This window comes from Mobula birostris, chromosome 15 (genome assembly GCF_030028105.1).
Source record: "Mobula birostris isolate sMobBir1 chromosome 15, sMobBir1.hap1, whole genome shotgun sequence".
Lineage (NCBI taxonomy): Eukaryota > Metazoa > Chordata > Chondrichthyes > Myliobatiformes > Myliobatidae > Mobula > Mobula birostris.
The window spans coordinates 22,048,144-22,109,904 of NC_092384.1; the positions used below are offsets into that span (position 1 = coordinate 22,048,144).

Below are 61,761 nucleotides of genomic sequence, written 5' to 3' on the forward strand. Positions count from 1 at the left end.
GGAAAACACAGGAGCCAGAATGCATGTGTACTTATTTTCTCTTCTTGACTGAGGCACTCACAGATGACGTAATACTGAATGAAGTACACCATTCATGTACTTCTTACATATAACCCACAATAAATTATGTAAACAAAGAATTGCTTAATCAAACAATATATTTATAATATTACTCAACTCTTACTGAAATAATAAATACACAAAAGCTGCGCATGACATATTTCAAAAACTTTGTTTCCTACACTAAATCTGTCTCAAGGCACACAAGATTGAAATATATAGAGAATGAACACAAATTCAGGAAACACACACAAAATGCTGGTGGAACACAGCGGGCCAGAGAGCATCCACAGGAAGAAGCACAGTCGAAGTTTCAGGTCCAGACCCTTCGTCAGGACTAACTGAAGGAAGAGCTAGTAAGAGATTTGAAAGTGGGAGAGGGAGGGGGAGATCTGAAATGATAGGAGAAGACAGGAGGGGGAGGGACGGAGGCAAGAGCTAGAGAGTTGATTGGTGAAAGGGATACAAGGCTGGAGAAGGGAGAGGATCATGGGAGGGGAGGCCTAGGGAGAAAGAAAGGGAAATCCCTTCCAACCGATCTCCCTCCCGGCACCTACCCTTGTAAGCGGAACAAGTGCTACACATGCCCTTACACTTCCTCCCTCACCACCATTCAAGGCCTCAGACAGTCCTTCCAGGTGAGGCGACACTTCACCTGTGAGTCGACTGGGGTGATACTGCATCCGGTGCTCCCGGTGCGGCCTTCTATATATTGGTGAGACCCGACGCAGGCTGGGAGACTGTTTCGCCGAACACCTACGCTCTGTCTGCCAAAGAAAGCAGGATCTCCCAGCGGCCACATATTTTAATTCCACGTCCCATTCCCATTCTGATTTGTCTATCCACAGCCTCCTCTACTGTAAAGATGAAGCCACACTCAGGTTGGAGGAACACCTTATATTCCGTCTGGGTAGCCTCCAACCTGATGGCATGAACATTGACTTCTCTAACTTCCGTTAATGCCCCTCCTCCCATTATTACCCCATCCATTATTTATTTATTCATTCATTCATTCCCTTTTTTCCCCCTTTTCTCTCTCTCTCTCTCTCTTTCCCTCTCACAATAACTCCTTGCCTGCTCTCCATCTTCCTTTGGGCTCCCCTCCCCCTTTCTTTCTCCCTAGGCCTCCCGTCCCATGATCCTCTCCCTTCTCCAGCCTTGTATCCCTTCAGCCAATCAACTTCCCAGCTCTTAGCTCTATCCCTCCCCCTCCTGTCTTCTCCTATCATTTCGGATCTCCCCCTTCTCTCCCACTTTCAAATCTCTTACTATCTCTTCTTTCAGTTAGTCCTGACGAAGGGTCTCAGCCCGAAACGTCGACTGTGCTTCTTCCTGTGGATGCTGTCTGGTCTGCTGCATTCCACCAGTATCTTGTGTGTGTTGCTTGAATTTCCAGCATCTGCAGATTTCCTTGTATTTACGAAGTCAAGAAGGCTGCATTGGATGAAAATTTTCCCATCATCAGCGGTCACACTCCCCAAAGTTAGAAACCAAGGAATCATCCAAATTTACAATCTTACAACAGAAGAAAGATCACGAGTGAGGCATTTGAAGAATACTGGATCCAGAACACTGCCCAGAGGAACCACCACAGTGATTTCCTGGAATGATTAATTTCACACAATCATTTACCTTTGTGCAAAGCTGAAGTCCAATCTTGGTCTTACATTTCAACACACACACAAAATGCTGGAGGAACTCAGCAGGTCAGGTAGCATCTATGAAAATGAATAAATGTCAACGGTTTGGGCAGAACTGAAATGGAAGGGGTAAGCACCATTATAAAAAGGTAAAGATATGTTTAGTGGTAGAATCCCTTTATAGTTATAGTCATAGTCATAGTCATACTTTATTGATCCCGGGGGAAATTGGTTTTCATTACAGTTGCTCCATAAATAATAAATAGTAATAGAACCATAAATAGTTAAATAGTAATATGTAAATTATGCCAGTAAATTATGAATAAGTCCAGGACCAGCCTATTGGCTCAGGGTGTCTGACCCTCCAAGGGAGGAGTTATAAAGTTGATGGCCACAGGCAGGAATGACTTCCTATGACGCTCTGTGCTGCATCTCGGTGGAATGAGTCTCTGGCTGAATGTACTCCTGTGCCCACCCAGTACATTATGTAGTGGATGGGAGACATTGACCAAGATGGCATGCAACTTAGACAGCATCCTTTTTTCAAACACCACCGTGAGAGAGTCCAGTTCCATCCCTACAAAGTCACTGGCCTTATGAATGAGTTTGTTGATTCTGTTGGTGTCTGCCACCCTCAGCCTGCTGCCCCAGCACTCAACAGCAAACATGATAGCACTGGCCACCACAGACTCATAGAACATCCTCAGCATCGTCCGGCAGATGTTAAAGGACCTCAGTCTCCTCAGGAAATAGAGACGGCTCTGACCATTCTTGTAGACAGCCTCAGTGTTCTTAGACCAGTCCAGTTTATTGTCAATTCATATCCCCAGGTATTTGTAATCCTCCACCATGTCCACACTGACCCCCTGGATGGAAACATGGGTCACTGGTACCTTAGCTCTCCTCGGGTCTACCACCAGCTCCTTAGTCTTTTTTCACATTTGGAGATGGGGGAAGCTGTGGAGAATGATGTGTTGGATGTGGAGGCTCATGAGGCAGGTAAGAATAAGAGAAACACTATCACTGTTAAGGTGGCAGGAAGATGGGCTGAGTGCAGATGTTCCGCAGATGGAGGAGATGCAGGTGCGGGCAGCACCAATAATGGAGGAAGAGAAACACCATTCTTTGAAGTAGTAAGACATCTTTGATGTTCTGGAAAGAAAGGCCACACCCTGGGAACAGACGTGGCAGAGGTGAAGGAACGGCTTTTTTTCTCCCCAGGAGATTAGATGGGAATTGGTCGGTTTATGAAAGTTGTCGGTTGATAGTTTGTCTCAAGAGATCGGGAAAGGGGAGGGAGGTGTCAGAGATGGATCAAGTGAATTTAAGGGCAGGGTGGAGATTAGAGGCAAAGTTGATCAAATTGACAAGGTCGGCATGAGTGCATGAAGCAATGAAGCAGCACCAATGCAGTCGTCAAAGTAGTGGAGGAAGGGTTGGGGAGTAGGGCCAGGAGAGGCTCCGAAGGCAGGAAGGCCTTGAGACTGGAGAAAGTGGGAGGAGCTGAAGGCAAAAAATTGTCCAGACTGATGACCAGTTCTACCAGACAGAGAAGGGTGGTGGGAGGGAAATTGGTTGGTTCTTTTGTTATGAAAGAAGTGGAGGGCCTTGAGGCCTTCTTTTGGGGGATAGAAGTGCATAGGGACTGAACATCCATTGTGAAAATGAATTGAAAGTTACTGAGGAGATGGAGAGCATGAGAAGTGTTGCGGATGTAGAAGGGAAGGGATTTAACCAAGGGGGCTGGAATGGAATCGAGGAACATGGTCATGAGTTCGGTGGGGCATGAGCAGGCAGAGACAAAAGTTGTATGGATCTTGGATAGGAGGTAGAAGCTAGTAATGTGGTGTAAGGGAACTTTGAGCTTGGTGACAGTGGATGGGAGTTTTCCAGAGTTGATGAGGTCAGTGATGGTGTTGGAGACAGTTTTCTGATGGCCTAGAATGGGGTCGTCTTCAAGGGGTAGGTATGAGGAGGTGTCTGAGAGTTGCTGCCTAGTCTCAGTAAGGTAGAGGTCAGTACGCCACACTACAACAGCACCCCCTTTGTCTGCAGGTTGCGATTAGAGCGGAGGGGGTTGAGGGCAGTGCGTTCAGAGGGGGTAAGTCTTGCATTTGATACTCAATGACTCAAGGGTTACCAGATTTCCTTCTTGGCACGCTAGCTCACATTAAAGGCAGTCCACCCTACCTCACTAGTATTCAGCTCTGTGGCACATGTACTTGATCTCAAAACTGGATACTGCAGCTGTACATCTTTAATTTTCCAGCATGTTCTTCAAAACAGCCCCAAATTTTGCTGATAAGGATTCCACTCTCAACCCCACCCAAAATCACTGTCTGCAGTCCTTTCATAGAAACCATAATTCTGTGCGGGATATTTAAAACCTATTAAAATCTCTGATGCTTCTAAAATAGAGGCAACAATTAAAACAATAAAACCAGTTGAAAAGGATAAACTGCCTCATCTAAAAACTCCGTTTTGGAAAGTGCATCAGGCTATTAAAATAAAAAACTGTCAGCCATCTTAAAAGTTTCTGCCTCCAAGAAGTTAATCTGATCAACTATTCTAATTACCCCCACTCCTGCCACATCTATTACCTCTGCCACTGCACACACATTAAAGAACTTTTTATAATGCTGTTTACATTGTAAATACAAACACAAAATACTCTGCAGATGCTGGGGTCAAAGTAACACTCACAACACGCTGGAGGGACTCAGCAGGTTGGGCAGCATCCGTGGAAACGATCAGTCGACGTTTTGGGCCGGAACCCTTCGTCAGGACATTGCAAATACATGCTGGGATTTCTGTATTCATGTGCATTTTATTCCACATCTGTACTTTAACCTCCAATTTATTTTGACATAGTTCTCTGTAATTGTTGAATATTAATTGTTTTTGTTGCATGTCATATTAATGTATATGGTGAATAAAGTCAATCCTTGATCCTTAATTAAAAATTGCATAGTTTAAAATATTCACATAATGTAAAATAATTTAAAAGAAGTGAGTTACTTCTTTCCTTTGTTCTCAAATATGCTGAAATCAATGGGATCTTTGACCAAGAGAAACCTGGCCCAGAATCCAAGAGACATTTTCCCAATAGTAATGCTGGGGAATCTCAACTGGAGGCTGCACTCTGTCATTGGACTAATGTGGATTTCTGAACCTCAGCACTGTACATTTGCACTTGTACATTTGATAAGAGTTTAGGTCAGATTTATTGATGTTTAAACTGCCAAACACCAACAGTTCCATATGGAGCTATAAGATAGCCAATCTGATTCCCAATTTCACTTCTTATAATTTGCAAGGTTTAACTGGAAAGCAACAATTGGTCAAACTGCCTCAATGCAAAGATGTGAAAATTCAGCCACTGACCAACAAGCTGGTTGAAGGCAATAGAGTGCTTGAACCCATCACTACTGTTACCGAAGGGAGAATTCACTCAGCTGTAATCACAGAAGAAAGTTGTTATGAATATTGTCTCAACCTGTCCTCGAGTCCTGAGCCCCTCACTAAGCCTGGCGAGGCAAACCCGAGGAGACAATCTCTCCCACCTTACTGAGATTGGGTCATAGTTAGTATCTCAAGTTCCAAATATAGAAGGAGGTACAGAGGAAATGATTAGAAGAAGATAATGATGAGGTCCAGAGGAGGAATAATATAAACTTTAATAGTGTATATCACTTTCAAACTTTATTTGCCCAACATGTGGATACATACAAAAGGAGTTAAGATTTTTCAGCTCTGAAGCAAAATATTTTGTATTACATTTGTATGTAGTTACAATTGAGAACTGACCAAAATTCAGGAGCCCAATTATAATTAAACCCAATGCTTCAGCTAAACACTACTGCATGGCTCTCTGACCACCAAAGCAATAACCAAACTGTGGAAAGTTAAACATCGCTGCCTGGTAGAATCAAAGGTGGACATCTTTCCTACCGATTCACCAGTAGCTTTAGGGATTTGCTGCTTTAAGATCAAGCTAGATAGATACTTTATTGATCCCAAAGGAAATTACAGGGTCACAGTAGCATTACAAGTGCACAGGTATACAAATACTAGAAGAGAAGTAAGAAAAGATAAAAAATAAGTTACCTCAAACAGTCCAACGGTGGGGGGTGGGTGGGCGGGGTGGTCATCACTTCCCTGACTATAGGTTGACTCATTATAGAGTCTAATGGCCGAGGGTAAGAAAGACCTCATATAGCGCTCTTTGGAGAAGCGCAGTTGTCTTAGTCTGTTACTGAAAGTGCTCCTCTGTTTAGCCAAGCTGCACGCAAAGGGTGAGAAACATTGTCCAGAATTGCCAGGGTTTTCTGTAGGGTCCTTTGTTCTGCCACAGCCTCCAGTGTGTCCAGTTTGACTCCTATAACAGAGCCAGCCTTTCTAATCAGTTTACTGAGCCTGTTGGCATCACCCGTGTTGATGCCACTACTCCAGCACACCAGTGCATAGAAGATTGTTCTGGCGACAATAGACTAGTAGAACATGTGGAGAGGCCTGCATACTCCAAAGGACCTCAGTCTTCTCAGGATGTAGAAGAGACTGGCCCTTCTTGTACACAGCCTCTGTGTTGGTGTTCCACTCAAGACTCTCATCCAGGTGCACCCCCAGGTACTTGCAGGTCCTCACCATCAATAGTAACAGGGAGCAGTGCAGGCTTAGCCTTCCTAAAGTCCATTGCCATTTCTTTTGTCTTACTGATACTGCGTTACAGATGATTCAACTTGTATCATTTGACAAAGTCCTCCACCAGGGCCCTCTGTTCATCCTCCCATCCTCCCTTTATACACCCAACTATTGCTGAGTCACCCGAGAATTTCTACAGATGACATGACTCAGTGTTATATCTAAAGTCTGCGGTATACAGAGTAAACAAGAAGGGGGCCAATACAGTCCCCTGTGGGATCCCAGTGCTGCTTATAGTCATGTCTGACACACAGCTCTGAAGCCGCACTAACTGTGGTCACCAGTCAGGTAGTCCATTATCCAGGATACAATGGAAGTGCTAATCTGCATTGAATGGAGCTTTTCCCCCAGCAATGAGGGCTGTATGGTATTGAAGACACTTGAGAAATTAAAACCCATGATCCTCACAGTGCTGCCCTGCTTATCTAAATGGGTTTTGGTTGGCTCTCTTTGGGTGCGGGGACCACATATGGTGTTTTCCACACAATCCGGACCCTTTCCAGGCTGAGACTCAGGTTGAAAATGTGCCGGTGAATTCCACACAGCTGCTCAGCACTCTCCTTCAGGACCTTGGGGTTCACACCATCCGGTCCCAGTGCTTTGGGGTGTCTGAGTTTCCCCAGAGCCCTTCTCCCCTGCTCAGTAGTGACAGTGAGTCCATGATGACTGGGGGGTTGGTGTAAGCTGAGGCTGGGGGGGAGGAGGTGAAGATCGGGACGATAGCGGTATGTACAGTGTGTGGAGGTGTAGATGGTAGGTGTAGGGCAAGGAGGGGATATAGACAGTGGTAGCCTGTGTTGTTCAGCCACGTGTTGAACTAGGTGGGGGAGGAGGGAAGTAGGGAGGCGTTGGTACTGAGGGAGCATTGGGTGCCTCAGCACCTGGACAGGTGTGCTAAATCATCATTAAGAACATCTATAAAGAGCATATGTGCTAAATCATCATTGAATACATCTATAAAGAGCCCTGCCACAAGAAAGACGCATCCATTATCAAGGACCCCAGTATTCAGCCCATGGTCTCTTTTCATTGTACAGGAGCTTTGGTCCCTTCACCACCCGGTTCAGGAACAATTATTACCCTCATCCATCAGGCCCCTGAACCAGCGTGGATAACTTCACACACCTCAACTCTGAAGTGATTTCACAACCTAAGGACTCACTTTCAAGGGCTTGACAACTCGTGTTCTCAGTATTATTAACCATTTTAAAATACTTGTTTGTTGTTTTGGGTTTGCAGTTTGTCTTTTGCACATTGATTGTTGATCAGTCTGTGCGTAGTTTTACATTGATTCCATTGTGTTTCTTTGTTCTACCGTGAATACCTGTAAGAAAATTAATCTCAGGGTAGTATATGGTGACAGATATGTACTTTGATAATAAATTGTCCTTGAACTTTGAAGCTATTAAAGGAATCAATAATCTAATTCCCTTCTCTGTTCGTCTATACTCTGCTCATGTAATCATTAACCCAAACCCTTCTTCTGCTTGGCTGATATTGTGCTTCGATGATATACAAGCACCTGTTGTTGAATCACTTTAGCTGAGTCTGGGGGAATCATTTGCCAAACCATTAAACACTGTCAACTGATTACTGATTAGAGTCAGATATACAGTATACTAGGTGAAGCAGAAAGGAAAAATAACAAAGATGGAAAAGACAGAGTAGGTGGCAGGGTGCGGTGAGGTAAAAATAATAATAATGATTGAACGACTACCAATCTCGTGTACCTATGACGTTATGAGGATATTCTGTTAAGGGCTGCGGGATGTGTCAATATTGGTGATGCAACCGTGTTTGTTTGGTACTAGTCTGTTGCTTGTCACCACCGTGGGTGGTTTTATTTGTCAACATACTTTGGATTGTCACTTGCATTTTTCTCACCGCTATCAGTGTTATTGTGAGGGATTTGTCACCATGCTGGAGGAGCGATTATTACTAATCTCAATGTCAAATCTTTAAGCATCTATTTGCCTCATTGAATCTAATAAGTTCATGCAAATCTGTTGGGGCTGACAATACTTTTTTCCGGTATGACCTCCAAGATTTCAAAATACCACAGTCCAATTGACTGCTTATGGCGAATGCTTTTCCCTTTTCTAACAGCACAGTGAAACCGCATCTTGCTGTGCAGAATTGTGTGACCAACCTCTGCAGAAATTGCTACCAACGTTCAAATAACTGAACCATAATATCAGATGATACAAACTTTAACTGACACCCAAAATCCACTGTGGGTGCACCTTTGAAAGACACCCAAGATTCCTTTAACATACAATGATCAGGTTAACATAGAGCATAAAACAGTAGAGCACTGGACAGGACATCTGCCTTTATTGTTACGGTGATCGTGATGCCATTTACTACAAAATATTCTTCTCTTACGTAGCATCCATATCCCTCCATATTCATGTGCACATCTATAAACTTCAAAATCCACTAAACTGTCCAATTCCACTACTACTCCCGGCACCTACCATTCTCTGCAGAAAACGTAGAATCAGAATCAGGTTTGTTATCACCACATGTGTCGTAAAATTTGCTAACTTAACAGCAGCAATTCAATGCAATGCACAATATAGGAGGAGGAGGAGGAGAAGGAGAAGGAGAAGAAAAATAAATAAATAAATAACAGTATACATTTAATGAATAAATTAAAAATTGTGCAAAAAAACAGAAATAATATATATTTAAAAAGTGAGGTAGTGTTCATAGGTTTAATGTCCATTTAGGAATCGGATGGCAGAGGGGAAGAAGCTGTCCCTGAATCGCTGAGTGTGTGCCTTCAGGTTTCTGTATCTTCTACCTGATGGTAACAGTGAGAAAAGGGCATGCCCTGGGTGCTGGAGGTCCTTAATAATGGACGCGCCTTTCTGAGACATCGCTACTTGAAGATGTCCTGGATACTTTGCAGACTAGTACCCAAGATGGAGCCGACTAAATTTACAACCCTCTGCAACTTCTTTCGGTCCTGTGCAGTAGCCCCCCTCCCCACCCCCCATACCAGACAGTGATGCAGCCTGTCAGAAGGCTCTCCATTATAGAAGTTTTTGAGTGTTTTTGTTGACATACTAAATCTTTTCAAACTCCTAATAAAATATAGTCGCTGTCTTGCTTTCTTTATAACTGCATTGATATGTTGGGACCAGGTTTGGTCCTCAGAGATCTTGACACCCAGGAACTTGAAACTGCTCACTCTCTCCACTTCTGATCCCTCTATGAGGATTGGTATGTGTTCCTCCGTCTTACCCTTCCTGAAGTCCACAATCAGCTCTTTCATCTTACTGACGTTGAGTGCAAGGTTGTTGCTGTGACCCCACTCCACTAGTTGGCATATCTCGCTCCTGTTCACTCATCTGAGATTTTACCATCAATAGTTGTATCATCAGAAAATTTATAGATAGTATTTGAGCTACGTCTAGCCATACAGTCATGGGTATAGAGAGAGTGGAGCAGTGGGCTAAGCACACACCCCTGAGGTGCATCATTATTGATTGTCAGCGAGGAGGAGATGTTATCACCAATCTGCAAAGGTTGTGGTCTTCCAGTTAGGAAGTCGAGGATCCAATTGCAGAGGGAGGTACAAAGGCCCAGGTTCTGTAACTTCTCAATCAGGATTGTAGGAAAGTTGGTATTAAATGCTGAGCTATAGTCGATGAACAGCATCCTGACATAGGTGTTTATATTGTCTAGGTTGTCTAGGCGATAGGCGATAGGCAAGTTGCAGTGGGTCCAGGTCCTTGCTAAGGCAGGAGTTCAGTCTAGTTATGACCAACCTCTCAAAGCATTTCATCACTGTAGATGTGAGTGCTACTGGGCGATAGTCATTAAGGTAGATCACATTATTCTTCTTAGGCACTGGTATAATTGTTGCCTTTTTGAAGCAAGTGGGAACTTCGGCCCATAGCCGATGAGAGGTTGAAAATGTTCTTGAATACTCCTGCCAGTTGGTTGACACAGGTTTTCAGAGTCTTACCAGGTACTCCACCAGGACCTTCCGCCTTGAGAGTTCACTCTCTTTAAAGACAGCCTAACATCTGCCTCGAAGACGGAGATCACAGGGTCATCAGGTGCCGCAGGGATCTTCACAGCTGTAGTTATACTCTCTCCTTCAAAGCGTGCATAGAAGGCATTGAGTTCATCTGGTAGTGAAGCATCACTGCCATTCATGCTATTGGGTTTCACTTTGTAGGGAGTAATGTCTTGCAAATCTCTCCAGCGTTGTCGTACCTCTGATGTCACCACCAACCTTGTTCAAAATTGTTTCTTCGCCCTAGAAATAGCCCTCCGCAAGTCATACCTGGTTTTCTGGTACAGGCCTGGGTCACCAGACTTGAATGCCACAGATCTAGCCTTCAGCAGACGATGTACCTCTTGGTTCACCCATGGCTTTTGATTTGGGAATGTACAGCAAGTCTTTGTAGGCACACACTCATCCACACAGGTTTTAATAAAGTCAGTAAAAATTGCAGCATACTCATCCAGGTTTGAAGATGAATCCCTGAATACAGTCGAATCCACCAATTCAAAGTTGTCCTGTAAGCGCTCCTGAGCTTCCCCTGTCCATACCTTCTTGGTCCTCACTACTGGTGCTGCAGTCTACAGTCTCTGATATACTCAGGGAGTAGAAGTACAGCCAGGTGATCAGACTTCCCGAAATGGGTGCATGGGATAGCACGGTAGGCATTTTTGATGCTGGTGTAACAGTGGTCCAGTATGTTGTTTCCTCCGGTATTGCAAGTGATCTGTTGATGGTAATTGCTTAGTGATTTTTTCAGGCTGGCCTGGTTAAAGTCCCCAAAACTATGGTGAAGACATTAGGGTGCGCTGTTCCGTGCATGTTGATCCCATTGCTCAGATCATCTAAAGCCTGATTTACATTGGCCTGAAGTGCAATATATACCGCTACTAAAATGATAGCGGAAATCTCTCAGGGTAGGTAAAATACTTGTCCCTTATGCCACCTTTAAACTTCCACCCCCCACCCCAACCCCCTCAACCCTTAAAAGCATGTACTTTGGTGTTTGATATTTCTACCTTGGGCAAAAGATTCTGACTGTCTACCCTGCAATAATTAAAAAACCTCTATCAGGTCTCCCGTCAGCCTTCAACACTCTAGGGGGAACAACCCACGTTTGTCTAACTTTTCCTTACAGTTCATACCCTCTAATACAGGCAGCATCCTGGAAAACCTCTTATGCCCCTCTCCACAGTTCCCCTTATCCTTCCTGTAATGAAGCAACCAGAGTTCCACACAATACTCCAAACACAGTCTGACTGAAGTCTTATCTAGCTGCAGCACGAATTCTTCACTCTTGTACTCAACACCTCTACAAATAAATGCAAGCATGTCATATGTCTTCTTTATCACCCAATTTACTTGCTTAGCCACTTTCAGAAAACTTTGAACCTGGACTTAAAGATCCCTCTGTACATCAATACTACTAAAGGGCCTACCTTCAACTGTAAACTTTCTCCTGCCAAAGTGAAACATCTCATACTTGTCTGTAGTAAACTCCATCTGCCATTACTCTGCACATATCTGTAAATTATCTACATTCTACGGTATTATTTGATGATCCTTTCACTGTCAACCACTCCACCAACCTTGGTGCAATTTGCAAACATGTTAAACCACACATCTACAGTACTGAGCAAGCTTTAGGGATATTTGCCTATCATCTCCCTGGTGCCCCTTCCTCCCCTAGTCCACCCTCCTCGCCTATCAGATTCCTTCATCTCCAGCCCTTCACCTTTCCCATCCACCTGACTTCACCTATCACCTATCTATCCTTTCCCCACTACTCCCACATTTTTATTGACATCTTCCCCTTTCCTTTCCAGTCTTGAAGAAGAGTCTCGAGCCAAAATGTCAAACGTTTATTCATTTCCATAGATGCTGCTTGACCTGCTGAGTTCCTCCAGCATCTTGTATAAATTACTGCAGTACTGTGCAAAAGTCTTAGGCACCCTAGCTATATGTGTAATTTTTATCCAGGTCATTGATATATATCACAGAAGCCCCAGCACCAACCCTTGCAGAATACCACTGGTCATGGAATTCCAGACAGATCAACACTGTGTGCAAGTCAGCCCAAAATCCAAACCAGCAATTCATCCTGCAAACTTTGTATCTATGACTTCTGAATCAATTTAGAACAAGATACCTTATCAAACACTTTACTAAAGACCATGTAGATAATGTCCTCATTAAGCTTTCTGAAAAAAAAACTTTGTAAGGCGTGATCTGCCCTGCAAAAAGCTATGCTGTCTCTAATGAGGCCTTGCCTTTACAAATGCACATAAATCCTATAACTCAGTATCTTCTCGAATCGCTTCCCCAATGCTGATGTGAGGCTTATTTGCCTAATGATTACCTGGATTATCCCTATTTCTTTTCTTGAACAAAGGCACATTTGCTATTAGCAAGTACTCTAGGAGCTCGACTGTTGCTAGTGAGGACACAAAGATCTTTGTCCAAACCCAAGCAACATCTTCAATTGCTTCTTTCAATATTCTTGGATAAATGCCATCAGGCCCTCGGAACTTATTCACCTTAAGGCTTTTCAGAAGACCCAGTACTACCTTCTCATTCTCAAAATGTCCCAGTACATTAGCATACTCCACTATCCTCCAAGTCCTTCTCCTTGGTTTTTATGGAAAAAAAGTACTCATTCAATACGTCAAGTACTTACTCTGACTCCAAGCACAAATTCCCACCTTGATTCTTGAGTGGACCCACTCCCTCCTTAGTTATCATTTTTCACTTACTACTGTTATAAAGTATCATGGGATTCTTCTAGCCAAGGACACTTCATGGCCTCTTTGGGCCTTCTTAATCGCCTGTTTGAGCACTTTCCTGTTATCTTAATATTCCACAAGGGTCCTGTCTGATTTCAACTTCCCAAACCTTATGAATGCTCCCTCTTTCTTCCTGACTAAATTTAGGATCCCTCAGGTCATCCAAGGACCCCTTCCCTTACCACTTACTGGAACATTCTGATCCTGAACTCATCAGCTGGTCTTTAAACAACTCCCACACTGTGCCCAATCAACACCCTTTAGCTCCTGTATTATCCTGTTGTAAATTACCCTCCCATTTAGTACCTTCCTGCAAGATCTGATTTTATCTTTACCAATAACCATCACAAAAGAGTTGTGGTTGCCATTCCCAAAATGTTCACCCACTATCAGGTCTGTAAACTGGTTCATCTCCCAAACCCAGGTCTAGCATGTTCACTCTTCTAGTTGGACTCTCCACATATTGTTTCAAGAATCCCTCATGAATGCACTGAAGAAATCCCACCCCATCTATGCCGCCTGCATTAAGAAAGTTCTCCACTATGACAATTCTGTTGTGCCTTTACCTCTCCATGATATATCTGTACATTTGTTTATTTACCTCTCAGTAGCTATTGGAGGGACCTACAGTATAATCCCACAGATGGCATTGCACCTTTCATATGTCAGAGCACCAAGTTTCAGAGGGGATGCCGTGGCTTTGGGGAACCAATTTCACCCTAAAATCATTTATGTTCTCTGTTTCAATCTCTCCCTGTGATAGCTAATCTCACTATATTACTAGACTCTGAGTAAGGGAACTTTAGAAACTTCTCAGTGAAGTTTTAGTGATCATCTTATATTGTGGTTTTAGACTACACAAAGTTCACAACATTAGGCCACTTCAGTCCCTATTAGGTCTTGTGTTTGGAACCCCTTTCTGAATTTTAATTCACTTTCTACTTCCATTACTGTTGCTCCAGGTGACAATAGATCTGGTGCAAAGTTTCAAACTCAGTGGCAAGGGTGTGACTCGAAAGTCAGTTCAAACTGTCTACTTACAGTGCTGCTAGAAAGTTTGCGAACCCTTTAGAATTTTCACTTTTTCTGCATAAATAGGACTTAAAATATGATCAGATCTTCACACAAGTCCTAAAACTAGATAAATTGAATTGACTTTATTTCTTACATCCTTCACATATATGCAGGTAAAAATCTTTACAAAACGTCTCTGTCTAAATGTACAATTTATAGTAATTTGTAATAAATAGTATGTACGACAGGACAGTCAGTATACCATAGAAGTACAATTGTATCAGTGTGAATTAATTAGTCTGATGGCCTGGTGGAAGCAGCTGTCCTAGAGCCTTTCCCAGATGGTAGCAGCTGGAACAGTTTGTGGTTGGGGTGACTCGGGTCCCCAATAATCCTTCGGGCCCTTTTTACACACCTGTCCTTGTAAGTGTCCTGAATAATGGGAAGTTCACATCTGCAGAGTCCTGCGATCGAGGGAGGTACAGCTCCCATACCAGACAGTGATGCAGCCAGTCAGTATGCTCTCAATTGTGCCCCTATAGAAAGCTCTTAGAATCTGGGGACTCATGTCAAACTTCTTCAACCATCTGAGGTGAAAGCGGAGCTGTTGTGCTTTTTTCACCACAGAGCCGATATATACAGACCACATGAGATCCTTGGTGATGTGTACACCAAGGAACATAAAGCTGTTCACCCTCTCAGCCCCAGATCCATTGATGTCAATAGGGGTCAGCCTGTCTCCATTCCTCCTGTAGTCCACAACCAGCTCCTTTGTTTTTGTGACATTGAGGGAGAGGTTGCTTTCTTGACACCACTGTGTCAGGGTGATGACTTCCTCTCTGTAGGTTGCCTCATTATTATTTGAAATAAGGCCAATCAATGTAGTATTGTCAGTAAATTTAATTAGGAGATTGCAGCTGTGGGTGGCAACACAGTCATGGGTATACAGAGAGTAAAGGAGGGGGCTTAGGACACCGCCCTGAGGGGCACCTGTGTTGAGGGTCAGAGGTGAGGGAGCCCACTCTTACCACCTGCTGCTGATCTGACAGGAAGTCCAGGATCCAGCTGCATAAGGCAGGGTGAAGGCCGAGGTCTCTGAACTTCTTGTCAAGCCTGAAGGGAATTATGGTGTTGAATGCCAAACTGTAGTTCAAGAACAGCATTCTCACATAAGCATCCTTCTTCTCTAGATGTGTAAGGACAGTGTGTAGACCTGTGGCTATTGTGTTATCTGTTGATCGGTTGTGTCAGTACACAAATTGTAGGGGGTCCAGTGTGGGTGGTAGCAAGCTGCAGATGTAGGCGTTTGCTTATTATTGAGGTGAGTATGACAGGATGTCAGTTGTTCATATGTTACCTTGGTCTTTTTAGGTACAGGGACAATGGTGGATGCTTTGAAGCAGGAGGGCGCTCTACACTGGGAGAGGGAGAGATGAAAAATGTCTGTAAACGCACCTGCCTTTTGTGCCGGGCACATCCTGAGAACCTGCCCTAGGACGCTGTCCAGTCCAGTGGCCTTGCGACTGTCCACTCATTAGAAACCGCGTACTTCAGCCTCAGAGATGACCAAGGTGCAGGTCGCTTTGGCGTATCTCCTCGGGGGCTCAGTGTTGGTGACATCGAACCAAGTGTAAAAAAGATTTAGCTCACCTGGGAGAGGCAGTGATGTTGGCAACACCACTGTACTAGCTTTGAAGTCTGTGATGGTGTGCAGACCTTGCCATAAGCTGCGTGTGTTGATGGAGAGTTGTCCCTGTTGCACTGCCTTGATGACTTGGCGTAGATCGTAGCTGTATTTCTTTAGCTCCTGTTGGTTCCCGGCAATGTAAGCTCTGTCTCACGTGGTTAATGCTGCTCTCACGGAACTGTTGATCCAGGGTTTCTGTCTCCGATTGACCCCGACTTGACCGTGACTCATTTGGTGAACTCGAAAGAGGAGCCAATAAAAAAACACAAAAAAAAATTATACTTGTACATTTATTTATTGAGAAAAATAATCCAATCTTACACGTACTTGTCGAAAATGTACGTGAACCTCAAGGATTATCAGCTCATTTAAAGGGGAAATTACAGTCAGGTGTTTCAATCAATGGGATGACAATCAGGTGTGAGTGTGGGAAATCAATGTCTGATCTTCACCACAGGTTCTTGGAAGTGTGCCATGCCTCGGAAAAAGAGATTTCTGAAGCCCTCAAAAAAAAAAATTGTTGATGCTGACCAGGCTGGAAAAGGATACAAACCATTTCTAAAGAGTTTGGGCTCCACTAATCCACAGTCAAGCAGATGGTGTACAAATGGAGGAAATTCAACACCAGGAGTGGTCGACCAACAAAAATCACTCCAAGAGCAAGACTTGTAATATTCCAGGTCACAAAGAATCCAAAGGTAACCTCTAAGTAGCTACAGGCCTCTTTTGCATTGGCTGATGTCAGTGTTCATGGGTCTACCTTCAGGCAAACACTGAACAACAATGGTGTGCACCACAGGATTGCAAAGAGTAAGGCACTACTCTGCAAGAACATTGCTGCCCATCTAAAGCAGGGGTCGGCAACCTTTTTGCCTCTGTGGGCTGGATCGCGTATTAATGAGTGGATGGTGGGCCAGATAAATGCCATAAAAAACTTGAAATATGTGAATTATCCATTTAAATACATCTAGTTATGTTTTGTCTCAAATTAATGAATAACGCATGCTAGAAAATCATTTGTGCTTAAGGTTGCCTTCCCCGATCTAAAGTTTGCTAAAGACCACGTTGATAAGCCAGAAGGCTATTGGAAGTATGTTTGGATGAGAACTTGTTGGTTTAAATGAGAAGTGTTATGTTTGGCAAAAAGCAGAACTGCATTGCAACACAAGAACCTCATCCCATCTGTGAAACATGGGGGTGGCAGTGTCATGATTGGGCCCGCTTTACTGCCTCGGGACCAGGACAGCTTGCCGTACTTGATGGAACTATGAATTCTGAATTGTACCAGCAAATCCTACAGGAAAATGCCAGGGTATCCATCTGTGAACTGAAGCTCAAGAGAATATGGGTCATGTAGCAAGACAACGACCCTAAACACACAAGTCAGTTTACCAAAGAATGGTTAAAGCAAAAGAAACTTCACGTTTTGGAATGGCCGAGTCAAAGTCCTGACCTTAATCCTATAGAAATGTGGTAGAAGGACCTGAAGCAAACAGTTCATGCAAGGAAGCCCACCAACATCCCAGAGCTGAAGCAATTTTACGAGGAAGAATGTCCTAAAATTCCTCCAAGCCGATGTGCAGGACTGATCAACAGTTACCAGAAACATTTGGTTGAAGTTATTGCTGTATACCAGTTTGTATACCAAAACAAAGTTTCACATACTTTGTCCAACAAATACATATAACATTGGATCATTTTTCTCAATAAATAAAAAAAATAATGTTTTGTGTTATTTATTTGAGAAACCCCTGGTTTCCTTGGCTGTGTAAGTAGAGGGAAAACACTCTCCAGTCCCACTAAAATCATGAGATTGAGACAGCTCTCCCACCCCAAAGCCCGGTTTGTGCGGTTCCTGTGCAATTTGCCACCCTGTTACAGATTAGAGCCATGAATTATCAGACAGTACACTGCATACGATTAAAGGAATTATATTTATGAATCTTAACTTAACTAAAGAGTTAGTAAAGTAAAACAAAAAGGGCCCATTTTTATTAAACAATGAAATGTGCACAAGTTGGAGCTCATCTTGAACTTCTCTCTCACACTTGCTGGGCCCTCGGTCAGTGTGAAAGCACACACCACCTTCTGAACGTCGCTCGCAATCCATCTCAAACAAACGGGTCTCCCACCGGGGCATATCCTATGGCCGGTTCTCCCCAGTGTCTTCCCCCCCTCTTCATCTCCCGCCGAAACACAAAAACACCCCCCAAGACCAACCTTTAGTGTTCCTCACCAAGAAAACCTCCCCCTAATTGGATGGCACACATTCCACATCATCCCTCATCTTCAACAATAACCCAAACAGGCTGAAAGCAGAACAGACTGCTCTTACAGATCTGCTGAATGAAATACTGTACCTACAGCATAACAGTAAAGATGTGAACCAGGGCATTACATTTAATTGGATTCTCCTTATCTAGATAAGTGCTTACGTGAAGATCTGATCGTATTTTAAGTTATATTTATGCAGAAAGGGAAAATTCTATGTGGTTTACAAGCTTTCTAGCATCACTGTATAAGACTATAAGGCATTGGAGCAGAATTAGACCATTCAGCGCATCTGTCTCCTCTGATATTCCATCACGACTTATTTATTTTTCTTCTCAATCCCATAATCTTTCTTTCTCCCTATAACCTTTGACTCCCTTGCAAATCAACAACATATCAGCCTTTGCTTTAAATATACCCAGTTACTTGGCCTCCACAGCAATGAATTTGACAAATTTGTTACTCTATGGCTAAAGAAATGTCCTATTCTAAGGCTGTGTCCTCTGGTCCTAGACTCCCCCAGTACAGGAAACATCCTCTCCACGTCCTTTCTATCTGTGCCTTTCAATATTCAATAGGTTTCAATGTGATCCCCACCCCATTCTTCTAAACTCCAGTGAGTACAGGCCCACAGCCATCAAACACTTCTCATACATTAACCCTTTCATTCCCCTACTTTTGCAGAGTAAGGGAATTAAGGGTTATGGGGAAAAGGCAGGTAGGTGGAGATGAGTCCATGGCTTGCTTAGCCATGATCTTATTGAATGATGGAGCAGGCTCGACAGGCCAGATGGCCTACTCCTGCACCTATTTTTTATATTCTTTTACTTCAAACAGAGAGGATGGTGAACCTTTTGAATACTCTATCCTAAAGGAGGCTCTTTTGATGATTATTAAAGAGATTTTTGGCTGTTAAGACTGGAGTTAGTCAGAGCAATACAAAATAGAAATAGTAAGATTCTTCACTTGCTTTCACTTTTATATGCTAAACTCGGAAGCAGTGTGACTTCTGCACTGATGTTTCCCATCAGCTTACAGGGCCGGAAGCACAAAACTAATGCTGCAACTGCAAAAATGAAAAAAATAAGTTGCACTAGAAGCAGGAAAGCCCCATCTACTAAATCTATGAGTTGCTCAACTTTATGTGGTAGACTGAAACAAGAATTATAGTCTCTGTATCTTCATTTAATTGTCTAACCACATAGCATGGCAATTAGATTCAGTTTGGTTTACCAGCTCTAACATATAGTTAGGATTATAAGGGATTGGTTTTCAAGAAATACCACCGAAAACAGATGTACATTACCCCACTTTTATAGCTTTGCAATTTGGCTGAAGAAGGGCACAGACTTGGATATACACAGGCTTCTTGATGCCTTCCACTATTAACCTCAATATCCTGGGTTAGGTCTGCATCAACACACACTGCACAAATGTGGTCACAGGCACAGAATAAGCACTCAAGCACAATTTTTCCATTGAGAGATGATTTCTCAACAGAAACTTCTAATTGCAGAATGGATTTGCAACCTGCAAAGAGGAATTTTAGATACAACTTTACCCATGACCTCAAGATCTATAAGTATTTCTTCATCTATCTTCATAATACCTGGAGTATTGTGCGCAGTTTTGGTCCCCTAATCTGAGGAAAGACATCCTTGCCATAGAGGGAGTACAGAGAAGGTTCACCAGATTGATTCCTGGGATGGCAGGACTTTCATATGAAGAAAGAATGGATGAACTGGGTTTGTACTCGTTGGAATTTAGAAGATTGAGGGGGGATCTGATTGAAACGTATAAGATCCTAAAGGGATTGGACAGGCTAGATGCAGGAAGATTGTTCCCGATGTTGGGGAAGTCCAGAACGAGGGGTCACAGTTTGAGGATAGAGGGGAAGCCTTTTAGGACCGAGATTAGGAAAAACTTCTTCACACAGAGAGTGGTGAATCTGTGGAATTCTCTGCCACAGGAAACAGTTGAGGCCAGTTCATTGGCTATATTTAAGAGGGAGTTAGATATGGCCCTTGTGGCTACGGGGGTCAGGGGGTATGGAGGGAAGGCTGGGGCGGTGTTCTGAGTTGGATGATCAGCCATGATCATAATAAATGGTGGTGCAGGCTCGAATGGCCTACTCCTGCACCTATTTTCTATGTTTCTATGTTTCTATAACTCCATCTCAAATTTTTGTGTTAGAGAGCTTTGAAGAAGGATCTTGGCCCTAAACATTAACTATTTACTCATTTCCATCGATGCTGCCTGGCCTGCTGAGCTCCTCCAGCATTGTGTGCGTGTTACTTTCAATAATTTTGACCCAGTAAGTTTGGGTTGAAACAAAAATTGACTTCAGCACTCCAAATCAAAATGGTTGACTAATTTCTTGAACCTTGAAGGTTACTGTATACTGTTGCATTTGGTATGTACACTGGAAGTCAGATATCTGTATCTCTTTCATATGTATACGATTTCAAATTGCTCTGGAAACCATCTTGTGCATGCATCGCTTTATTTAGATCACCTTGCACAATGATTTGTTTCATAAAGCTCCTTGACCCGCAAGCTGGCTCAAAGCAACTCAAAGACCTCAGTATAGTGTTTGAGAGATCAGACAGCAATCGCTAATATTGCTACTGGCATTGAAAGGGAATTTACATATAATTGCTGGAGTAGAGGAGGACAAGCTTAAGATACTAGAGGTCTTTGGGAGTTATAGTGCACACTAACGATCAGAATCAGGTGGAATACCACCAGCATATGTCACGAAATTTGTTGTCTTTGCAGCAACAGTACAATGCAATACAAAATAATAAAGAAAAACCCAAATTAAAGTAAATATACATTAAATCATTAAATTAAATAAGTAGTACAAAAATAAAAATTTTAAAAAGTAGTGAGATAGTGCTCATGGGTTCAATGTTCATTCGGAAATTGAATGGCAGAGGGGAAGAAGCTGTTCTTCAGTCATTGAGTGTGTGCCTTCAGGCTCCTGTACCTCCTTCTTGATGGTAGCAATGAGAACAGGGCATGATCTGGGTGATGGGGGTCCTTAATGATGGACGCCACCTTTTTGAGGCATCGCTCCTTGAAGATGTGCTGGTTACTACGGAGGCCAGTCCTGATGATGGAACTGGTTGTTTAAAAGTCTCTGCAGCTTATTTCAATACTGTGCAGTAGCCCCCACGCACCCCCCCCCATACCAGATGGTGAAGCATCCAGTTAGAATGCTCTCCACTGTACATCTGTAGAAATTTGCAAGCATCTTTGGTGACATACCAAACCTCCTCAAAATCCTAATGAAATATAGCTGCTGTCTTGCCTTTGTTGTCGCTGCATCGATATGTTGGGCTCAGGATAGATCCTCAGAGATCTTGGCACCCAGGAACCTGAAATTGTTCACTCTCTCCACTTCTGTTCCCTCTATGAGAACTGATGCGTGTTCCCTTACCTCACTCTTTCCAAAGTCCACCATCAGCTCTTTGGTCTTACTGACACTGAGTGCAATGTTGTTGCTGCGACACCACTGAATTAGCTGATATATCTCCCTCCTACACACCCTCTCGTCACCATCTGAAATTCTGCCAACAAATAGTTGTGTTGTCAGAAAGTTTATAAATGGCATTTGAGCTGCGCCTAGCCACACAGTCATGGGTGTGGAGAGAGTAGAGCTGTGAACCAAGCAGACATCCCTGAGGTGTGCCAGCGTTGATTGTCAATGAGGTGGAGATGTTATTTCCAATCCACACAGATTGTGGTCTTCCGATTAGGAAGTTGAGGATCCAGTTGCAGAGGGAGGTGCAGAGGACCAGTTTTTGGTGTGTTTTAATGAGAACTGTAGGAATAATTGTGATAAACGCTGAACTGTAGTTAATAAACCGCATCCTAACCTAATTATTTGTATTGTTGAGCACCCATTTACACTAATTCACCATTAAACCCATTCTTTTATTCTCCCCATATTCTATCAACTGCCCTCATATTCTACCATTCACCACATTAGGAGCATTTTACAAATACCAATTAACCTATCAACCTTTATAGCTGTGGTACAGGAAACAGGAACACCCAGAGGGAGAAACTGCACACACACGAGGTCAAGATTGAACATGGTTCTCTGGAACTGTGAAACAGTGGCTCGACTAATTCCACCACTGTGTAGTGATTTTTAAGAACATAAAATTCTCCACGAGGAGTGAGCTCGATGTGGAATAAAGCCACAGGAGAATGCAGTGGAATGCCTTAGGCACCGGAATGTGTGCCCACACATGCGGGCTGCTCCCAGCACATACTGGTTGTAAAAATTCAAACAAAGCATTTGACTGATTGTTTCAATGTACATGTGATAAATAAATGAATCTGGAAGCAAATCACTGAAGGTGGGTAGGGAAGACCAAGGTGGACAAATCAGAAAGAACAGAATTTGCTCATTATTCTGTAACCAATCTTAATTTCCTGCAAGCAAGACTTTTAAAGCCTCTAAGCCATTTGCCTGTGGGGGACAGGTGATTAGCCTATTGGTTTGGTCTAATATTTTTGCCACTTGAACCGTGAAACAGTGGAAAAACTTGTGTTTTTATGCCATCCATGCAGATCACGCCATACACAAGTACACGGAGTTAGTAAAAGCAAACAGAATGAAGAATATTAGAACAGCTGCTACAGAAAAAACTGCAATGCAGGCACAAAGTGCAAGGCAGTAATTGATACTCATCTTTCTCTGCATTATGATAAAAAGAGTAACAAATAAAGATCATGGAAGCATGCCAAGCTATCGGAACCTAAACTCCACTCTTAAATTGCTCAGGTATTTGGATTTCTTCCAGGTGGAAACTATGATCTCAGCCTGCAGACAAAGAGCATGTGAAAGAAGGTTTCAGCAGAATCGTGACTCGATCATCTGGGATCAACACCCGGAGGCGGAGGGTGATTTGCAAGGATGCCAATAGGATTCAAAGGTAACACAAACAAAAAAATGGTGCTTCTTCATTAAGGGAATCAGGGAACACGAGGTTAGTGGTGTCCAGCTAAACGACCAACTATAAATATTGAATAGTGATGGAGGGTGAATGGGTCATTCCCAATCAATTTCTTATTGAGACAATTCCTGAGCAACTTGACAAATGTCTTTTACACCTGTTTTTCATCTTTAATGTGTTTCTGCAACTGTTGGAGCCTGTGACTTGTGGTTTTGAGATTGTTTGGGTTATCTAGCACTTTGCAGTCTCTGAGAGGATTCCGGGTGGCAGAGGTAGTGAGCACGAGAAGGTTGCGGGGAGTGCGAGCCGATGTTCAACTCCATTTTACTGATTAAAGCTTCCATTGTTTGTCCACTAAAGTGATAAGAGAGATTGAAACAGAGGTGAATGCAGAAGATGAGCGCTGGCTGCCTGCCTTTTGAGTGCCGCTGGGATCACTCTACTGCCAGAGAAGGGAGACTGTGTGGCCTACCGTTGTGCCCGGAAGATGCTATCAAAGTTTTCTGCGTTTTAGAGATGGATATGGCTTTGGACTGTGGACTCTTTCTTTTCCCCAGTCTTATAGGTTTTTATATTCTGTTTGTTCATCCAATTTCTCTTGCTTTTTGTGCATGAAAGGGAGGATTTAGAGGTTGATGATTGTGTTGCTGTTCTTTTCTTTCTTGGTTTTGTGGCTATCTGGAGAAGAAGAATTTCAGAGTTGTATAGTTTGATAATAAACGAACCTTTGAAATAGTATTTTTTATATACTTGTAAGAGCCTTGACAGCTGAAACACAAGCTACATAAAAGCTCTTAATAACAAAGGATCCATTATAACTTAAAATCTTGATCATGGATCTTACTGGTGGCAATCAGGTGCACAAGTCATTTAAAGGTATGGAAAGTGGGGTGGGGGTGGAGGGGCAATAGCTGAATAACTGGAAGTCTCACTAACTCATGGATGTGCACTACTACTGTCAACTCACTTCTGCCTAATTTCCATGTCAATTATGGAAGCAACCAAGCACATTCTTTTTACAACACTTACAGGATTTGAGTCTGAATTAAAAGTGACCTGCGATCAACAGTTCGCTGTGAATATATCCTCCATCACTAATTACACGGAGCTAAAACTGACTTCAATGGAAAATTCCATCGCCTCCTGAGATGTTAATGCTCATCTCGCACACGGACTTTATATTGCCACCCAATTCGATTTGGACAGAAACTGAGATAGCTGGCACATTGACTGCATTATCAGGTTGCCTAACACAATATAGGTGCAGTAAACATAATGCACCAGCTCTATTCACTTGGACTTTGATGTCAATATGCAGCAAAATAAAAACGGCTTTTCTCCCAAGTTAATTATAAAAAGGAAAAGAAAGTACAAAAGTTAACCAGCATATAAGAAAACAAAAAATAAAACCAACAGGCATACAAAGAGAATAGAATAAAACTTTCAGAGTAGCCTAAAACTCTCTTTCCACAGATGCTGCCCGACTTGGTAAGGGTTTCCAGCAACTGCAATTTTCCCCCAACTCCCTGATCTCCATGGAATAAGGGGCTGTCCATTTCAGATGGAGATGAGGAGGAGTTACTTCAGAGAGGGCCATGAATCTTGGGAACTTTCTAACAGGAGTTTGCGGAGGTGGAGTTATTGAATATACTGAAGGTGCAGACTGACAGACAAATGGACTGCAAAGAGCATGGAAAAAGAGTGAGAAAGTGATACTGAGGCCGAGACTGAACAGCCATGGTCTTAGTGAATGGCGGCGAAGCTTAAGGAGCTACTGACTAACTTACGTCATGAGCCCCTTTAGCCCAGTGCCTTTTTCACAACCATGGATAGGTTGGCAATCCTGACCCCAGTCTGCTCCATATAGAATGGAGCATTTAGGCATGCATTAAAATAGTTTTCAATAGCTGGGTGAAAACAATATGAAGATGTGCTTTGTGATCTGAGGAGATTGGATGTTCAGCTAGAACAAGAGAATGACCATGGGCATCATGCTTGTGATCTACCTAACTAAAACAATCAAAGTAGTATTGGATCAAAAGTAGTGTCACCTCTTCTGATATCCTAGCACATCTTCCGAACACAGTCTACCATCAAACCTGCACTGAACCCAGTCACTACTGTGAGTAGCTGAAAGTGGCTGAAAAGAATCATTCAAAACATGCCAGAAATAGTGATGATTTCAGGGTAAAAAACCCTGCCTCAGAAGTATAGAATGGGATGGAATACAACTAGTGATCATGGGTCAAGGGTGATAGGTGAAACATGAATGGAAATTTCTTCACTCAGAGGGTCGTGAGTGTGTGGAACGAGCTGCCAGTGCAAGTGGTCCATGTAAGCTCAATTTCAACGTCTTAGAGAAGTTTAGATAAGTACATACATGGTAGGGGTATGGAGGGCTACAGTCCCGGAGCAGGTTGGTGGGAGTAGGCAGTTTAAATGGCTTGGCACAGACTAGATGGGCTGAAGGGCCTGTTTCCATGCTGTACTCTTCTATGACTCTACTAATGGTAGGTCACTTAGGACTTAGAGGAGGAGCTATTTCTTTACGAGTGATACAGTAATGAATATTTCGAATTCACTACCCCAGCAGGTTGTGGAAGCTCAGTCAGTGAGTTCATTCAAAACTGTGTGCACTGGGGGAGTCAAGTGGCATGGGAACAGTGCAGGCAAATGGCTACGAGCTCCAGTCGCAATCTTGTTGAATTGCACAGCAGGTCACAGGGGACAAATGGCCAACCCCTGCACCTGTTCCTAACAGTTATGAAGATCAGAAGAGGTCTTCTCAATGGTTTGAACAACTGACACGAATAAAAGGGAGAGTATCTGACCTGCTGGCAGTCTGCTGCTGAAAATTAGCTGCGACATTTTCCACATTATAACACTGACTACACATCAAAAGTGGTTCACTGGATAGAGAGGGATGTTCTATAGTCAGGGAAAGTCCAGAGTTTTGGCATGTGTGGAACTATATGCCAGTGACAGCATGGAAAGAGGGAGATTATTTAGATACTATAAGAAACCTGTTGTCTAAACTAAATTTTATTTCATGCACATGATAAAATTCTTCATAACATAGGGTTTTTAAAGTTATGTTAGTTGTGAAAAGCTCTGTTGTCTCTTCTTTCCTGACTCCATGAGCTACAATTTTGACGTACATTTTCATCACAAAACACAAGCATTGAAAGGCTGCTTTGTTTCATTACTTTATCTGTCGTATGTCAGCACAGGGTGAAAATGGAAGCCTGGAATGCCTAAAAATAACCAAATCATGTATTAAAAAAAAATCAGAATCCAATAATGACAAGTTACTTTTCTCATTCATTTTTTGAATAAATATTTTTACTTTAGATCACCAATGTCTCGTGATTTCCTATTTCTCCAGACAAAAATAGGCAGAAGTCTATGACTATTGCTCAAAAGGATAACTGGAGAGTTCTGTGAAGCACAAAGTGGCTGTTTTCAATATCTTCAGCTCAAATATCAACACTATACTATCTGGAGCTATTGCACTGATGCTGCGGAGAACTAAAATCATCAAACATGCCCACCAACAGGGGCACCAAACCTTTTTTTTTAAATGCCATTCACCCCCTACCATTAACGAAGGGGTCTGTGAAGCCCAGGATGGGAACCCCTGCCCACCAAAGTTTCAGTGCAATGATGCTGATCGATTAGTCCTCCCCTAACCAGCACTGACAGGATAGGCAGTTACATAGGAGTGCTGGAGAACGAGATCAATCCTCATTACAAACCCTTGGGAAATGACAGAATGTAGCTCTTGATGTCACCGGTTCAGTCTCTAGGGCTTGTGTTCCATTTACTAACTATAACAAATGTCCCACAGGGACTGAGGAAGGTGTTGATTGTAAGATGTTTGCAAGAGCAAAGTTCCACCGCCCGTGTAACTCTGACGTATGTACACCCCGCCTTGCTTCAGATTTAGAACACTAATTGCTGTAATTGCACTAACTCCTCCATCTGTCCTCAGCCCTAACCGAATAGACATGGGCTTCATCCCCTAGATTACACCATTCTTCTCCAGCATATCTAACTAACAACTCTCCTGCCCTGCCTTCTTGCAACCTGAAATACTGCTCCCAATCCTCTTCCTCTTTGGGCCATGTACCCATTACTCAAAGAAAGAAATCTCTTGAGATATACATACGTACTGTACACATATAGATACACCATTGCCTTCTTGGTTCAAAATCCTTAGTAGCTCCTGCACTACACAGAAGTACCTGTCAATTGATGCTGTAGACCAAGCCATATGGTTTAGTGTTTAATCCCACATGGCGACTGCTATCTGTTAGCAGGTTTATTTAAATATCCTCATTACCAGAAAGCTGGCTACATCACATGCAAATTCAATAGCTCAACCCCTGCTGGAAAACATCGGGCTGTGTGCTGCATTCCAACTGTTTTCAAACTAATTCTCTATTGAATCCTGCACTCTGGTTATCTGAAAGTGTGAACTGCTGTTATTCCGGTATTTCTACCTGTTATTTGCAGACACTTCAATCCAAACAGTGTTTCTTCAATGAAGCAGCTTTCTGGACTCGAAGAAATGTCAGGTAGGCAATCCATTTCACCAGAGGAGTTGGAATACGAGACAGTGAACGCTTAGCACAGAAAATTCCATTGGGCCCATTGGCTGTGAAATTGTTTCTTGTCCATCTGCAAGTTAATGCGAGTTTGTACATTTTGGCTGGAAGAATTGAGAGCTCGTTTACTGCTTGGGTGGGAAGCAAGGTGGGGCTGGAGGAACAACACGATCACAAAAATAACTCATAGAAAAGCCAAGCCAATCACAATGTTTTACTTCTAAATGCACAGGACAGAAAGGTAGGGAATTTATGCTAAACTGTTTTGACTTTATTCGGATCACACTTAAAACAGTGATGCGTTCAGTTGTGTGCCATGTCATTTCAAGCGGAGGTTGATAGGTTCTTGATTAGCACGTGTATCAAAGGTTACAGGGAGAAGAAAGGAGAATGGGAAGGAGAGGGATAACAAATCAGCAGAGCAGACTTGATGGGTCAAATGGCCTTATTCTACTCCTTTATGTATGTTCTTATTACAGAAGGAACTGGAAAGGGTGTAAAGAAAATTCACAAGTATTAAAAGACAACATACATACAGAGAGCAGTGAATCTCTGGAATTCTCTGTCCTGGAAGTTTGTGGAGGTTAGACCATTGGAATACTTAAAGTAAAAGTTAACTTTTTAGAGTCCCAAAAATTGAGGGCTACAGAAAGCTGGCATAGAGGAGGACCTGGGAAAGATCAGCCAATGTCCATATTGAGCATATGGAAAAACTGGGGTGCATATATCAAGGAAGGTCACATACAGGGTCACTTTCATCTGAGAAAAGGCAGCTGATGGATGACCTAGTCAAGATCTTTAATATTATGAAAGATGTTACAGGCCATGTTCAGTGAAAACATTTCCATTTGTGGGGGACAGTTTAAATAAGACAGTCACCAATAAATATAACAGAAATCTCATAAACTTTGTTATACTAGGAAGAGGTTACAGTGAGCTTACATTTAAGATGAGCCGAAAAAGCATGAGGGAGAATGAAATACAGCACTACATGATCAATCTAACTAAGTAAAGACAGGTGGAGCAACTGACTGGACGAAGTGGACTGGTCCTGTGTAAAGCCTAATTTATACTTCTGCGTTAACTAGACGCTGTAACCTACGCAAATGACTTACGCGCATTGAGAGTATTTATACTTGTGCGTTGGTGTGTCTGCACTGCTCTGCAATTCACGCACGTCACGCATGTGCACACACCTGCCCGTGCAAGGCTTCATGGTCATGTTAGTCTTTCTCCGGGTAAACAAGAAGCGAGCGTCTTTTTTCGTAAAAACGAAATGTGCCCTCCATAATTTCAGGGGTCTGTAAAGCTTTATGGAAGCATTGCAGCCAGAGTTCCTTCCCTGCCCTTCAGTCGCCCAATGGGAAGCTACTGCAGCGCAGGCTGACATGCGATGCTACCAGGCGGACCAATCACAGCTGTTGCGTTCTGCGTTGCCGTGACGTGCGCGTCAGGCACTGGAGTTGGCTTTGCGTAGGGTTACGGTGTCGCGCTGATGCAGAAGTATAAATCAGGCTTAAGAATCTACCCTCCAGGCAACCACCTTCCACATTACCCTGTCCTCTGCTGCCCTCTGCAGAACATTCAAAGAAATTCACTTTAAAATGGATGGAAATTCACACTATTACCACTAGAGATTTTGCAGATGCTGGAAATCCAGAGCAACACAGAAAATGCTGGAGGAACTCAGGCAGCATCTGTGGAGGGGAATAAACAATCAACATTTCGGGCCGAGTCCCTTCATGAGGGATTTCATCAGAAATTCATACCATGCTTTGCAGTATACGTCCTTGAGGACATGCAATATCCCTGACTGGTTGGGAGGCCTTGGCCAAAGACCATAACACCCTGGCCAAAGACCGTAACGCCTTGGCCAAAGACCGTAACGCCTAGCGCCACAAAGGCACCAGGACATCTGCAGAGCAGCGGCTGAAGGACCTCGATCAAAAGCACCAGGACCCAAGGTGAGACGATCCGACCCTTCAATGGCCATAATGTGCCCGACCTGCAGGTGCACCTGCGCTTCGCTCTCATCACTGACGTCATCGTCGTTCCCAACAGACTTCCCAGACGAAGATCACCAACCATTCTCTTCATCATGGTTTTCGGTTAGGCAGTCCTCTCTAAAGTAACTACTCGTCAGAGTCACATTCAAAGCTCCTTTCAGACAATGAATGACCCTTCTACTTCCTACCACCATCATGTATCAAAAACTTAATTCAATCACAGATCTACGAAAACATAAACATCCCTTTCATCTGCTCACACAATTCTTGCTGAGTAAAGCATGAAGGAGATTAACTGACACTTTGCCACATGTTGAAGTAAATGAAAGGTCAACATCCAGCTCAATTCAAAAACCTGACGTGGTAAATCTAAAAGCAGAAAATGCTAGCGACATTGAGAAAGTCAGGCAGCATCTATAAATTAAAAAGAGTATACTATCATAGGTGATAAATATGATGTCTTTCATTTCAAGCTTCTAGCAGAGGTTGCCACAATGTACTTCAGCAAATGAAAAGCAATAAAAGACTACAGATGTAAACATGAGGAATTCTGCAGATGCTGGAAATTCAAGCAACACACATCAAAGTTGCTGGTGAACGCAGCAGGCCTGGCTCAGGGTCTTGCAGCAGGGTCTCGGCCCGAAACGTCGACTGTGCCTCTTCCTAGAGATGCTGCCTGGCCTGCTGTGTTCACCAGCAAAAGACTACAGATATCAGAGATCTGAAATGATGACAATAAAAAACAAATGCTGGAATAACTCAGCAGTTCAGACAGCATCTGTGGAAAGAGCACCAGTTAATATTCCTGACTGAAGGTCACTGCCCTGAAAAGTTAACTGTTGCTCCTCCCCACCCCCACGGATGGTGCCTGACCCATGGCAGAGTTCCATGCACAAGGGATCTGCAAATGCTGAAAATCTTGAACAACACACACTAAATACTGGAGGAACTCAGCAGGTCAGTCAGCATTAACAGAGAAATGAACAGTAAACATTTTGGGCCGACAACCATTCATCAGGATTGTTCGCTTGCTGCTGTACTGTTGAGTTGCCCCTGCATTTTGTGTACTGCACACAATGAAGTCCAGTGTGCCTGCCAAGCCACATTGTGGGGCCACTGCACCAGCAATAGGACAGCAACGGTATTTCTGCTGCGCATTAAACCGTCAAAGATGCCCCACAGCACTGGAGAACTCCCATCCACTGCCACCATGGTTCCCTTACCCCGCACTGCTCATTTCTACCTTCTACCCAAGATCCGCAAATCTGACCGTCCAGGTAGGCCCATTGTCTCTGCCTGCTCCTGCCCAAATGAACTCATGTCTACATCCCACTTCACTCTATCCACCTCAGTACAATCCCCTCACATCTACGTCCGCGGAACTTTCATATACTCTCGATCTCCTCACTAAATTCCAGTTCCCTGGCCCTGATGATGATGATGATGATGACGACGTCGACTCAGGCCTGAGAGGCCAGGCCAGCGTCGGGCATTTTCATGCCTTACAAGGCACAGTTCGAAAGGCTGTGTGGGGCACCACCCCTCGCACAGACATTTCGCAGTATTATTTTACGAGGCCGAGTTACGAGCTTGACATCAACCCGGCGTGGATGAAGAGCGCGCTCGGGGGTTGTCTGTCACTGGATCGAATTCGGGAACCTCCATTCTCGAGCCCGGCGCTGATCTCACTGTGCCACCAGCCGACCCAAATGGCCCTAACCGTCCCATTTTCACCATGGATGTCCTGTCCCTATACACTATCCCCCATTGTGAAGGCTTTAAAGCTCTCTGCTTCCTTGTCAATAAAAGACAGACCAGTTTCTCTTCACTTCCACTCTCCTCCGTCTGGTCCTCACCCTCAACAATTTCTCCTTTGGCTCATCCCATTTTCTCCAAACTCAGTGGGTAGCCATGGGCACCCACATGGGTCACTGCAATGGCCGCCTCTTTGTTCCAATCTTTCCCTGGTAAAGCTCCCCAACTCTACCTGCGCTACAATGTTGACTGATTTAGTGCTGCTTCATGCAACCATATTTCATCAACCTTGCTTCCAACTTCCACCCTGCCCTTTGATTCTTTCCGTCCATTTCTGACACCCTCTTCCCCTTTCTCGATCTGTTAACATCTCTGAAGACCAACTGCCTAATGACATCTTTTATAAACCTACGGATTTCCACAGCTGGGATGAGACCTTCCTTACCAGGGTATCCACCTTCTTCAATGAATGGGGTTTTTCCTCTCCCCACCATCTATGCTGCCCTCACCTGAATCCCCTCCTCTTCCCGAACATCCACCCACACCCCACCTTCCCACCGCCAGTGATAAGAGTTCCTCATGCCCTTACATACCACTCCTTCAGCCTCCGCAACCAACACATTATCCACCGCAACTTCTGCCATCTCCAAAGTGATCCTACCACTACACATATCTTTCCCTCCCCCCCCAACATTCCCTTGCCCATTCACCCCTCCCCACTAATCTCCCTCTCAGCACTTATCCGTGCAAGCGATAGAAATGCCACACCTGCCCCATTCACCTCCTCCCTCAACAGTCCTTCCAGGTGAGGCAACAGCTCACCTGCGAAACTTTTGGAGCTGTCTATTGTGTTGGATACTCCCGAAACGGCCTCCTCTATACTGGTGAGACCAATCCTAAATTGGGGGACCGCTTTGTCAAGCATCTTCACTTCATCAGCCAAAAGCGGAATTTCCAGTGGCCCACTATTTTAAACCTATCCGCATTCCCTTACGTCTGGGGACGGGACGAAGGATCAGCAAGGGAACCGGGCCATGTTTGAGGCAATTCAGTCAGGCCCGGAACACCGAAACTAAAACACCCACGACCCACGATCCAGACCCAGGAGGGATAACATCGCACGCCGGTACCGAGTCGCATGAACTTGCTTTCCGAGGGACGATTTATAGACGGACTCTCCCGACAGTCTCATGGAGCATCCCTATATCTCATCCCCCGGCAACATTGACCGTGCAAAGAAATGTCAGCATAAGCGGAATACTCAACAGCGCGGACACCGAGAGGCCACTTTCCCTTTTTCCTGATATTGCTAGCGAGGAAACTGAACTGCCAACCGTCGACAGGACAGCAGCGTCCAGCGAGTGCGCATGCGCAGCGACTGTTTCCGGCGCCCCCCCACCCTTTACGCCAAAGATTTGCCCCAAGGGCGGAGAGCCCCGGCCGCTTGCGGCGTCAGTCTTTCCGCCCGGCAGCCGTGCCACTCCCGGGTTGGGTTGGGTTGGGCGGGGTGCAGGGGGGAGGGACCGGCGCGGCTGCGGAGAGGGACAGGTGGCCCGTCGCCAGGGGGCGCAGCAGGCGGGAATTTCCTGCCCTTTACGCCGCGGCTGGGCCCTCGCCCCCCGACCGGCGGTCACGTGAGCCCGGGCGGAAGTGGAGGGGCTGGGGAAGCTTTGGAGAGTCCCTAAAGTTTGCTGCTGTCTGATTCCACAGAGGGAGAGGGGGGTGGGGTTGGTGCCTCCCCTCAGTTCCGTTCACTGAGACCTGCCCCTGCATCTGCAACCTCACTCTCCCAGCCCCAGCTTATCACCACACCCATCCATCCATCCATTCATTCATTCAGCAGATATCCAAGTAGAGCAGCTATGGCTTTCCCCATGAGCATCCCACTCTACACCATAATTGTGGAAGACGAAGAGGAGGAGGAGGAGGAGGAGGAACAGCAGCGAATGGAAGCAAAGAGAATAAGACAGCATGGCAAAAGACACCACCCTACCAGGTACTACCCACCACAGCGCATCTATCGGCAACGCCGGTCCTTTGAGGATCTCTCGGAAGAGCTCTGTATTCGACGAGTGCGATTATCCAAGCGTGCCATTGCGAATCTGTGTGAGCTCCTCCGTGAAGATCTTCAGCCACACTCCACTGCCAGGACGGCATTGTCAGTCGAAATGAAGGTGACCACCGCCTTGAACTTCTTCGGCACTGGGTCATTTCAGGGGGCGACGGGGAACATGTGCAACATTAGCCAGGGAGCAGTGAGGGCAGCTATTCAGCAGGTCACAGACGTGCTCTTCAACAAAGCTGCGGGATTTATCAACTTTGGCATCACAGCCAGGCAGCAGAAGGAAAGAGCCAAGGACTTTCGCTGCATTGCCGGGTTCCCCAAGGTGCAGGGCATTATAGGAGGGACACACGTGGCTCTGAAGGCACCCGCAGAGCAGCCACTGATATTCGTGAACCGAAAAGGGTTTCACTCGCTGAATGTTCAGCTTGTTTGCGATGCCCATCAGAAAATCCTGTATGTAAATGCCAAGCACGCAGGCAGCTGTCATGATGCCGTGATTGTACAGCACTCGACACTCCCCGACCTCTTCCATGAGGACAACCACGTGCAAGGCTGGCTCCTTGGAGACCGGGCGTACACACTACAGACGTGGCTCATGCCTCCGCTCAGCCGTCCGAGAACCAAGGCCGAGGAGGCATACAACCAGGCCCAGGCGGCAACACGAGCTGTGGTAGAGAGGGCTATAAGACTGTTGAAAAGTAGATTTCGCTGCCTGGACAGATCCAGCGGGGCTCTGCAATACACGCCTCAGAGGGTGGCAAGGATTGTTATAGCCTGCTGCGTGCTGCACAATTTTGCTCTTCAGGAAGGCCACCTTTTCAACATAGACGACGAGGAACCACTGCTCCCAGAGGAAAGGGAGCTCCAGGCCCCGGCGTTGGAAGGGGATGACCAGGAGGATTCTTCCCTGGATGTGGCAAGGGCCATCCAAAAGCAGATCGTGCAGGAAGAGTTCAGTCACTGACAGCGAATCTCAGCATCCCCCTTCAGTGCTAGAAAGTGAGCGCTCTTTGGACCACTGTTGGCCTTAAGACATGATGACTGCTGAGCAGTCCATGATGTCCAAATACCACCGTGAAAATATTTATCACTACAGGACAAATGTTCACACCAGTAGAATGTTCCCTTTCTTGAATGACCTTAATATTCATGAATGACGGGACATGATTAGTGAAAAATGTACATTAATAAAAATATGTTTTTCAGTCGAAGCAAATTAACATCATGCTTGTAATCTGGACCCTGAGTCATCTTTGTGGCAAATTGTCTTTTAACTATCTCATTCATCTGTTTATGTGCCACCCCAGAATCGGGCTGCTAGGCAAAGGATGACGGTGATCCCGTGCAGACGAGATGTGGGTTAGTGGGAGCACTGCTGCTTGCTTCTTCGCAGGGAGCTCTGTGCCACTTATTTCCCGCTGACTCCATCTGCAGATAGTGCAACGTGAGGAGGACTAGCCAATGCTGCTCTGACAGAAACCTGCAGGCAGGCAGACTTCAGTCACTTTCTCCAGCTGAGTCTCCCTACTGTACGTTTCGAATGTGATGCATCGGAACTTGCACCAGCCCGAATGTGACTTTCCCAGGAAACTTGGAAGAAATTAACCTTGTTGGTGGACTGTAACTTGCTAATGCAATAGTCAATAGGAATTTCATTGTCTTATTTGCATTGTTTTAGATAATTAGACAGTTTGCAAACTGCTCTTTCAACAGCATTCTTAAATGTAGATCATTGTTTATATAATTAAAATTTATATTAAGTGGTAAAGCTAAATGTTTTGCAAATGTATAGAAAACTGTTACTAATCAGGAGGTGTATTATGTGATGAACTTATGAACTTCAGGGTGCAGTGAATGATCTAATCTGTTACTCATCTCTGGCCACGACAGTATAGTACTTTGCATAAAACACACAAATTTTCACTTATGTTTTATAGATATCATGTTATTTGTGCTATGTGTATGTTTTTAAACATTGAATCAATTTGTATGCAAACTGTCCCACATATTGACCGCAGAACCCAACAAATGGTGTTTGTCTGATTGGAGGTTTGTGAGTCTTCTATGCTTCATTATTAACCTGGATACAGGTTATGGTGCTCTCACCTGCTGCCAGAAATCATGGATCAAGTCCCACCCAGAGACAAAGGCATATAACTTGAGCCAAAATTCATGTGAGGTATTGAAGCAGTGCCACGCTGCAAAACATGAGTCTTTCGGGTGGGAAGTTACAGCCCTGTCCTTTCTACCGAACAAAGCAGAAGTTGGATGTTAACCTAGTAAATATTTACTCCTTGACTAACATATCAAATCTAATTATCCACATATATGTCTCTTGGCTTTACCTGGAATGGATTACACTGTGTCCTGTACATTTCAGTAGTAGTATACTTAACAGATATCAAGGAATCTCAGATAACCTGTGGATGTAAATGGTGGAAATTAAATACTCTTCCTTTTGTTCATTTGTTCACACACGCTGACATTAGGATAAAATCGGTCTGTGATTGCACTTTGGGTCAATGAACTGTTTACACGGCATGCTTATTGACAGTGCCTTCTTCAAAGTTGGTATTTAAAAGCTAAAAAAGAAGTTAAGGTTGTACTTCTTTATCAGAAGTTTTCGCTCAAGAAAGTGATTAACCTGCTGTGAATTTATGTTGGTTATTTTCAGTTTTTCAGAATTATCATTCTTTATTTTGTTTTTGTATTGCTTTACTGAGGCTCCTGATGCAGTAACTTCTAAGCCTTAAATTTAAAGCTGTACACTATTTATAAATCTGTAGTGTAGTGCAATATTTCAAGTTAATCTGTGCTAATATTTTTTGGGATGTGAGAAGGATTCCTGCATTCTAACAAGGACCATTCTGTCTGTGATATCTTCTTATACTCCTCTTATTATACAGCTTCAGAAATAGCGGCACCTTGATGGCCCATCTCCATTCCGGGCCCTGAAAGTCACTCCAGCAAGAGAATGTACAGCCAGTCTGTAAATTAATTGAAGTAACTTTATTCAATTCATAGACTGGTTAGCTGCACATAGCAGGGTCTCCTCTTTTTGGAGAGGTCCAATACAGAGCAAAAACATAAAAATTACTATAGTTTTTTAAAAAAATTCTTAATGAGAACAATATTCTAGAAAAGTTTCAGTCAGGTTTGACAGCAAACCACAGTGTGGAGACAGCCCTGATCAAAATTGTCAGTGCTGAAGCCAACAGGGTCTCAGTTCCAATTCTCCTAGATCCAAGTTTTGCCTTTGGATGATTGACCACAACGTCCTCCTAGAGCGCCTTGAGAACTGGGCTGGCCTGTCTGGTAGTGCCCTTAATTAGTTTTGCTCACATATCTCAGAGCAAAAATTTTCTGTCTGCCTTGGAAACCACTTTTTCTAAGAGATACGATGTACCTTTTGGTATTGCTCAGGAAAGCTGTCTTGGTGCCCTACTCTTCTTATACATGCTCCTCGTAGGAGACATCATTAGAGAGCATAAACTTGATTTTCACAGTTATGCAGAGGATACACAATTGTATATCTCCGTTGAGCCTGATGATGATAACATCCTGTCCTCTCTGACTTCTTGTATGGCTGCAAAAACAATAATTTCCTAAAACTAAATGAAGATAAAACTGAAATACTTTTGGTTGGTTCCAAAACCGAAAGAGACAAACTTCTGATGAACTTGGGAACTTAACTCTCCTTGTAAAATCAGAAGTAACTAGCTTGGATGTTAAGCAACACACATAAAAGTTGCTGGTGAACGCAGCAGGCCAGGCAGCATCTCTAGGAAGAAGTACAGTTGACATTTCGGGCCAAGACCCTTCGTCAGGACTAACTGAAAGAAGAGCTAGTAAGAGATTTGAAAGTGGGAGGGGGAGATCTGAAATGATAGGAGAAGACAGGAGAGGGAGGGATGGAGCCAAGAGCTGGACAGTTGATTGGCAAAAGGGATATGAGAGGATCATTGGACAGGAGGCCTAGGGAGAAAGAAAAGGGGGAGGGGGGAAAAAACCAGAGGATGGGCAAGGGGTATAGTGAGGGAGACAGAGGAAGAAAAAGGAGAGAGAGAGAAAAAGAATGTGTATATATAAAATAACAGATGGGGTACGAGGGGGAGGTGGGGCATTAGCGGAAGTTTGAGAAATAGCGGAAGTTCATGCCATCAGGTTGGAGGCTTCCCAGAGGGAATATAAGATGTTGTTCCTCCAACCTGAGTGTGGCTTCATCTTTACAGTAGAGGAGGCCATGGACAGACATATCAGAATGGGAATGGGACGTGGAATTAAAATGTATGGCCACTGGAAGATTCTGCTTTCTCTGGTGGACAGAGCATAGGTGTTCAGCGAAATGATCTCCCGGTCTGCGTCGGGTCTTGCCAATATACAGAAGACCACATCGGGAGCACCGGACGCAGTATATCACCCCAGCCGACTCACGTGTCCTCATGGACAGTGTTCATGAACTGTCCTGAAGTCCCTCCCATTCTCATTTGTGACCTCTCTACAGACCACCTAATACAGTCTCTCCTGTTCTTCAAGTGCCGTCTTGTCTCTCCATTGACATCACAGACTTCAAACGTGTGCTGTGCATTGATTTTTTGAAAAGTATAGAAATTTTTGACAGGCCTGTATATTTCAGGTTGAAAGTGTGATCGGAGGTTACAGACCTGAAATCGTATCCTTCTTTCCACAGGCATTGCCTGACCTGCTGAGCATGTTCTGTTTTTACTTCAGATTTCCATCATTCACAGTATCTTCATTTTGTTTTCATCATCAGTAAACCTATCATATGTGAACTCCATTCCCCGAGCGCCATCATTTTCCTCCTCTTCCGCTCTTTGCATTCTATCTCTATGACATTATTGTAATAGCCTTACTTGCATTTATTTGCTGCGTTTGTATATCGTCAACTCTGAACACGCTTGGACTGCTCTGAAATGTTAAGATTCCTAAGTGAATTCTGTACCACTGCTCTGGCACAGAATTTCTGTATGTGTGTGGGTTCCTCCTTCCAATTGTTTACAACACAACAAAACAGAAAGATGCAATTCAGACAATGGGATCCATGCCAGTTCACAGGAAAGCAAACTCATTAGTCCCATTGCCCCTTTCCTTGTTTCCTTGTATCCCCGCAACTCATTTTTTCTCACCTCAACGTGTTTGAAGTACAATGATGCCACTTTCGTTGGCCTCCAAAGGTTTGTGCTTTCCCGGCTGATGCTGCTGTGCCATCTTAATGATGCACTCTACAACATTAATTTTGTTCCCAGTACTCCTTTGTTCCAGTGCAGTGAAGCCCCACTGCTGTGGTAAGTCAGCTCTTGATCTGCTTTGTGATCTCAAAAGCTACAAAAAAGAAAAACAAATCCACAATGCCTCATCTTCAATAAGCCGTTAGCAGCTATCTACGTCTTAATGGAAGGGGCTATCACTTTAAATATCATTGCTTCCTTGATTTCAAATGTGTTTAACTGGGTAGGCTTAAAAACATATGGAATAGTATCAGAAGGAGAGTATTCATTGCCCTGGAGGCTGCTTTGCCATTCAGTGAGTTATGTTTAATCATTTATCTTGGCACCATTTTCCTGCTCTGTTCTTGTACCCCTGGATTTCCCGAGCATCTAGAGACCCATCGACCTGTGACTTGACTGAACTCACTTGGCCTCCACAGGTCCTCAGGCAGAGTAATCTAAAGGCTTGAATGAAGAAACTCCTGATCAGATCACTTGTCCATATTTTGAGAGGATGATTCCTCCTTCTGCACTCGCCAACAAGGAGAAACCTCCCAAGTTCACCTTCAAAGAATGAGTAAATGTGTCATGTATGTATTGTGACTTCAAAAGCAGGTCAGTGGTTGAGAGATTCTCTAAGGAGTGACTTGTTCCTCTTGGCCCCAATTAAGAGGGTTATGGAATAAGTCCTCATTATTCTCTAGAGGTAGGGGTATGGATTTTCTGCAGATAACAAAATAAAATAGATATCATAAAGGGCCTCTCTTTAGCACACAATGCACCCCCAAATAAACACAGTTGGAATCATTTGTCATGGATGGAGGTCCTCCAGCCCGGCTTGTAGATGCTGCTCAGGAAGCTCATCAAGGGTAATCCCTTCTTGTGATTTATTTTGCTCTGTTTTGTGGTGTTCTGTGTTGTATTGCCGAGCATTGTGGGCATGCTACATAGGTGCCGGAATATGTGACAACACTTGCGGGCTGCCCCCAGCACACTTTCGGGTGTGCTGCCTGTTAACATAAATGACGCATTTTGGTGTATATTTTGAATTTCACGTGATAAATAAACTTGAGTCTTGAATTTTGATTCTCATTTGTCTGTATTTCACCTATCCGTAGGCTGCATAATGTTCTAAAAGCTTTAACAAGCCTTAAACACATCAAAGCATACAAATAGCCAAAGAAAATGATGTTGGCTGATAAATTCCATTGTTCCCTCAGGTGCATGGCCATGCAGTGACTGAAATGGTCCAATGCACGTAGCCTTTGGTGCCGCACAGCTGGAATTTTATTGTATATAATGTTAGCATAATTTTGAAAGTATGTTAATAATTGGAAAAAGTATCAATTTTACAGGATATAGAAACACTGCTATGAACAGAGTATAAAATGTTCTTCAGGTCATTGGTTAAAAAGGAAAGCTAGAAGAATAAACTTATGTCACAGAATGTGATGTCGTGTCATTTCGACTACTAAACGAAGTAAGGTGACTGTCAAGACGTTTTGCCATTACTGCTTTAATGAGGACTTATGAAGTTTTGCTCCAGTATTACAAAGAGCAAGTTAATGAATATAATGATCCAATCAGAAACCTCTGCCTGAAGATTTTGACTAATCCACAATACTGAATAGCATTAACTGTCCTTAACAAAGTCTGGCAACTCTTTGTAAATTCTTTCAGAAAATGCAGTTTGAATACAACTGAAATATTACAGTATGCAAAAGCAAAAATTAACAAGTCATGGTTATAGTATCTTGGTGATACTATTTATTGGAGTGACAAATAGAAAGATTTGCTTGCATCTTTAAGATCTGATGTCAACACTGAACCTACTATTAGATTCATTCAAGATGTGTGTAATCTCTTGGACGGTAGATCTGACGATGAGTTAAGAAAATGGCAAGGTTTTGACCCTGTTGCTATTGCAAACACAATCAGTTTTGAATTTGGAAAAGAGGATGTTGTATGACTGACAAAAAATACTCAGCTAATATAACAAACCACAACAACAGTGTTGCTTCAAAAATATCGCAGCAATACTGTGAGTTCAAAGTTGTCATTTCTGAAAAAGTTAAGACTGGTTCAATTAAGACGTTCACTGATATGTTGAACTATATGCTTCGAGATGAAGACTTTGAAGAACTGTCAATTCTTGTTGACATCAGTGGATGATCTATTGATGATTCAGACATCTTTCATCTGGATGTGAAATTAATCTGGACAGTGTCTATAGACAATCATTATCATTAAGTGCTATGTTGTTTGATGTGGGCGATCATGATCTTTCCATGACCATGATTGTTCTTTGCAAACTTTTCTACATAGGTGATTTGCCATTGCCTTCTTCTGGGCAGTGCCTTTACAAGACAGGTGACCCCAGTCGTCATCAATACTCTTCAGATATTGTCTACCTGGCATCTGGTCAAATAACCAGGACTTGTGATAACGCACCAGCTGCTCATACAACCACTCATCACCTGCTCCAATGGTTTCAGTGACCCTGAAAGGGGGGAGGGGACTAAGCAGGTGCCACACCTTGCCACCTTACCCTACACCTTCAGACCAGCGTAGGAAAGGAGTACTTCACACCTCCTTTGGTAGAGACGTATCTCCGCCCCACCACCCACTATAGACAATGGATTTGTAATAAAGACAGACAAGAAAACATTACAAAACATGAAAGATTTTCTTGTATTGTATTTCATTAAACAGTTCAATTAATAAATAAATTCAAAACTATGTGACGTTTCAATTTTCATTCTAAATATTCATAGTATGCATTTTACAAAAAAAAACATCTTAAGTGCTGTGCCATTTTTCAAGCCGTGTAAAAATTTCCTGCTCAGAGCAATGGTTGGTCCGCACAGCTGTAAAAAATATTAGAGGGAACATTGCTTGTACCAAAACTTATAAGCTATCATCACTGTAAAATCATAAGATGCAGCTGAGTAGACGAGGACTGCTATAGAACGTCTCATACCAGAGGGGCACTTGTTCAGAGTTGTTTAGAAACTGATCATTGTATTTATACTGGCGATGTTGGTTCCTTATTGTGGATTGTATATAGATATATTTGCTAAAAAAAAGTCAAGATGGGGCAACTTTAAAACCAACCCACTATTGACTGCAATAGGCTTGTGATAGAGGAAAACAGACAGAACAAAAGTTCAAGGTTGCACTCAACGCTGTGTAATTTTTGGTATGGTGAATATCCAGTCTCAGTAAATTAGCAGCATTGTGGGTGGTAAGTCGTACAGATGGTAGATCCGCTACCTCTCAGCATGGAAAACCTCAGCTCTGTCCGTGTGGGGTTTGCACATTCTCCCTGTGACCGTGTGAGTTTACTCCAGCTCATCCCACATCCCAAAGGTATGCAGCTCGCCAGGCTAAGTAACCAATCCAAATTGCCCTGGTTTTGTAGATGAAGGGTCCTGACCCGACGCATCAAGTGTTCATTTCCCTCCATAGATGCAGCCTGGTCTGATGTGTCCCTCTAGCATTTTGCATGTGTTCGATCAGATTCCAGCATCATAGCCTTGGGAATACCAATACTTCCCTTCCCATGGATGGGAGGGATAAGGAGGGTGAGGGTCGATGGGACTGGGCAGAACGATAGCACTATTATTAGTATACAGAATAATAGGATTTGGGATGTTGACGTTGTATTAGACATCGGAGTATTGTGTGCAATTCTGGTCACCTACCCTACAGAAGGGTATCCATAAGATTAAAAGAATGCAGAGAAAATTTACAAGGATGTTACCAGCAGTTGAGGACCTAAGTTATAGGTAAAGGTAAAAGAGGTTAAGATTTTACTCCCTAAAGCATAGGAAAATGAGGAGAGATCAGAATCAGGATTATTATCACCAGCACGTGTCGTGAAATTTGTTAACTTAGCAGCAGCAGTACAATGCAATAAATAATATAGAAGAAGAAGGAAAAAATAAAATAATAATAATAAATAAGTAAGAAAATCAATTATAGTATACGCATATTGAATAGATTAAAAATCATGCAACAAAACAGAAATAATATATATTAAAAAAGTGAGGTAGTGTCCAAGGGTTCAATGTCCATTTTGGAATCGGATGGCAGAGGGGAAGAAGCTGTTCCTGAATCACTGAGTGTGCACCTTCAGGCTTCTGCACCTCCTATCTGACTGTAACAGTGAGAAAAGGGCATGCCCTGGGTGCTGGAGGTCCTTAATAATGGACATTGCCTTTCTGAGACACTGCTCCTTGAAGGTGTCCTGGGTACTTTGTAGGCTAGTACCCAAAATGTAGCCAACTAAATTTACAACCCTCTGCAGCTTCTTCTGGTCCTGTGCAGTAGCCCCCCCCCCCCACATACCAGACAGTGATGCAGCCCGTCAGCATACTCTCCATGGTACATCTATAGAAGTTTTTGAGTGTATTTGTTGACATACCAAATCTCTTCAAACTCCTCATGAAGTATAGTTGCTGTCTTGCTTTCTTTAAGACTACATCAATATATTGGGACCAGGTTAGGTCCTCAGAGATCTTGACACCCAGGAACTTGAAACTGCTCACTCTCTCCACTTCTGATCCCTCTATGAAGATTGGTATGTGTTCCTTCGTCTTACCCTTCCTGAAGTCCACAATCAGCTCTTTCATCTTACTGACGTCAAGTGCCAGGTTGTCGCTGGGGCACCACTCTACTAGTTGGCATATCTCGCTCCTGTACGCCCTCTCGTCTCCATCTGAGATTCTACCAACAATGGTTGTATCATCAGCAAATTTTTAGATGGTATTTGAGCTATGCCTAGCCACACAGTCATGGGTATAGAGAGAGTAGAGCAGTGGTGCATTATTGTTGATCGTCAGCGAGGAGGAGATGTTATCACCAATCTGCGCAGATTGTGGTCTTCTGGTTATGAAGTCGACGATCCAATTGCAGAGGGAGATACAGAGGCCCAGGTTCTGTAACTTCTCAATCATGATTGTAGGAATGATGGTATTAAATGCTGAGCTACAGTCGATGAACAGCATCCTGACTTAGGTATTTGTATTGTGCAGGTGGCCTAAGGCCATGTGAAGAGCCATTGAGATTGCATCTGCCGTTGACCGTGTGTTGGTGCATGGCCAAGTGGTTAAGGCATTCGTCTAGTGATCTGAAGGTTGCTAGTTCGAGCCTTGGCTGAGGCAACATGTTGTGTCTTTGAGCAAGGCACTTAACCACACATTGCTCTGCGATGACACCGGTGCCAAGCTGTATAGGCCCTAATGCCCTTTCCTTAGACAACATCAGTGTCGTGGAGAGGGGAGACTTGCAGCATGGGCAACTGCCAGTCTTCCATACAACCTTGCCCAGGCCTATGCCCTGGAAACCTTCTAAGGCACAAATCCATGGTCTCACGAGACTAACGGATGCCTATCATCATCATCATTGACCTATTGTGGTGATAGGCAAATTGCAATGGGTCCAGGTCCTTGCTGAGGCAGGAGTTCAGTCTAATCATGACCAACCTCTCAAAGCATTTCATCACTGTCGACGTGAGTGCTACTGGACAATAGTCATTAAGGCAGCTCACATTATTTTTCTTAGGCACTGGTATAATTGTTGCCTTTTTGAAGTGAGTGGGATCTTCCACCCGTAGCAGTAAGAGGTTGAAAATGTCCTTGAACACTCCCACCAGTTGGTTGGCACAGGTTTTCAGAGCCTTACCAGGTACTCCATCGGGACCTTCTGCCTTGCGAGGGTTCACTCTCTTTAAAGACAGCCAAACATCGGTCTCCGAGACAGAGATCACAGGGTCATCAGGTGCAGCAGGGATCTTCACAGCTGTAGTTATATTCTCCCTTTCAAAGCAGAGACCTTATAGAAGTATCAGAAATTATGAGGGAGATGATTAGGGTAAATACATGAAGGCTTTTCCCATGAGGTTTGGTGAGACTAGAACTAGAGGCCAGAGGCTTAGGTCGAAAGGTGAAACATTTGAGTGGAAGTGTTGGATGTGGGTTCAATTGCAACATTTAGAACAGTTTGGATGGGTACGTGAGTGTCAGGTATGGAGGGCTATGGTCGTGGTACTGGTAGATGGGGGCTAAGCAGAAAAACAGATCGGCATGGACTAGATGGGTCAAGTGGCCTGTTTCTGTGCTGTCATGCTCTTTGACTATGATTTAATAAGTACTTTTGGCAATGTTGTCCACTTCCTTACCATACTTTGGATAAATAAGCTTGTGGAATATTAGCAATCAGTGCCTAATTGTTCCCCAGTAGTGGTGGGCAGTGGAAGATTCAAGTAGAAGGACATTCAAATGGAATACAATATATCCCACCCCGTTTCAAAGACAGAAGCAGGAGAACTGTGTTCTATAGCTGGTCTGCATCACAGACAAATATAATGTAATTGCAAAGATAAGTAAAACTCCAATAATCTGGCACACCCAGGATTTTAGTAGTGCCAGATCACCAGATATTTCAAATGGTTCCGTTTATTATCAGACAACATATACAGCATGCAACCTGAAATGCTTGTCTTCAGAGACATGCATGAAAAACTGAAGAACTCTCTCTCTCTCTCTCTCTCTCTCTTTCTCACACACACACACGAGGAATAGAGAGAAGTCACCCCTTTCACACCAAAAGGGGAGACTAACAGTTGCTCTTATGGTGTTACAGTCTGCTGCGTCATTTTTTATTCTGAAATATTTATTTATTTATCAATACATTGTGGAGTAGGCTGTTTGATCCACTCTGCTCCAGCAATCTTGATTTAACCCTATCCTAGTTACAGAACAATTTGGACTGACTATTGGAGTATTGGATGTTACTTCAGTTAAAATCCCAGAAACTTCATTTGCTTTGTTGGGGGTTTCTTTTGGATTTGCACGGTGTTATAATCGATGTTCCAGTGAAACAGATAAGTTTAAAGTGAGTGAAAGGGGGCATGGGATCTGAAGCCGTGATGGGTAGGAAGGAAGTGAAGCAAATGTCACTCCATGAGCTATTTGCCAAACCCTGCGATTTGCAAATCATTTGATAATAGTTTACTGGAGTTTTACTGGCAGTGTGATTTCTGGTTTGAGCACCGAGTTTGCTCTTGTACCTCAGAGCAACATTGAGAAAGGTTCTGCACTACTACATCTGTTACAAGCTTTGTTTTTGACCACGGGTCCACAGCAGACCCAGTCAACAGGGATAAAGGTAGTGGAGCTGCTGTCCCCCGGCTCCAGAAAAGAGAATTGAATCCTGCATGTGGATTGTGCATGTTCACTTTCCTCCCAAATCTCAAACATTGTATTGTATTGTACTTACTTTATTTCTTACATCCAAGGGAGTAAAACTCTTTATGTTGTGTCTCTGTTGCAATGTACAAGCAACAAGGAAGGGAAATGTGGGAGAATATTGCCCAAACTCTAAGACTGTATACAGAATTGTTTTGTATACATGTATGTACAGTCAGATACAATGTACAGTCAGATTCACAATCAGATCAATGTACACTGATAAATCTGATGGCCTGGTGAAAGGAGCTGTCCCAAAGCCTGTTGGTCCTGGCCTTAATGCTCCTGAACCGTTTGCCAGATGGTAGCAGCTGAAACAGTTTGTGGTTGGGATGGCTGGAGTCCTTGATGATCCTTTGGGCCCTTTGAACACAATTACTGCTGTAACTGTCCTGAATAGAGGAAAGGTCACATCCACAGAACATTTCGGGAGAGCAGTGTTATGTGTTTTACTGAAACGTGGCTGCACAAGGACATACCCGACAAAACTTTTCCATGGATGGCTTCCAGACCGTTCAGGCTGACTGGAAGTGCACTGAGAGTGGTAAGTGTAAAGGAGTTGGGGGCTTGCTGTTCTGGTTAACAACGGATGGTGCAATCCTGGTCATGTTACGATTGAGGAACGTGTTTGTAGCCCGGATATTGAACTTTTTGCTGTTGGATTCCGGCCATATTCCACCGAGATACAACACTGGGCGTTCCTGCCTGTGGACATTGAACTTTGCAGCTCCTTGCGTGGAGGGTCAGACACCCTGAGCCAATAGGCTGGTCCTGGACTTATTTCCATCTGGCATAGTTTGCATATTGTTGTTTGATTGTTTGTGGTTTTTGTATTGCTATATTTACGCTCTATTCTTGGTTGGTGCAGTGGTAACGAAACCCAGTTTCCCTCAGGATCAATAAAGTATGTCTATCTATCTAGATGTACTGGGCTGTCTGCACCACTCTCTGCAGTGCCCTGCGATTGGGGGTAGTACAGTTAGGGTTCTCTGGATGGTGTCCCTGTAGAAAGTACTGAGGATCTGGGGACTCATGCCAAACTTCTTTGGCCATCTGAGGTGAAAGAGGCACTGCTGTGTTTTTTTCACCACACAGGCGGTATGTACTGTCTAGGTGAGATCATTGGTGATGTGTTTACCAAGGAACTTGAAACTACTCACCCCCTAAACTACAGTCCCATTCATGTCAATAGGGGCTAGCCAGTAAAGTAGGTTAATTGGTACCTGGAAATTCCACATCGTATGAAAATAATTGTAGCACTTTTGGGGAATTCAGGGGATAGTGCAAAGTGGAATGGGATTGTTTAGGTATGGTGTAAGAGGGTGCTTGCTGGCCAGTACAGACTTGATGGGCCACACCAAGCCAGACTGTGGTATCACTTTTCTCATTCATCCTCACTGAAACAGAGTTGCACCTTCAACAGGCTTCCTTGCTGGTGTGCAGCTCGTTTACAGAACTAATGGGAAACACCTATCCAACACAACAGCACTCCAGTCTCAGTATTTTGTGGAGGGTGGGGGGGGGGAAAGAGAGGGGTGAGGGGTGGGGGGAGAGAGATGAGGGGAGGGTGGATAAGGAGAGGGGGAGAGGAAAGAGGTGGAGTGAGAGGGGTTTAGAGAGGGGGGTAGAGAGAAGGGGTTGGGGAAGGGAAAGAGGCGGGAGCGAAGCGAGGGGAAGACACACACACAGACCAGCATGATCTTTTTGATGTAATCTCTATTATTTGTACAAAAGCCATCTCCAGTAAGACATAATAATAGTCATTATCTCTCTCTGTCTGCGGGACTTTCAGTGAACAGAATTGTTTACCGTGTTCCTAACACAGAACAACGATCACATTCCAAGAAGTAGGCATTTGATTGTAATTTTCTCCGCGCCCTCCCACGGCTGCAAAAGCGGGTTGTAACTAGAATTTATGATCTTCAGAACAAAGCTTTTTTTTTCAAAGTTTAAATCGATTAATTTTACCACGGCGGAACTTGCAGAACTTGAGGGTCAGTGAAATAGGCCGAATGAAAGTAAATCACTTTCTCGCACTGAGGGATCGAAGAAGTCATTCTGGTGTCGGCTTTCCCTCCATCCTGCCTGACAGGTCCATTCAAACGGTCATTACAACTCAAATACCCCGATTCTCGATACAAGTGATCAATCATTAGGCAGTCATCAGAAGGATCTCGAATAATAGATTTCAAGCGTTCCTTTCTGTCAATGTTGTGCTCCTTCACGTTTCCTTTCGTATCTAATCAGTACTAATTATGAATTCATTAAACCTAACAATTTCTCTGGTAGAGATTAGGCTGCAGCTGAAATTAATAATCCTTCAAGACGCCCACTTGCACCCAGACTTTAAAAGTCATTAGACGGGGTGGGGTTCTGGGCTGTGAGGAATGAGTTAGAGCTATGGTGTGTAGAAGAATGAGTAGAGGAGGAAAGGTTTTCCTTTTTTTTAATTTGATGGGAAATGAATTAATAGCTTGTGTATTTTTACAGGCACTGTTCAAGGTATTGATGTTGCTGCTTTGTGGAGTTGTTGTTCCTGTGTGTGGTGCTGGTAAGTAATTTTTAAAAAAAAACTTCCAGTAGGATATTTTACCATGTTACTATGATGCTATGCAGCCATCTTAAATGAAATATCAATGATTATCTTATTGTTTCCTACAAAACTTTTAAGCTATGCTTGAAATAATATACAAACTCTTATCTTTAATAATTCACCCCTTTGAGGTGTTATCTGAAATGGAACTAAGACATCCCTTGTTAAATCTTTTGTAAGTTCTACTAGTTGGAAGCTGTGATACTATAGTATTTATTAAATAATTTAGTGATAAAGATTTAGATATGGAGTAAGTTACATGGGGCTCATAAGCTCACCACTGACTTTGCTGGTTTTGTCTTGGGGCTCTAGTCTTCACAGCCTGTAGAGGTAAAGTGAGGACTCTTTCTAATGGAAACACTATGGTCTGGACTCTGCATGCATGAAGGATTAGTAATTAGTTAGGCTGGTGTGTAATTTAAATATGTACTTATAGTTATTGCTATTCAATCCCAGTCCTATTAGCTGATTTATGGTTGGATAAAATTAAATAACTACTGTATTGAAGCTTAAGAAATACAGGAGCTGAAAATCCTGGGAAAAGTTCTTGGAAAGACACTAGGTTAGTTAGCATCTTGGCACTGGTTGCTACCTTAAGTCTGAGACCTTTGTCAAAATGGTCTGTGGCTTCTGTCAATTTTTAAGTGACTCAGTTATAAACTTATGACCTCCAATATGTATGAGGTTGCAGTTCAAAGTAAAACTTATTGTATGTACATGTAACCACATACAATTGAGATTCTTTGTAGATGTAATTAGCAAGTCTATAGAACACCAGCTTAACTATAAACTGCAAATGTAGATGTAAATAAATAGCAATAAATACCAAGTATGAAATAACAAGATAAATGAATCCTTAAATGTGTAGCTATCTCCTTTTGTTCAAGAGCCTGATGGCTGAGGGGTAGTAACTGTTCTTGAACCTAGTGGTGTGAGTTCTGAGGCACTTGTATCTCCTACCTGATAGCAGCAGTGAGAAATGATCTTGGCCTGGGTGGTGAGGATCTTTGGATGCTGCTTTTCTAAGGCAATGTTTCCTGTAGATGTGCTTAAATGTTTGGGAGGATTTTACCTGGGCTGAATCCACTACTTTGGTAGGATTTTCCTCATGAGGCTATAATGCAGCCAGTGCACTTTCCACCACTCATCTATAGAAATTTGCTGAGGTTTTTGATAATGTGCCAAACCTCCACTCTCCTCAGTAGAGGTGCTGTCATGTCTTCACAATAATATTTGTATGATGGGTCTAGGACAGGTCCTGTGAGATAATGACACCCAGGAATTCAAAGTTGCTGATCTGGCTCATGGACCTCCTGGTTTCCCCCTCCTAAAGTCTACAATCATTCCTTGGTCTTATTGACAGAGTGAAAGGTTGTTATTGTCCTGTTTAGCCAAATTTTCAATCTCCCTCCTGTATGCTGATATTTAATAGTTAAATATTACTTCTATGTATTCTAATATAATTGGCCAATTTCCCCCACTAGATTGTGACCCCAATCCTTGTAAGAATGAGGGGACCTGTGTTGTTGTAGATGGGCTTGCTCAGTGCCACTGCCTTCATGGGCTCAGAGGAGAGACTTGTGAAGGTAAGCTACTTTGTGAAATCTGACTTTGTTTTGAAGGCTAATGAACTAATAACCAACCTGCCATCTTTGTATTGCTTAATTGTAGATTGACATGTGATATAATTGAAAACTCTTAAACTGTTAAAAGATTTGGTCTGTTTCTACTGTCATCTCCAGAGTCTAATGGTCTATTTCAACTACCTTGATTTTAATCCTGTGGTTCTAGTGCTCTTTGCTAAATGGTGACTTGCACTTAGATCGTTTAAAACACTATTATTTAAGTTCTCAATTTTTTATTTCAAGAGAAGCAGCTGGAAATGTCAAGTATTAGCAATCAAATCTTCCTGAAGTATTTTGACTACCAATAGCATTGTGTCCTTTTAAATTCATTCACTGACCATCTTTTCAGGTGCCTAACATTTTAACTGTTGTCCTAGGATTTGGGAATGATGCAAGACAAATGGCTGAACGCTTGGTGTGGATACAGCAGGCTTCTAGTCCAATGGATACTCCAAGGTCTTTTGGGGGGTGGGGGGGAGAATCCTTTAGTGTTTTCAGGTGTACAAACCTGCCTCATTAATTTCATTAGCAGATACTTTTATCTCCAAATCAATTTCGAGGAATATTTCTATCTGTGCTCTGTATGAATGTAACATTGAGTAAGTTAAGCTACTCTTCAAAGGTAGTTTATTGACCCAAAGTTATTACCCCATGGTAATTGGGAGTCTGAATTTGAAATGACACCACTCAGTGTGAACTATGAATCCAGCTTGTTTGTCTTTCAAGAAATGTCATTCCTTCCTAGCCTGATGAGGCAACTCCAGATTATATAAACTTGTGACAGTCCATCTGAATTATCCATGTTTGGGAAGTAGTTGAAAATGGTCAAATGTTGCTTTTACATTGCCCACATGTGTGAATAAACAGGATCCCATCCCCAGATTACAAGTGTTCCGTTCATAAGAAGTAATTCACAACTCAAAACAGTTTGCCTGTTGACAATGTAGCCACCTGGCAACTTTAAATAGGCCAACTTGTAGCTAAATCAGGCCATTTAACCTGACCACCCAGGCTCCTCTGGAAGATATAGTGAGTTCCCATACAAAAGATGCCTGCAGTGGCTGGCCTATCCATCCCACCATTCACAAGCTACCAGTAAATCAGACACTTGTAACCTGGGGGGGACTTTGATTGAAACTGCAATGCTTATGAAGTTGGCAAGATGTGGCAGGGAAGTCATTAAAAGTGAGTCTTTTTCTGCAGATATAAAAATGGAAGTTGAGTGCAAGCAGGCCTACATAAAAGTACTAATTATTAAGGATTATTTTGATTGGAAAAATGTAACCATGGACTCTGTACAGCTGATAGAAGATGCTTGCAAAGCTTCAATAGAAGTTGTAAATGGAGAAGAATACTATTCCATCACTATACACCACAGTAATTACTCTAGTTGTGGTACTGTTGTGCTGGTAAGGATTTCATTACTTGTTTTCAAATTTGCTTTTAGTTTGCTTAGTTGGATAGATTCCTGCAAGCTCTGCTAATGAGCAGACAAAAATAGTTGGTTTGGGTACAGTACTTGGATTTTTATTGGCTTTTTGTTTGCTGTAGTGTTCAGTGATGGTTGTGCAGTGTGGCTTGGAAATTATCTAGAAACTTGGGAGTTATTGTGTACTGGCTCTGAATATTAAGTTGTGTAACTGTTCTATTCACCTGAGATGGGTCATTAGATGAGATTATCAATTCCTGCAGGGTTAACTCCCTCTTCCTATAATGGGCAAGTGTATAAACTAAGCAAGCCTATGGCTGGTCTTGCTGTAAATGGCAGGATCTGAACTGTTCAATATAGGGATTCTATGTTAAGCCACATTAACACAGAACCTATTTTAAAATGCACCCTGTGCATATTAATAACAATGTATTTTAGTTTGGAAGAAAGACCCTCATGAATGATTTCTAATGGGAAGCTTTTGTTTTAGAGTAATGCTACACACATCATGTACATGAATGAACTGGAAACTCAACATGCGACAGGCATTATCACCAGGCTCCCTTCTGAAGCAATTGACTTCACTTGTATATACTACCGTGAAAGGACAGTGCAGCTTGCATTTCCAATACAGCCAAAGGCTACGTAAGTTCAATAGACAAACTTTCCTTTTCTTCCTTGTACAGATTAACTTGCAAAAATTGGAAGGGTTTCCCATTTGGTGGAATACAAGACTATCTAGTTACGAGTACAAATGTGCTGAAGGGTCATTTGATGAAGATGTACTTTCTAATTCTATGCTTTTTTTGTCTAGATACAAAACTGCAAATCTTGTACTGAGTTGCTAATGAAGTTGACAGGATACTGTGTTTGGGTGATGTCCCTTGTACTGTTCCGGTTCCAACATTGGAGCCAAAAACAATTTCTCACTCCTGACTTGAATTCTAATCAAATAATACTAGAGATTTGCTCCCCACACTTTCAGTTTTGATGTGATAACTTGATTGCGATCACCACAGAAGGATAGCTAATCTGTCTATTAGGTTGTAGACGCTGTCAATTGATGTAATGGCCATGCTAACTTTGAATACCACAGACTTGTTACCAAATCTCCTGTAGATCTGGTAGAAAGAGATAGTACTTTAGGTATACTTCAGTACAGTAAATGTTCTCAAAACTGTAAAATGAGTTTTGCATCAGTGGCAACATTGTACTTAAACACTGCAGTGAAAATGCTCCAAACATTGTCAACCCTACAATATTCCCAGCAGCCCTTCTATCTCCTTTAGTGATGCTGCAATCTAAATGCAATAAAATGGCCTTCAACATAGTTGAAGTAACTAAGAATATAAATGTTTAATTCTGTTTTGCCAATAAGCAATGTATTCAAGCATTCTCAAATTACCCCATTACCTTGGGGATATGAGTGAATGCACTTGTACTATTCAAATTTTGCTCTGGCCTGAGGCTAAATGAATCTGTTCACTTTAGAATTGCAGTATTCCATGTGCAGGAAGGAGATGTCACCGTATCAATGGCTCTCTATGAAAGTGTCAAGTATGAAACTGCTTATGTGGACCTGCCAGTTATACCTTGGTCAGAGCGCTTGTACATCAGCTTGAAGATTGAGCCTGGAGAACAGAACTTGTTTATCTTGACCATAAATGATTGCTGGGCCACACCAACCAAAAATCCAGATGACTTGCCCCAGTATTACCTAATAAAGAAGGGGTAAGGAGGATTCTTGGCTCTTCATTGCAATGTTATAACACATGGTTTTAAGTCTGTACCTTACTAACCTCTTCGATGGTCTTGTGTTTCATCTCATCAGTGGATTGCTTGCATTCAACAGTCAGTGGCCCTAATCTAAGCATGATTACTCCAACTTCATTTAATACACTATTTTTCCAAAGGCTAAATTCAAATTTGGGAAGTCTAGAATGTGCTTGGGTCTTGAATATTCAAAATTTTAGAAATGTTTGTTTCCCTCCATTCTCCAGTAATTTAAGCTTGAAGGTGGATTAATTTCATATTTGTAATTTTAGAAAATTGGTCATGAAGGACCAGAATTTCTCCAATTGATATTGAACACTTATTGACTAAGTTATTTTATGTACTTCTATAATTTCCTCTTCAGATGTCCCAGTGATGAGACTGTGCAGTATCACAATCAAATTGGAAATGAGACAACAGCCAATTTCAGTGTGCAAATGTTTCGATTTACCAAGTATCCTGTGGTGTTTCTGCATTGCAGAACTGAAATTTGTGTTCCTGACAATCTGGAACCTTGTACTATTGTAAGTTTGAGTATTTAATCACTACTTTCCTTTGCTCCAAAAACACAATATTAAATAGTTTTCATTTTCCAATATATATAGGAATGTCCTAATCAATCAAAAAAAACCAAAAGAGAAACACACACCAGTGCGAAGGGGTTGTTGACTTATGGACCTATTCAATGGACACATACCAAGTCACATCTACCTGAAACTCATAAACCTAGTAAGTATTGTTTGAGTTGGGGCAGTGTTAGTGGTCCAGCCTGGGCAAGCACAGGTACAAGTTTGAAGTTTCCAGTAAATTTTACTGGATATAGCTAGAGTGCTGAGAATGGGTCCAGTCCACAGTTGTATGTTCCTTGTGTGAGAAGTGGGAACTTTGGGAGACCTCTGATCTTCCTGATAACCATATCTGCATGAAGTGCAGAGCTGCAGCTCCCTGGAGCCTTGAGGAACTGGAGCTGCAGCTAGATGACCTTCATCTCGTACAGGAGAATGAGGTAGATGGGAGCTACAGGGAAGTTGCAGGAGGCAGGTCCCTGGGTTACTGTCATGAGGGAGAACTGGAATGGGCACCCAATGCAGAGTACCCATGAGGCCATTCCCCTTGGTATACTGCTCTGGGGGGGGGGGGAATGGGGAATCTTCTACCAGGGAAAAGCTGCAGTGAGTGGGTCTCAGGCAGAGTCTGGCTCTGTGGCTCAGAAGGGAAGGAAGGAGTGGGGAGAAGAGTAGTTTGGGATTCCATAATTGGAGCAGAAAGCAGATTCTGTGGACAAGATGGACACCCAGATGCCAGGCTGACTGATGTCCCAGATTGGGTCCACGTATTCTAAAGGAAGTTGAACAGGCAGAAGTTGCAGTATATTGGTACAAACAACTTGGGTAGGTGGTGTTGTTCAGGAGGAGATCTTGAAGGGAGAGTTGGGTAGAAGCTGAAAAGCAGGATCAGCAGGGTGGTAGTCTCTGGATTGTTGCTTGTGCCATGGACCAGTCAGGGTAAGAATAGGATGATTTGGCAGATGAATATGTGGCTGAGGAATTGGGGTAGGGTTTCACACTTCTGGGGGAGGGCATGACCTGTACAAAAGACAGGTTACACTGAACCCAAGGGGAACCAATATCTTTGCAAGCAGGTTTGCTAGAGCTATTGGGGGGGGGGGGGGGGTTTAAATTTGGCAAAGGGGATGGGAACCAGAATTGTGTAGTGACACTGAGAAAGGACAGGCAGTTGTAGTCAGTAGGATGAATTGAAGTGTAACATGGTGGGGGGAATCAAAGCAGGAGGTGAATTCAGGATTGAAGGTGTTGTATTTGAACACAGTATACAGGATAAGATATGTTGTGGGCCTTGCTGAGTTGTGGCTGAAAGAAGGTCATAGTTGGAGCTTAATATCAGGGACACACCTTGTATCAAAAAGTAGGTGGAGGAGGGTGATGGCTCTGGTTTATTTATATATAAAAAAACATCAAATGTTTAGAGGTGACATGGGATTCAAAAGTGTAGAATTGTGGGCAGTTAATAAACTGCAAGTGTAAAAAGACCCTGATATGAGCATTTCCAAATAGTAGTCAGGATGTGGGATTTTTATTTAAAAAAAAAAAACAAACAAACAATGGGAGATGAAAGAGGAATGTGTGGACAATGTTATGATAGTCAGGTAGACTGGGGAAAATTGGGTTGGTGGTGGATCCAAAGAGTGAGTATGTAGAATGCTTATGAGATGGCTTTTTAGAGCAGCTTGAAGTTAAGGCCATGAGGGAAATAGCAATTCTGAACTTGATGGTGCTGAGGAAGCAGTGATCATAATGATAGAATTTACCTGCAATTTGAAGTACAGAAGCTAAAGTCAACCTGTTAGTATTACAGTGGAGTGAAGGGAATTTGAGGTATGATGCTTTGGAAGAGGACACCAGCAGGGATGAGGGCAAAATGGTGGCTGGAGTTTCTGGAGGAAACTCATTCTAAAGGAATGATGGGGCAACCATGGCTGACCAGGGAAATCGAAGACTGCATAAAACCAGAAGGGAACATATTGCTGAGCAAAAATTAGTGGATATTAAAAGATTTGGAAGCTTTTAAGAACAGAAGGAAACTTTCATATTAAAAAGCCACAAGGAGAGAGCAGGTTAAATATGAAGGCAAGCTAGTCACTAACATAAAAAGGATGCCCAAAGTTTTAAAATGCATTAGGAGTGAGAGGATATCAGACTGCTGGGGGAAAAAATACTGGAGAAGTAGTAATGGGGGTCAAAGAAATGGCAGATGAACTTGAATATTTTTTTAGTTTTCACTGTGGAAGACATTGCTGCTAATGTTCCCTTGAATTTGTAATGACTAGTGTGTGCAAAAATATTGTGCTGTTAACATCTCCATGTTAACACTGCATCAGAAACCAGAAAAAATGATTGCTACAATCCTGAAATGTACTTAACATGCCTATGTGAGGTAGAGTAAAAACTTTGTGCAGTTTAAATTCCTTTGTGCATTAGTAGCAAAAGATGTACTACTGAACAATGTTCATACATGTCAGGCATTCAGGAGTCGTGGCAGAAGTGTTGCTGTTACTAAGGTGCTTGGAAAGAAAGTCTGAAGGTAGATAAGTCACCTGGACCATGAGGTAACTGAGGGGATTGTGGAGGCATTAGTGATGCCAGAAAGATTATTACTAAAGTCTGGAATGGTTCAGGAGGACAAGAAAATTCTAAATCTCTCCACCCTTTCAGGAGTAATGAGGAAGAAAGGAAATTGTAGTCCAGTTAGCCTGACTTCAATGGCTGGGAAGATGTTGGAGACCATTATTAAGGGCAAGGTTCTGGGGTACTTGGAGATGCAGGATAAAATACCCCGAAGTCAGCCTGGTTTCCTTGAAGGGAAACCTTGCCTGACAAATTTGTTGGAACTCTGAGGAAACAGGCAGGATGGTCAGTGTTTACTTAGATTTTCAGAAGGTCTTTGACAAGGTGCCACTCAAGATGAGGGGCCCATGGTGTTACAGAAAAGCTACTATCATGGATAGAAAATTAGCTGACAGGAGGCAAAGTGGGAATAAAGGGACCTTTCCATTTGGCTGCCAGTGACTAGTGTTTTGTAGGGGCTAGTACTGCAACTACTTCCCACATTGTATGTAAATTGTTTGAATGGGGGGGGTTTGATAGCTAGCAGACAATGAGATGAATGAAGGGGCAGGTAGTATTGAGAAAGCAGGGTCTACAGAAGGACTTGGGCAAAATAGGCAAACAAGTGGCATATGAAATATAGTGCGGGGAAGTGCATGGTCATGAATATTGGCAGAAGAAATAAAGGTGTTGACTATTTTCTAAATGGGGAGAATTCAAAAATCAAGAGGTGCTTCCCTAAAAGTTGGGTTGCACATTTGAGTCGGTGGTAAAAGCAAATGCAATGTTGGCATTCATTTCAAGAGGATGAGAACATGCAAGAATGTGATGCTGAGGCCATGAGCCATTGGTCACGCTGCATTTGGTGTATTGTGAGCAGTTGGGGGCCCCTTATCTAAAAGGTGCATTGGAAAGGATCCAGAGGACATTTGTAAAAGGTTTCAGGAATGAAAGTGGTAACAGATGAGGAGTCTTTGGCTTTGGGCCTGTACTCACTGGAGTTTTGAAGAATGAGGGGTGATCTTGTTGAAACATGAATATTGGAAGTTCTGGATGGAGGGACAGACAATGTTTCTTGTAGCAGGTGAGTTTAGGACCAGAAGGCACAGCCCTAGACAACAGTTGCGAAGGAATTTCTTTAGCCAGAGTAGCGAATCTGTGGCAGTCATTGCTATAGTTGTGCAGGGCCAAGCTGACAATAGGAGGTTGATGGGTTCTTGATTGATTAGTCACATGTTGTGGAAGAGGCAGGAGAAGAGTTCAGAATATAAATAGACCATGATAAAATGGCAGAGCAGACTCAGTGGGCCCAAATAGTCTAACTCTGCTCTTATTTATTCAGTGAAGCAAATGCAAAATCTAATCTGAGTAATCATAACTTTTGAGGTTCTACCTAACTGGAACTGGTTAAATAATTCTAGGTATTGTCTCAGCTGGCTAACTTTGATTTTTGAGGGCTGGCCAGCTATAACAAAATATCCTTAAGAATTCTGCTTTATTGCAATCACTTCTCTTCAGAAGAAATATAAACTTGCAGTTTAAAGCTCAAATAAACAATCTGATTTGAATGTACTCTAGTTGACTAAAAATGATATTCCAAGGTAAGTGGTCTTCTGGGAAGTGGATGAGCTTTCTCAATTCCAGCTGTATTTGATGCAACCACAGCAGCTTAATTCTTTTCAATCTTTTGCAGATCTTGTGCTTGCTACTGTTCCTGGTATAGTTGTGGTATTGTCAATGGTGTTCCTGGTCCTTGCAGTTACTTTGGCTAAAATAATGAGAACATAAAATCCAGCTCCTTGACCTGCAAATTGTAAGAACAAACCAAATAAAAGTTTCAATATAGGAAATGTGTGACAATGGAAAGGTGATGAGTATAATCCTGTGGGTATTGTTATGTATTGCTTTCACTGTTTGGATGTCAAATAAACTTGCCAATGCTTGACCTAAGTCCAGTATAGTGACCAAGATATTGTATCACTGATTCACTTAAAATTGCCCTGTTACATTTGAATAGCATTTTAGCATGGCTTGGTTCTATTCATGCCTTGGTTCCATTGAAACTTTATGGGCCAACATTTCCAAGTCTAGGGATACAGAATTTATTTCAAGGAGGCAGTCAGCTGGTTTTCTGTTCACCTGGCCATTGTTGTGGACCTGGGAATGTATCAGAATTTGGAGTCTGATGTCTACATGCAATGTGGCTTGCCTGCCAAATGATGGTATAAATAAGGCTTCAGTGGAGCTGTTGGTCTAATGCAGTAAATAGTCCCTGACAAGGATCTCTAATGGCCAGGGCTAGGTTTAGATCTACAATTATCTTGACAAAGATAGTGACACTTGCCATAAGGGGGTAAATAGGATTGTTGGATCTGTCAAATAACAGCATCAGTTGCTGACATTGCCTGTTGATCATGAGTGATCAATAGTGATGGACACTTGTTATAAATGCATTAGTAACAGATTGCATTGATAACAAAGATGAGTGCCCATTTTATATTTTTGCAGAATCAATTGTTGCCAAGCATGGAGTGGGGCAATGCCTGAAATTATATACAGTGCCTATTAAAAAGTATTCAACTCATTTTCATTTGTTTTACAACATTGAATCAGTGGATTTAATTTGGCTTTTTGATACTGATCAAAGTGAAAACAGATCTCTACAATGATCTAAATTACAAAAAACAATGATTGCACACTTGCTGTCAGTATTCAGTAGATGCACCTTTGGTAGCAATTACAGCCTTGTCTGTGTGGATAGGTCTCTATCAGCTTTGCATATTTAGATACTACATTCTTTACAATTATCCCTATTCTTTACAAAACTGCTCAAGCTCTGTCAGATTGCATGGGGATCATGAATAAATGCCCCATTTCAAGTCCAGCCACAAATTCTCAATTGGATTGTGGTCTAGACTGACTTGCCACTCAAGGACATTAATTTGTGGATTTTAAGCCATTCCTGTGTAGCTGGAAATCAAATCATCTCTTGCCTTCTCTCTTTTTTTTTTCTCCCCCCCACCCCCCCAAGTCAGTTCTCATGCACACTGCATCATGTTTTCCTCCAGCATTTCCCTGTATTTTGCTGCATTCATTTTACACTTTACCTTCATGAGCCTTCCAGGGCCTGCTGCAGTGAAGCATCCTCACAGCAAGATGCAGCCACCACTGTGCTTCCCAGTATGGAGGGTGTTTTTTGAGTGGTGTTTGGCTTACACCAAACAGTGGTTAGTCTAATAGCCAAAAGCTCAATTTTGATTTCATCAAGGCATAGAGCATTCTAGCTGGAATGTCATTTTTTTTTTCCCTTCTCAAGAGTGGCTTTCTCTTTACCACTCCTATAAGGAGAATGGTGAAACACACAGGTGACAGCTGTGTGGGCAGTCTCTCCCATCTCAACCACTAAGCTTGTACCTCCAGAGCTGGCATTGGTCTTTCAGTGGCTGCTCACTAGCCCTTCTTGTAGGGTCACTCACTTCGAGGACTGCCTGCTTGAGTCAGAATTATAGCTGCATCAATTCTTTCCATTTGATGATACTCCAGGGATAGTTAGTGACTGGAAATTTTCTTGTATCCATGAGCTTTTTGTAGAGTTGGGTGGAGGGGTTCATGGTGTAGTTTTTACCAGGATCCTGACCCACCAGCAGTGGGATCTTCCAGAAACAGGTGTATAGTTACTACAATCAATTGAAAGGCCTTGGCTGCACAGGTGATCTCCATTTAACTAATTGAGACTTCTGAAACCACTTGACAGCACCATTGACTTGCTGTGTCATATTAAAGAGGATGAATACTTGTGTAATCAATTACTTTGTTGGTATTTGTGAATTTTTTTGTGGAGATCAGTTTTCATTTTGATGTCTTCTGGTGATCAGTGTTAAAAGCCAAATTAAATCCATTGAATCAATGTTGTAAAACAAAACCTTCCAAGGGCAGTGGTGAATACTTTGTGGACAGAGAGTGTCTCTTAAATCTACATTGATTAATAAATTTCACAGCACATGCTGGTGATAATAAACCTGATTCTGATTGCCTATCAGCCCTGTTTCAGATCAATATTACTGTGGACCCTTCTGCAAGAAACCCTTACTGTCCTTCCGTTCTTGGGTAATGTTCCCCTTCATCCGTGTAGTTAAATGAGTTCTAGTAAGCCAAATAGCAAGGTTGGAGTTTCAAATATCTATTGCATGTAATTAATAAATAAGACCTGCTGTAGAAGATGGAAATCCAGAAATGCCCAGTAACAGTGGGAGGAGATCTCCAGTATCAATAGAGGAGAATAAATAGTTAATGTTTCAGGCTGAGAGCCTTTGGGGGGGGGGGGTGAGTCTTGAGGGGGGAGGAATAAAAGTCAGAGGTGAAACTAGCTGTGTGGGGATTGAGGGAAAAGCTGAGGTTGAAGGAATCTGATGGGAAGTGGATGATGGGAGAAAAGGGAATGGGGAGGGTCTAGCAGAGAAATGGGGCAAGCACCTGATGAGAGGAAAATCAGAATGGGAAGGGGAGGGTGGGGAAGAAAAAGTACTGGAAGTTGGAGAAATGGGAGATAGACAATGTTCTGCTAGCAGCAGAGGCATATTAAAACCAAATTTAAAATAACACTGGGAAAAGAGAGCACTCCCTCTTTATTCTGGCTTCCCCCTCCCTTGCCAGTCCTGTGTGAGGAATTAGCATAGAGGAGGGAGACTGAAAATTTGGCTGAGTGGTGCCACAACAAAACCCCTTACCCAATGTCAGCAAGACAGAGGAACTGATTATTGACTTCAGGAGGAGGAAGCGGGCAGTCTGTGAGCCAGTCTTCAACGGGATCAGAGGCTGAGTGTGTTAACAACTTTTAAATTCCTCTTATCATTTCAGAAGATCTGTTCTGGGCCCAGCATGTAAGTGCAATTGTGAAGTAAACATGGCAGTACCTCTCCTTCCTTAGCAGTTGGTGCAGATTCAGCATGACATTTAAATGTAACACCCATGTATCAGCAGTCTTGTCGTGTGTGACTAGTTGTTGCACTCTTCGGAGAAAATCAAATTACACTTGGTGCTAACAGGCCATCAGAAGAATCCAGGTATTGGAAGGAGGCAGTGAACAGAAACCACACACTGCAGGAAACGCAAACACGAGGAAATCTGCAGATGCTGGAATTTCAAGCAACACCCATCAAAG

At 43.0% G+C, this 61,761-nt stretch overlaps 2 protein-coding genes and 1 long non-coding RNA gene across 3 annotated transcripts; 2 read left to right on the top strand and 1 right to left on the bottom strand.

Moving 5' to 3' along the window:
• Positions 1-26,178: 26,178 nt before the first annotated feature.
• On the bottom strand, positions 26,179-32,632 carry LOC140210256 (uncharacterized). Its single transcript, XR_011889194.1, has 3 exons — positions 32,335-32,632; positions 27,647-27,855; positions 26,179-26,398 (listed from the first exon to the last, which is right to left on the bottom strand). It is a non-coding gene; the product is annotated as an uncharacterized lncRNA (long non-coding RNA).
• Positions 32,633-33,031: 399 nt separating this feature from the next.
• On the top strand, positions 33,032-36,132 carry LOC140210254 (putative nuclease HARBI1). The gene has a single exon (XM_072279132.1). The coding sequence runs from the start codon at positions 33,375-33,377 to the stop codon at positions 34,539-34,541; it is 1,167 nt and encodes a 388-aa protein (XP_072135233.1). The 5' UTR covers positions 33,032-33,374; the 3' UTR covers positions 34,542-36,132.
• Positions 36,133-50,190: 14,058 nt separating this feature from the next.
• On the top strand, positions 50,191-58,420 carry LOC140210445 (pancreatic secretory granule membrane major glycoprotein GP2-like). Its single transcript, XM_072279411.1, has 7 exons — positions 50,191-50,234; positions 51,477-51,682; positions 52,193-52,347; positions 53,194-53,433; positions 53,840-53,999; positions 54,081-54,204; positions 58,294-58,420. The coding sequence occupies exons 2-7, from the start codon at positions 51,485-51,487 to the stop codon at positions 58,386-58,388; spliced, it is 972 nt and encodes a 323-aa protein (XP_072135512.1). The 5' UTR covers positions 50,191-50,234; positions 51,477-51,484; the 3' UTR covers positions 58,389-58,420.
• Positions 58,421-61,761: the final 3,341 nt, after the last annotated feature.

Bases quoted from the DNA above. Each gene is read 5' to 3' on its own strand.
- LOC140210254 (XM_072279132.1), top strand. From the start codon at position 33,375: ATGGCTTTCCCCATGAGCATCCCACTCTACACCATAATTGTGGAAGAC.
- LOC140210445 (XM_072279411.1), top strand. From the start codon at position 51,485: ATGGAAGTTGAGTGCAAGCAGGCCTACATAAAAGTACTAATTATTAAG. The intron at 52,348-53,193 runs GTAAGTTCAATA...TGTTCACTTTAG, and splicing joins CCAATACAGCCAAAGGCTAC to AATTGCAGTATTCCATGTGC. The intron at 53,434-53,839 runs GTAAGGAGGATT...TTTCCTCTTCAG, and splicing joins TATTACCTAATAAAGAAGGG to ATGTCCCAGTGATGAGACTG.